The 72,089-nt window shown below is 45.6% G+C and overlaps 1 protein-coding gene across 1 annotated transcript; it reads right to left on the bottom strand.

Annotated features, from left to right (window-relative positions):
* Positions 1-23,736: 23,736 nt before the first annotated feature.
* On the bottom strand, positions 23,737-68,826 carry PSKH2 (protein serine kinase H2). Its single transcript, XM_075589017.1, has 3 exons — positions 68,541-68,826; positions 60,247-60,913; positions 23,737-24,057 (listed from the first exon to the last, which is right to left on the bottom strand). Exons 1-3 carry the CDS (start codon positions 68,780-68,782, stop codon positions 23,737-23,739), a joined length of 1,230 nt encoding a protein of 409 aa, XP_075445132.1. The 5' UTR covers positions 68,783-68,826.
* Positions 68,827-72,089: the final 3,263 nt, after the last annotated feature.

Here is a 72,089-nt window from a genome sequence, read left to right as displayed (position 1 = left end):
TGTCTGTGTCTGTGTGTATATGGGAGAGTGTGTGTGTGTATATGGGGGAGTGTGTGTGTATATGGGGGAGTGTGTGTGTGTGTGTATATGGGGGAGTGTGTGTGTGTGTGTGTGTGTGTGTGTGTGTGTGTGTGTGTGTGTGTGTGTGTGTGTGTGTGTGTGTGTGTGTGTGTGTGTGTGTGTGTGTGTGTGTGTGTGTATGGGGGGGAGTGTGTGTCTGTGTGTGTGTGTGTATATGGGAGAGTGTGTGTGTGTATATGGGGGAGTGTGTGTGTATATGGGGGAGTGTGTGTGTGTGTATATGGGGGAGTGTGTGTTTGTGTGTGTGTGTTTGTGTGTGTGTGTGTGTGTGTGTGTGTGTGTGTGTGTGTGTGTGTGTGTGTGTGTGTGTGTGTGTGTGTGTGTGTGTGTGTGTGTGTGTGTGTGTGTGTGTGTGTGTGTGTGTGTGTGTGTGTGTGTAGGACACCAGATCAGTCACCCCCCCACCTAGTCAGTCAAAGTCACCCAGTCAGTCACCATCTCCCCACCCAGTTCCCCCCAATCAGTCAGTCCCCCCCCTATCTCATCCCTGTCTCTCTCCCCTCCCTGTCTCTCTCCCCTCCCTGTCTCTCCCCCCTCCCTGTCTCTCCCCCCTCCCTGTCTCTCCCCCCTCCCTGTCTCTCCCCCCGCCCTGTCTCTCCCCCCGCCCTGTCTCTCCCCCAGCCCTGTCTCTCTCCCCTCCCTGTCTCTCACCCACACTCTCTCTGTCTCTCACCCACACTCTCTCTGTCTCTCACCCACACTCTCTCTGTCTCTCACCCACACTCTCTCTGTCTCTCACCCACACACTCTCTGTCTCTCACACACACTCTCTCTGTCTCTCACCCTCTCTCTCTCTCTCTGTCTCTCACCCACTCTCTCTTACCCACTCTCTCTGTCTCTCACCCACTCTCTCTCACCCACTCTCTCTGTCTCTCACCCACTCTCTCTCACGCACTCTCTCTGTCTCTCACCCACTCTCTCTCTCTGTCTCTCACCCACTCTCTCTCTCTGTCTCTCACTCACTCTCTCTCTCTCTGTCTCTCACCCACTCTCTCTCTCTCTCTCTGTCTCTCACCCACTCTCTCTCTCTGTCTCTCACCCACTCTCTCTCTCTGTCTCTCACCCACACTCTCTCTGTCTCTCACCCACACTCTCTCTGTCTCTCACCCACACACTCTGTCTCTCACCCACACTCTCTCTTTCTCTCACCCACACTCTCTCTTTCTCTCACCCACACTCTCTCTGTCTCTCACCCACACTCTCGCTGTCTCTCACCCACACTCTCTCTGTCTCTCACCCACTCTCTCTCTGTGTCTCTCACCCACTCTCTCTCTGTGTCTCTCACCCACTCTCTCTCTCTCTCTCTCTGTCTCTCACCCACTCTCTCTCTCTCTCTGTCTCTCACCCACTTTCTCTCTCTCTGTCTCTCACCCACTCTCTCTCTCTGTCTCTCACCCACTCTCTCTCTCTGTCTCTCACCCACTTTCTCTCTCTGTGTCACACTCTCGATCTGGATATCTTATTTACCCTGTATATCTTAACTGCCCTATACTACACCGACATAATTTATACTGCTTTCTTCCAGATCTGACTCAAGCTTCACATGGAAGACATCGGAACCCCCCCTAACCCAGAAGACAGGTAGGGAACACCTCCCCTCCAATGTATAACATTGCGGGAATGCGGGTACCTGGACATTGAGGGACTGCGGATCAGGTAAGATCCCAGGCGGGATTGCTGCTTTAGATATTGTGAAGCGGGGACATCCAGACACTGGTTAAGGGGTTCAGGAAACTAGTCACTCACATCTGGCTTTTATTTCTAGATCCTACATTTACTTACACACACACACACACACACGTAACAAGGACTAATTGTAGTATAATGTAATACAATAAATACATTTGTCAAAAATGAATGTTCTGACTAGGAATTTATTAAATGTATTTTATTTATAGATTTTATTTTAAAACGGGGTTGGGGGCGGGACTAGGGTTGGGGGCGGGACTAGGGGCGGGGTTGGGGGCGGGACTAGGGGCAGGGTTGGGGCGGGACTAGGTGGCGAGTAGATTTTTTGGTTGGGCTTGGAGATTTTTGGGAGATTTGTTGAACACTGTATATATATATATCTTATACCATACTAGCAGATTAAGCAATACAATAACATAACACTTGCGGCCGTGCCGCCTCCACCTGTGGCGTAAGGTCTTTCCCATCACCGCGTGTGCCCCACACCGTGTCCAATGTACTGGGCCAGTCCCTTGGTCACTCACCCCTCAGTGTCCCCAAAAGACCCTCCCCCAAGGTGGGATCAGCGCCTTTAGGTACCGGTGTTGGTGCACTTATTTATAATACCTTCTGGCCACTCCAGCAGCTGGTAAATGTGCTTCGCAAAGGATCCGCTGATCCAGCGTAGTCTCCCATGAGTGTGTACTTTACTTGTCTTTACTTGACTTCAGCAGCTTGCTCCCAAACCACCTTTCTCAGAGCAGTGCAAGAGGATACTGTGTCCCTGTCTGCTATTCTCAGTAAAAGGATTCTGTCTCTGTATATGGCTGTTCCCTGCAGTACCACAAGCTAGTGGTGACTCAGGGCCTGCACTGAGACCTAAAGGGGAATTCCTGGCCTATGCAGTGGGTCACTGACCCCCTGCAACACACACCTCCTCTCCCCTTGCTTCCCCGGGCGCACTGCTAGCATGGTCTCTCCCCCACGCTTCCCTTTCCTGCCTGTCAGCAAATCCTCCTCTCCTATTCGCTCCCTGGCTTCACATGTCCCTGCTGAGGCTCATGGGAATTGTAGTCCAAGCTCAGAGCCTCTGTTCTGTTGGCCAGCCTTGCGCGCTATTCACTGTGCATGCGCGAATTTCCTCAGTGCCTCCCGTCGTGCATGGTTCTGCGCATGTGCTAGACACAACATGGCGGCACCCTATGCTATCGGGCCGCCGCGGATCCTAGGAACTCTCCCTGCTCAGCCCCCACCTTCCTAAAGTGCCGGCGGGTCTGCCGCTCGTCCCTGACAGCGCCCGCGATCACCCCCCCCGCAGCGGAGGTACAGAGAGGGGCCAGGGGAACACCACTACACTTGTGTAGTTGAAAGTTGAGTCAGCTAGTTAGCTGTGTGTATTAATCATTGTCCCATACATATATAAATCACATGCTCACAGCTGTGTTGCTCGTGACAAATGTGACGGATGGAAGAAAGATATTATTCAGTTGAGGTACATTTAAAAAGTGAAGATTGGATCAGCTAGATAGCTGTGTGTATTAACCCTTGTAACATATATGTGCTCACAAGTGTGCTTTTGGGTATTAACCACAAAAAATTTCACTTGCAAAAAAAAAAACAGCAGAACATTAAAAATACATGTAATCATAAAACCATTGATTGTCACTGTGGCTACCTACACCCTCTCAATGGAAGCCTAGATAGCCATATTGGCAATCAATGGTAAGCTATAATAGATTTTTGATAAAAAAGCAACATTTACCAAGTAATAAATTCAAGAAACAATCCCTTGCCGATGGTCAGTAAAAATAAAAACAGAAAAACCATGCAAAATATTCCCTGCCCAAAGGCCCACAAAAATAATCAGGATAAGCAAATCCATGCCCGATGGACAGTGCAACGTTGATGTATTGCACGATAAAAAATAACTCACTTTGCGGGGTTTACTAAATGGCTGTCAGTGCAGCAGCAGAGGACCAAAGAGAGGGGGCAGGTCTCAAAGAGGGGTGTGCCAGAACCTGTTTCAGAACAGAGAGGGAATGTGACTTTGTAAATGGTTGTTATAGAAACAAAAAATGCATGTTACATTATAATACATTAAAAATGTAATACAGAACTGATTTTTTTGGGGCTATAATTTTATTATATTGTTATAACATTTAGCTGGGGAGCGGTTCACACTTTAAGGCGCAGTCTTGTTTGTTTTCTATATATATATATATATAACAGTGGGGGGGAAAATGTTAACTTTGTTTATCTTATGCAGGTCAGGAGAAGATTGGGGTTTGGATGATGGGAGACTACTACATCTATTGGTCAGAAAAGGAAGCAGCAGTATGGTGTATGGGGGAGCCCTTGGGTTTGGATGGTGATATGGTATGGGTGTTTTTGAAAGGGCAGAGGAATTTGTGTTGGGAAGTGGTATTGCCACCGGTTTTGAGTTTAGCACGGGGTAGGCAGAGTCCAGATTGTCTGGTATTACATGTAGGTGGGAATAATTTGAGTAGGTTGGTTAGGAATATGAGGGGTGATTTGTGTTGGTTAAGCTGTTCGTTGAGAAGTTTAATATTGGTATGGTCGGAGATAGCGCAAATGGTCTATTGGAGAGGAGCTAGGAGTGTGAAAGATATTGAAAGGTGCAGAAGGAAGTAGAATACATTTATGGAAGTTTGTAATTGGTATAGGTTGATTTCCGGTTAGGCACAGGGATTTAGAATGGGATTTGTCTGGGTTATTTAGATGTGATGAGATGCACCTTTCGGCAATCAGGATTGATATATTAATTTAGGTTTGGCAGGAGGTTTAGAAATGGCGATGACATTTTTGTATGGTGTGTCCATGCCAGTTTAAGGTGTTAAATACAGTAGTTGATTTTGGCATTATGGTCTGGAAATCCAGGTGTGAGTCTCACCATTAAGCAGGTTCACATCTCGGGAAAGCTGTGGTTGGTGTTATAGTGGCATGCCTGCCCAAGTGCAGCGGGCATGCACGAACCTAGGCTTTGGTGATCACCTGGCCAGGAGGATAGTCAATGTGACATGTGATGAGTCATGAAGCGAAGGTTGAGCAACTCCATGGAAAGCTATGCGATGAGAATGTGTAATTATCGATAAAGCTGTGGCCGTTTTACCTCATTTTTGTGTCGTGGGTTTTTTCTAAGGAGTGGATGTATGGAGGACCCATTGGTCATGACTGCTCCAAGGTCAATACGATAAACTCCATTGCTCGAGCAAAGTTAATACATGCAGTTGTAATCCTTCTGCCTTTAAATACTGAAAAATTTGGGAGCCAGGTGCTTGCCTGAGTAAAAGACAATGTACTATACAACCCAACTCATTTGCTTTTATCTGATAAACAAGAAGTTGTTTTATGTAGCAGTTTTGCCCCGGGTAGACATCAAGAAGACCATTCATTGTTTTTTTTAAATAAAAAGATTGCGTAGGGAGGATTGCTGTTTTAATGTCTTGGTGCAGACAGAGTGTATTATTTAATCACATCTTCCATCAAGGATACTAAATATTGATGCAAAAGTGTGTTTTTATTGATTTTTTTTTGTAAAACATTTGCTTTAAGAAATGTAAACATCTGAGATAGAAAACACCATTGGAAAGTGACCAAAATACAGAAATATAACAATCCTTAAACTATACAGTTAGAATATCAAAATAAATGCAACAAAAAAATTAGCCTATCCAAGTTAAAACAGCATTTAATATTCAAAAGGAAAACCTTTCACTTCCTCCTTAATTCAATGCTTTCACCTCCAGAAATAGCCCACTGAACAGTCTTCCCTATTAGAAGAGGTTAATGACTTGTTAAATGGTTTAGGGGGCGCTTGAGTAAACCACAAATGTATTTTACATAGTGTTCTGCACTTTGTGACCATGTTGTACATCATTATTCGTAGTCATTATTTTCACTGTCCAGAGCGATATGGTAATATGGGGAATGTATAGACAGGCCTGAACATGAGCTATGTAGTTTTAAAAAAAAAACACACACACATTTACTACATATTGATGCGGATTTCAATATCATTTTGTCCTCTTTTTCTGTTACCAGTCAAATAGGATAACAGCTTCCTGTAAGAATAACCACGTAGGCTTGATAAAGAAGTTGGCATACTTCAAAACATTGATCTTTTTTGTATATATTTTCTAACTTTGTGGTGTGCAGAGTACCCTTCTATTATCCCTTTATTCAGCACGTGCCTCTCCACAGTAATGAGTGTAATGTGTGACCAAGCAGACTCTTTGGGTCCCCTCTGTCACCTCTTTCTATATGGGTCGGCGCTGCTGGTGAGAAATACAGACTATCACTTTTGCTGTTTTATTAGTAGGCAACATAAATTGGCGCCTTACATTTTAAGAGAAAACAAATTAGAAAATAGAAACCTAGCTCCCTCTTGGAATGCTGACTGAGCTCTTACTGCTGGTCTACCTTACCAGCCAGGCCCACCTAAGCCAGATCCTGGAAACCTCCCTCAGTATGTCCAAGGTTCTATCTCCAAGCACAGGGATTCTGCCTTGGATACTTGAGCTGTGTGGAAATCTGGACTGGATTCCCAAATCTTGGTCTGGATTCCTTCTTTTTAGCCCCAGCTGGTGTCCTTTCAGCTGGTAATCTGCTACATTCTCTCCCCCTCCCCCGCCGTAGCCCCAAGCTCAGCCCCTTGGGGTTGAGCGACCAATGCTGAGAGGCAGTGGCACATTAAGCAGGTCATGGAACAACATTTTTTGATGTAGATGAATCATCAGCTGTCTCCCCAACATCTCAATTTGCTTCAATAGAGATGGCGTTCTTCATCCTTCAATCTTCACCTTAGACAACTGGTTTGTACTACCCTCTATCAATTGATAAAGCTTCTCTTTAGTCAACCGCTCGGCCTACGTTAGCAGCCACAATGCTACATGTCTTGGGCTAACAGATAGCACCTTCTTAAGTTTCAGCAGAACCTTCTGCTTCCCCAAGACTTTTCGGGTCAAGTCATTCAACTGCTCATTGGACTCAATGATTCCTCAGCTATATTGCCATCAATGACAGCATGTGCTTTCTGTTCCACATGAAGTAGTTTCTCAGCCTCAAACTCCTGTGACAACTGCTTTAGCAGGTCCTGGTGCTGATTCATCTTCTGAACTGTTCCCTGGTTCTTGTAAATGAATTTCACCAGGAAGCATTGCTGCATCATTTCTGTATGCTCAAATTGCTTGGGAAACTCTGCAACCCGCTCTATGATTCTATCCAAAGCTGTACACATACTGATTCTTAGGATTTATTATCCTTCTCTCTCTTACACAGAGTCACCTGGGTAAGATCGGCCTCAAGAAATAGTTTGGTGCTACTCAGCACAGTCTTCAGCTCCTTGTGTGGTTCTGCAGGTACTTTGTGGCTGCTCAAAAGCTCCTGCTGCTCCTGCACTTTATTATCAGACTGGAGATCTTCTGTCTGCAGAACAGATTGTCTGTCTGTTTCTCCTCAGTATTTGCTCTGGGTATTACTCTGTCCTATGCAGATATGGCAGCTCTTCCTGCTGCAGAACATTTGAGGATAGTCTCCCTTACTGCTCCAGTTAGTTTTTGAGAGTTTTGATCTTGTGTTTAAGCCTCTATTTGTCTGCTGCTGCTATCCAAGCTTCTTCATCCATTCGTTGCACCTGAAGACCTGCAACTGGTGCAATAACTCTTTCTTTGCTTCACCTTTAAAGAATTTGGTATTTTTATCTCTTTTTGCAGCTTGGATTTCTGGCTGCACTTTAGGGGTTCTCTCAAGTTGTGCAACCCAATGCTCCAGAGGGTTTTGAGTCCAACTCCTTTCTAGGCGATCTCAGTTCACATTCATATTTTGCTTCTTCTCTCTGGCTCTGTTGCAGTTCTTCCTCTGCACAATCACTTTGTCAGTTCAGGTCCCAACTTTGTCAAACAGCTCTACCTTCTTTTTGCTGTCACCAAGATTTTTCCAGTGAGGGACGAGTAATGTGACAGTTTTCTGGTCCTTGTGCTTCCTATTCATTTTGCTCAGGGGAAAAGAAAAATATTCTTGTCTCCTGTAATGTGTGCAGCACACGCCTTACTTTATGTGACAATCTGTTCACCACAAGCCTCACACCTACCTGGCACTCTCTGGAGTACACATCACCCATGTTTCTTGTCCATTTTGGTTCTTACACAAGCTCTGTCCCTTGTCTTTGTCATCTCTAGCACTGTCGCATGTGGCTCTGTTGCCTCGCCCACTAGCACCTATAGATACAACCATATGTGACAAGGTGGACTCTCAGGTCCCCTCTGTCACCTCTCTCTATATGGGTTGGCACTGCCAATGTAGGGGAGTAATCAGAATACAGGAATATCACTTTTGCTGTTTTATTAGCAGGCAACATAAATGTGCTGCTGGCCCTTTAATAAACAAAACAAATCATAAAATAAAAAACAAAGTAGCTCCCTCTTGGAATGCTGACTGAGCTCTTAATGCTGTTTGGCTTTACCAGCCTTGAACTAATTCCCCTTCCAGGCCCAGCTAAGCCAGTTCCTGGAAACCTCCACCACAGTCTCTTCCAGTTTACTGCTGCAGTGTCTATAAGGTTTTTTCCAAGCACAGGAATTCTTCCAAATACGGAATTTCTTCCTGACCCCGGGTGCTGCAGGGAACACCTCCTCCCCACACCTGTCTTAGTGGAGCTCTGCTCCATCAAACTTCTGAAAGATGTTTGATTACAGCAACTGCCTTGGATACTTGGGCTGTGTGGAAATCTGGCACGGATTCCCAAATACTGGTATGGATTTCTTATTTTTAACTCCAGCTGGTTCTTCAAGCTGGGACTCAGGCACATATGCTTACTGTATTGGGTTCAATCGTAATGATTGATGTCTTTACAAAAAATAGGAATTAGAGAGTTGTGTTGGAAAGGTTTACAAACAAATATAAACTGACATTTCTGAACAGTTATTGTTCTCTTATCTATGGCATTCTGTTTGTCTTACTCTCACGCTTTGCCTTCCCATTCTGGTTTTTAGGCAGGGAGGTATCATATCTAAATGTACTTCCATTATCACGAGGGTGAAAACCATTATAGACCGTAAACCCCTTCTCCAGAGTTCACGCTTTAAATAAAAAGCATTAAACTTCAAAAAATTATTTGAAATAAATATACTTGTGTTTTTTGTTTTTGTTTTAAGGATCAATCACCACAATTTAACACAAACATTCACTGCCATTAGTTCACATCGGTCCTATGTGAAACTGCACCTTTAAGGACATGAAAACTTTTAATTAGCATTAGAAAGGATAAAGAATCATGCAATGCTAGAGTCCATGAGAACCCCATTTCCCCAAGCACTTTCTAGAACAAACAGTATGCATTATTTAATGAGCTGCAAAACCTTTTACTAATGTATTAGCATATAAAACAGTAATATTATCATTAACGTAATTATTTTATTGAATTATTTATATAACTTTCTTTAACTCACACAACCCAACCATAAACTCTGAACTACTTTATAATGGGTTGTTCAATATGTAGGTCTTCACAAAAGTATAATCAATCTATAGGGCATTCCAAGTACTTTTACATTTACAATAACCGTCCTGGGTGCCATACAGGATAAGCTTAAGAAAGGTGTTTGGTTATTTCACATGGTGTGAATAAATATCTTCTTTGAACATACCTTGCTGCAGAAACATTTTTTGTATTTTATATTGTCTTGGACTGGTCTGGGATTCCAGTCCCAGTCCTTTTGCTGGCACCCTGTACTCTACAGCCCTAGTATACATTTGTTGGCAATTTGTGTGCACCACGCATCTCTACATTTGTGTGTGTGTGTATATATACAGATAGCCAGGGCCTCCTGTACTGGAAAAAGGTAGGGGTCCCACTCCAGTGGGAGGCCCTGGCTATCTGTAATTTGGTCCTTTACACCTACGCTTTAATGGTGATGTATCTGCATCCTTTATTTTGGGCATATATTGCCTCCATTTTTGCATCCACTGTTTAAACCACAGTTATCCCTTATGTTATGTGCACAAATCTGCAGTTTGTGTAAAGGTATATACACACGCTTGATATAGAGCTGCATGTTGATTACCTCTGGTGTTTATTTTGACCATTTTACGTGCCTTTGCCTCATGGAATATATGTGTTGGTAGATGTGAGTCCCCCTCCTCTTTTAATCCTTCTCCCCTTGTTTTTAAACCCACAGTAAATACATTTTGTATTGTTATCGCTGTCTTGGCATGCCCGTGTGCTTCTTCATAAGGATGCTTTTTTTTGCATTACATATTCATTATCCTTTAGCACCACTGTCCATTGTTATTATATCATAAATTAAGACAGTTTTTGGGCAACAGTGACGCACTGTGTTGATGCGGTATACTTTGTGTTTCCTATATATATATATATATATATATATATATACAGGTATATACAGTATATACCTATAAAGTTGTAAAACTCCGTCCACTAGAATTCCATTCATGAACTCTAATGATAGACCACTAAAAGCTATCACAACCTACATTGAATATGCTTTTCTTCAGACCAATACAGCTACTAGAACTTTGAAATACATCATGTACATAAGAATGCTTAAAGGATTTATTGGAAATGACATTTTAGTCCTCAAAGGGTCTTAACGAAGGCTATATACCTGACAAGTGCCTGCTTCTCATGTAGCTCCTCACAAAATAGCTAATGTTACATAGTTACATAGTAGATCAGGTTGAAAAAATACACGTCCAAGTTCAACCTATGCTAAATTTAGACGTCAGATACTGTACTTCTCATATATTTGTATTTACCATATTTTGATCCAGAGAACGGCAACTAAAAACCCCACTGAAACATCATCCGATGCTGTCTCAAAAGGAGAAAAATAAATTCCTTACTGACTCTGGCAATAAGATTTCTCTCATGTCCCCTAATCTATTTGCATATAGTTATCATATCCCTTCTTACACGCTTCTTTTATAATGTAAACAAATCCAAACTAGCCAGCCTCTACTCATGTCAGATTTTCCATCCCATGTATTAATTTGGTCGCTCTTCTCAGTACTTTTTCTCGTTCCATAATGTCTTTTTTTATGGAGTGGTTCCCCAAACTGTACACCATATTGAAGATGCGGTCTTAGTAATGCTTTATAGAGGGGCATAATTATGCTTAATTCCCTTCCATCCATTCTCTGTTTAATGCAAGATAAGATCTTGTTTTCCTTTGCAGCTACTGCATAATGTTTGGCACTATTGCCAAGCATGATGTCTACAAGCACTCTTAAATCCTTCTCCATCAAGAATTGTATATGTACAAAAGAGGTGATGCTCAAATGACTGGTCCTACATAATGTTCATATATTATAATCCACTGATAAGAAGGGTAGACACGCTGGGTACTATAAGCAATGAAACAATGATGCCTGTCACAATCTAAACCTATATAAGGGGCTCTATATTGCCCTGAAGGTAGGGGATGGGCATGAGGGATACCCCTCCCCTCCTCATTGGGTTGGCCCTTAGGTAATGTGTACTCACGTTGTCCCCAGCAGTCCTCCTAAGCATGCAGCTGTATCCAAATCCAGAGATTCCAAAACAATGTGTGTGCAGCGCACAGCAAAAACAGAGAAGCAGGTCTATGCAAAAATAATTACTTTATTGAAAAGGCATAAAAAGCGAAGAGTGCAACACTTCTACGTGTTTCGTGCAGGTTATGCACTTTATCAAGAAGTTCCACACAATAGCACCACACTATGTTTAAATACAGCTGACTGCTGATTTCGGCCCCAAACTAAGTGATGTCACGTCCCACTATGCCCTCCAATGGGCGATCGCATCACTCTCGCATGCGCAGCAACCACCAGGGGTCTCTGCTCTGACAATCAAGGGACTCCGCAGCATCTGGTGATATGTAATACTCACCTGATGCTTGCAGGAGTCACGGCCAGTCCTTTTCAGGGCTTTACCTCCCCCGTGCTGTACTGAGCATGCGCTGAATAGATGAGATGCACAACTAGGAACAACCCCACTGGTCAGTGCGCGCGCATCCTCCTCTGTTACAACCTCATGCTGAAACTCTAGTCGTTTGAGAGAAAAGGGAGGGGGGGGAGAGGATAACGCAGGCACCCTCCAAGCAGTGGGGGTCCATGATCAGTTGTGTAAAAGAAATCCAGCAGTCAGCCGGATACCACATAATTAAATATCTAAACTATTGAGTTCACATTCAGTCACAAAGAAAAAAACAAAAACATTAAAAAAACATAAATGTTGATAAAAAATAGAATACATCCTGTATATTCTATTTGTATGTGAAAAAACACTCTTCTTAGAAAACACAATAATCTTAATAATACTCATAATGAAATAAAATATTAATAATGAGATTAATGTTAAACCAGAAAAAACAAGTGTTGATAATATTTAGACAACTTACTGTATGTGTCACTAAATAACTGTATCAATACTCACACAATCTAAAAAAGACCATGCACCCTATTGACACCTGAACACCGGGAAACCCAGAAGAATGGCACAATTTAATTCCAATGTATCATATACAAAAACATCTATTATAATCTTCCTGTTAACCTGTATATTTCGCTAAGGCTGTTAATCCGCAGAGGCGTACTATTTTTAAAAATGGTTAATGTTCCATTCTATGTTAATCCTATCAGGGAACCGCGCTCTTAAGGTTAAGATCCAATATGATTCCCTACAATCAAGGATTTTAACAATGTCACCTCCTCTTTCTTTTCTAATTATTCTTTCTATACCAATGAATGAAACATTTTCAGGTCACCCCTCTCTACATTGAGAAAAATGCTTACATAAGGGATGCTGTAAATCTCTTTTTTTAATGAGTCTGTAATGTTCCTGCATCCTGATCTTCAAAGCTCTCGTCGTTCTTCCTATGTATCTTTTCCCACAGCCACAACTTACAAGATAAATAACATATTTCATATTACAGTTAATAAAACTGTTGATTATATAACGTTTGTGTGGACTGTGGGAAAAGAAACAGTTAGATGGTTTCATAAGTTTACACATGTTGCAATAATTACATCTGAATGATCCCTTGGTAGCAAAAGTATCCACACTCCCAACTGGAGTAGATATGACACTAGGGGAAATAAATGTTGCCAAAAGTCTTAGCTTTGCGATACACAAATCTTGGTCCTCTGCTCGTGTACTCACGAAGTATAGGGTCCAAGTGCAGCAATCCCCAATGTTTATTCATAATCCTATTGACTTGGCTACTCGCTCTATTAAATTGTGAAATAAACAAGGGAAATTCTCTGTCTCCCCCTTCAGTCCCACTGCTATTTGTCCTCCTGACGGTTTTTTTTTAAATCGTTTATTACATTTTTTATGTCTCCCCTCACTCACTCCAGACTCTTTTCCCGAAAGAAGTGAATTTCTATCGATGTTTATGACTTCTTCCAATGTTGCTCTAAGGGTTTCACGATCATAGCCTCTTTCTATGAATCGATTGGTCAGCTCCCCAGACTGAGTAAGGAAATCACTGATGGTGGAGCAATTCCTCCTCAGTCTTAGGAACTGACCTTTAGGTATCCCTGCAATAACCGGTCTGGGGTGACAGCTGTCCGTTCTGAGAAAATAATTTCTTGAATTTGTTTTTTTGTATACATCCGTTTGTATTTTGAAATCTGTATCTATATATAACAGAATGTCCAGGAAGCTAATATGGTGAATATTGAAATTATACGTGAACTTAAGATCAAAAGTGTTATTATTAGCATAATTAAAGAATGCATTTAATGTGTCAGTGTTACCGTGCCAAATAATAAGTAAGTCATCAATAAAACGCTTATAAAAAAATAATATTGTGCCTATAAATATTAGTGCTGCTATAGATGAAATTATTTTCCCACCACCCCATAAATAGATTGGCATAGGAGGGGGCAAAACTTGTCCCCATTGCCATACCCCGAAGTTGTAAGTAAAAATTGTGCTCAAAAAGAAAGTAATTGTAAGTGAGAAGAAAAGAAATTGATTCCATAATGAACACAGTGTTAAGAATTGAGCTTCCTGGACATTCTATAAAGTGGCGGACAGCCGCCAACCCCAGCTCGTGTTGTATGATAGAATACAGGGAGACAACATAGTTACCCATAGAAAATCTTGGTTCCACAATATATCCTTTAATTGAGTTAATAGATCTCCTGAGTCTAGAATGAAGGACGGCAGAGCTCTCACAAAAGGTTGTAAGTAAGTATTAACATAATGGGACAGACCATCTCCCAAAGATCCTATGCTGGAGACTATTGGCCGACCAGGAGGGTCGACCAATGTCTTGTGGATCTTTGGGAGATGGTGATAAATGGGAACGACGGGGTGGGGATTAACTATAAAACCAATTTCATCCTTGGATAGAACATGGGTGGCTGACCCCACTTCAATTAACTCCAAGAGATCTTTCATAGATTCATCAGTCGGGTCTTGTGGTAGCGCAGAGTAGGAAGACACATCTCCAAGTTGGCAAAATGCTCCCTGAAGTAATCTGTCCTACACTGGACCACCACAGCGCCCCCTTTGTCGGCATTTTTATTAACCAACATTTGATTATCTTGAAGTGACCTGATGGCCAATCGCTCATCTTTGTTAAGGTTATCATGACCCATATGAGAGAAAGAAAAGCCCTGAGCTAAAAGTCTGAGGTCACGAATAACCAAATTCTCGAACATAGACAGACAGAAATGTAGACATTTTGACCACATACTGTCTAGAACTACAGAAGAAGTAGAAAGAGAAATTATGGTTAAAAAAACAGAGCAAGTATGATCGTGACCGTATGGATTATGAAAAAAATCAGGTTTACAGTTGGCAGAAGATTGTTCCTGTTTTTGATCGCTCCTCACAAGGATCTTCAAAAAGTACATTTCGGAGGTCCACTCCCAGGAAATCTATTCTTAAACCAAGTACTTTCGATTATCAAAGTGGTGACTCGGAGATTTCGGATGTTGAGACTACATCCCATTCAGTCTTATTTCTGGATATTGAAAATAGATCCAGCAACCAATCCCATGGTACCAGTGACCAGACAAGAGATGAGGGGCATAAACCAGATGGACATCACCCAAGAGGAGATGCGACTTTGGGGAGGTCTGCTGATTCGTATTATCCTGAACAACAGTCAAAAAACTATTCGGTATTTCGGAGAAACGAAAGAGAACCAGAAGGGGGAAGAAGAGACAAACAACAAATTCAAGGAATTCTTTTCTCAGAACGGACAGCTGTCACCCCAGAGCGGTTATTGCAGGGATACCTAAAGGTCAGTTCCTAAGACTGAGGAGGAATTGCTCCACCATCAGTGATTTCCTTACTCAGTCTGGGGAGCTGACCAATCGATTCATAGAAAGAGGCTATGATCGTGAAACCCTTAGAGCAACATTGGAAGAAGTCATAAACATCGATAGAAATTCACTTCTTCCGGGAAAAGAGTCTGGAGTGAGGGAGGGGAGACATAAAAAATGTAATAAACGATTTAAAAAAACCGTCAGGGGGACAAATAGCAGTGGGACTGAAGGGGGAGGCAGAGAATGTCCCTTGTTTATTTCACAATTTAATAGAGCGAGTAACCAAGTCAATAGGATTATGAATAAACATTGGGGATTGCTGCACTTAGACCCTATACTTCGTGAGTACACGAGCAGAGGACCAAGATTTGTGTATCGCAAAGCTAAGACTTTAGCAACATTTATTTCCCCTAGTGTCATATCTACTCCAGTTGGGAGTGTGGATACTTTTGCTACCAAGGGATCATTCAGATGTAATTATTGCAACATGTGTAAACCTATGAAACCATCTAACTGTTTCTTTTCCCACAGTCCACACAAACGTTATAAAATCAACAGCTTTATTAACTGTAATACGAAATATGTTTTTTATCTTGTAAGTTGTGGCTGTGGGAAAATATACATAGGAAGAACGACGAGAGCTTTGAAGATCAGGATGCAGGAACATTACAGACTCATTAAAAAAAGAGATTTACAGCATCCGGTATGTAAGCATTTTTCTGAATGTAGAGAGGGGGGACCTGAAAAATTTTCATTCATTGGTATAGAAAGAATAATTAGAAAAGAAAGAGGAGGTGACATTGTTAAAATCCTTGATTGTAGGGAATCATATTGGATCTTTACCTTAAGAACTCGGTTCCCTGATAGGATTAAAATAGAATGGAACATTAACCATTTTTTAAAATAGTACGCCTCTGCGGAAAAATATACAGGTTAACAGGAAGATTATAATAGATGTTTTGGTATAAGATACATTGGAATTAAATTGTGCCATTCTTCTGGGTTTTCCGGTGTCCAGGTGTCAATAGGGTGCATGGTCTTTTTTAGATTGTGTGAGTATTGATACAGTTATTTAGTGACACATACAGTAAGTTGTCTATAATATCGTAATACATATGTAGCCAGGTCCCCTTTGTCCCGCGACCCACCCTCTTACTTTCGCTGCCGGGGGTCACTCGACAGAACCGCCGACACTTCTGGAGGGTGGGGGCCGAGCAGGAAGCACTCCGGTGCTCCGGAGGTCCCCGGCGGCTTCTGAGCAGGGCGCCGCCATGTTGCGCAACTTTGCGCATGCGCAGTGAGTCCCCACATGCGGCGGCCAGCCAGGGACATTGCGCAGTAATAGCGCACGAACCCTAGCCTACCAGGGACAGGCTCTTGGAAGGGACTACAGGTCCCATGAGCCTCAGGAGCGTCCCACGTGATGCCAGGGAGCCAATAGGGCTAGAGTATCTCCCTGCACAGAGGGATTGATACATTTTCACGGGCTCTAGCACATTAGTTGAGTCAGCGACCGGAGCAGCTAGGGGAAGGAGGTAGGGTGCAGGAGTCAGTGACTCCCTGCACTAGGCCAGCAGCCCCCTAGGCCCCAAATAGCCCTGAGCCACCAGTAGTGTTGTGTTGTTTAAGGGACAGGCCCCAGGTTAGGGATCCTGCCCCCTTATTATTATTGAGCAGTTAGTTAGGGACACAGCGGATGCTGCACGTTCCCAGAGGTCTGGGCTCAGACCCCTAGATATATTATATGTAAAGACTACCTTCCCGGAGGCCACGCCAAAAGGTGACTGCGGCCTGCCGGCGGCAGATGGACCCCCGCCAAGGTACAGACGGTGCGGAGCTGCGGTGATATTATCCACGCCGGAATTCACCCCACGCGTAGGAGGACATCACGGCGGATCCAAACCCAGTGGTATAGCGGCACCCGTGGCTGCAGCCAGGGCAGGTATCGTTATAAAGTGCACCAACAGAGTACTCACACGGGGCTAGTGGCTGCACAGTCGCACACATCTATACCACTTGAAGGGACATATTGTGTGGGGTTACTGGACACGGGGTGGGATCACCCGGTGGAAGGAGATTGCGTCTTGCGAGACGCAGTAGTTAGTGTCTCCACTAGGGAGGGACACCTGGTTATCATATGCACAAGTACGTTTGCAATAGTAAAGTCATTGGTTGGTTTACATGCTGTGTGTGTAGTGATATATATATATATTGTCCTGCGAGGAACCACTCCCCCTCTGGTGGGAGCCATCGCAGGTGGAGGCGCTGCACCGAGTACGAGGTTACTCATAGTATTATACGTGCCCCAGGTTCCCCGTGGCGGAAGTTCAGCCCTCCTGTGAGCCTAACAGGTAAAGCACCACACCTGGTAACATTAAGTTCCCCACACACACACTATATGTGATTGGGTGGGGGAATACCCGTTACAAATAGATACGAATGTAGGAGGCATCTACAGTATGGATATAAGGTGTTGATGTAGATTTCTGTGTATTCATTTCTCTAAACGATGGTTTGGGCTGTTTCAGTCTTATGATCTACGGAAGCATTTATTTACATGCATTCTATATATCTTAGTGGTTTTCTTATTATTACTATTGTTTATTCACAGTAGTTTAATATTAAGAGCTAATAATGTGACTTTGTGGCCCTCTCTGTTTCTTGCTAAATATTATCAACAGTATCAACACTTGTTTTTTTTGGTTTAACATTAATCTCATTATTAATATTTTATTTCATTATGAGTATTATTAAGATGATTGATTTCTGTGTTTTCTAAGAATAGTGTTTTTTCACATACAAATAGAATATGCAGGATGTATTCTATTTTTTATCAACATTTATGTTTTTTTAATGTTTTTGTTTTTTTCTTTGTGACTGAATGTGAACTCAATTGTTTAGATATTTAATTATGTGGTACCCGGCTGACTGCTGGATTTCTTTTACACAATGGATCATGGACCCCCACTGCTTGGAGGGTGCCTGCGTTATCCTCCCACCCCCCTCCCTTTTCTCTCAAACGACTACAGTTTCAGCATGAGGTTGTAACAGAGGAGGATGCGCGCGCACTGAGCAGTGGGGCTGTTCCTAGTTGTGCATCTCATCTATTCAGCGCATGCTCAGTACAGCACGGGGGAGGTAAAGCCCTGAAAAGGACTGGCCGTGACTCCTGCAAGCATCAGGTGAGTATTACATATCACCAGATGCTGCGGAGTCCCTTGATTGTCAGAGCAGAGACCCCTGGTGGTTGCTGCGCATGCGAGAGTGATGCGATCGCCCATTGGAGGGCATAGTGGGACGTGACATCACTTAGTTTGGCACCGAAATCAGCAATCAGCTGTATTTAAACATAGTGTGGTGCTATTGTGTGGAACTTCTTGATAAAGTGCATAACCTGCACGAAACACGTAGAAGTGTTGCACTCTTCGCTTTTTATGCCTTTTCAATAAAGTAATTCTTTTTGCATAGACCTGCTTCTCTGTTTTTGCTGTGCGCTGCACACACATTGTTTTGGAATCCATCAAGAATTGACCTCATTTTGCCCCGTTTAATCTGTAAATCGCCTGTTTATTCTTGTTTCCAAAATACATAACCTTATATTTATCTGTATGTTGAGAGAGTCTATAGCAGGCCTGCACAACTCCAGTCCTCGAGGGCCACAAACAGGCCAGGTTTTCAGGATATCCCTACTTCAGCACAGCTGGCTCAATTAGCTGCTCAGTCATACTGAGTCACTAATTGAGCCAGCTGTGCTGAAGTTGGGATATCCTGAAAACCTGGCCTGTTTGCGGCCCTCGAGGACTGGAGTTGTGCAGGCCTGGTCGATAGTGTTTAGTAACAAGTTATCAAGTTAATTCAATGAAATGGAAAGTTAGTCTGCAATTTTATACTGATGATACTGGTTATAATACTTAAACAATTATCAACTTCCACACAAAGGTCAAATATGAACCCTTTTGATCCTAGAAAGCCATGTGATTGCTTGGTGTTGTGACCGAGCATGAACAGTATGCCAGCCCTCTTGACATACAGGGAACATGATAAGGGCAGCCTGAGGGTTAAACATGATTTGTCTTTCTGTATGAAATATGTACTGGAAATGCATGGTATGTTTTTTTAATTTCAACTACATTTATTATGACTTCACCCTGCCTTCCAAATGTATCTGATTAAGTACTGTACATGGAGAAAGGATAAAGAGATGTGGTTTGAGAAAAATAGAAATGCCCACGGGTAGATTGTCCTCATCATTTTCTCTCCAAAATACAAAATGTGTTTAGATATGCAGTGTTGTTTTTACACAAATATTGAGACTGGCTTAAAATAACCAAATAAAATAAACAGTTGACAGGGAAAGAAAGAACTGTTAATACAATTAGTAATTATTTACAACATATTTTATCACATACTCCCAGCCAACAAATCTTCTGACAACCATCTTATGTAAATAAACCTAACATTTATATTTCTGTTTTTAACATCTGGATATTTACAAATAAATGATTCAATGTACATACATGTACGCACACACGTAATTGTGTGTGTGTGTGTGTGTGTGTGTGTGTGTGTGTGTGTGTGTGTGTGTGTGTGTGTGTGTGTGTGTGTGTGTGTGTGTGTGTGTGTGTGTGTGTGTGTGTGTGTGTGTGTGTGTGTGTGTATATATTTTTTTTATTTTATATTAATTATTTTTTTATTATATATATATATATATATATATCTACTATATATTTCTGAAATCACTGTATGTCTGCGTCCCTAGCGGCAATCTCATTGGTCCCTTGGCCCGCCCGCCCCCGCACACCTCTCATTGGCCTGAGGCGGAGTGACGGGCCAAAGGGCACACAGGGACACACAGGGACACACAGGGACACACACACACACACCTCTCTCTGTCCTCTCCCCCCCCATCACACTTACCTCCCTCTCCACTCACCTCCCTCCACCTCCCGCTCCACTCACCTCCCTCCACCTCCCGCTCCACTCACCTCCCTCCCGCTCAACTCCCTCTACCTCCCTCTCCACTCACCTCCCTCCCGCTCACCTCCCTCCACCTCCCTCCCGCTCACCTCCCTCCCGCTCAACTCCCTCCACCTCCCGCTCCACTCACCTCCCTCCACCTCCCGCTCCACTCACCTCCCTCCACCTCCCGCTCCACTCACCTCCCTCCACCTCCCGCTCCACTCACCTCCCTCCACCTCCCGCTCCACTCACCTCCCTCCACCTCCCGCTCCACTCACCTCCCTCCACCTCCCGCTCCACTCACCTCCCTCCACCTCCCGCTCCACTCACCTCCCTCCACCTCCCTCTCCACTCCCTCCACCTCCCTCTCCACTCACCTCCCTCCCGCTCACCTCCCTCTCCACTCACCTCCCTACCGCTCAACTCCCGGCGCGGGGACAGGCAGTGGGCAGGGCAGCCTGCCGCTGCCTCCACTCACCTCCCGCTCCCTCCACTCACCTCCCCTCATCTCCCGTTCACCTCACCTCACCTCCCGCTCACCTCCCCTCACCTCCCGCTCCCTCCACTCACCTCACCTCCCCTCCACTCACCTCCCCTCCCGCTCCCCTCCCCCTCCCCTCCCGCTCCCCTCCCCCTCCCCTCCCGCTCCCCTCCCCTCCCGCTCCCCTCCCGCTCACCTCCCTGGCGCGGGGACAGGCATTGGCCAGGGCAGCCTAAGATGGCGGCGGACAGAAGGACCCCTACCTCCCTCGCGGACTAACTAACATGGCGGCGGCCAGAAGGAGAGGGGTGTGTGTGTGTGTGTGTGTGTGTGTGTGTGTGTGTGTGTGTGTGTGTGTGTGTGTGTGTGTGTGTGTGTGTGTGTGTGTGTGTGTGTGTGTGTGTGTGTGTGTGTGTGTGTGTCACAGCGTGACAGTGTGTGTGTGTGTGTGTGTGTGTGTGTCTGTGTGCGTGTGTGTGTGTGTTACACTGTGTCTCAGACACTGTAGAGTGGGGACCGGAGCTACACATGGGGGGGGGGGGGGTCAGGAGCGGAGAAAGATACAGGGGGAGTGGAGAGGAGGGACCCGTCAATTTAAAGCAAACCAACACCCCTCCTGTCCACTGTCCCCCCCTCCTGTCCACTGCCGCCCCCCCTCCTGTCCACTGCCCCCCCCTCCTGTCCACTGCCCCCCCCCTCCTGTCCACTGCCCCCCCCTCCTGTCCACTGCCCCCCCCTCCTGTCCACTGCCCCCCCTCCTGTCCACTGCCCCCCCTCCTGTCCACTGTCACCCCCCTCCTGTCCACTCTCCCCCCCTCCTGTCCACTCTCCCCCCCCTCCTGTCCACTCTCCCCCCCCTCCTGTCCACTCCCCCCCTCCTGTCCACTCTCCCCCCCTCCTGTCCACTCTTCCCCCCCCTCCTGTCCACTCTCCCCCCCTCCCATCCTCCCCCCTCCCATCCCCTCCTGTCCACTGTCCTTTCACCTGTCCCCCCCCCTGTCCACTCTCCCCCCCTCCTGTCCACTCTCCCCCCCCTCCTGTCCACTCTCCCCCCCCCTCCCATCCCCTCCTGTCCACTGTCATTTCCACTGTCATTTCCACTGTCCCCCCCTCCACCCGCCCACTGTCCCCCTCCCTCCCCCCGCCCACTGTCCCCCTCCCCCCGGCCACTGTCCCCCCCCTCCTGTCCACTGCCCCCCCCCTCCTGTCCACTGTCCCTTTTCCCCCATCCCCCTCCCCTCCTTTTCCCCCCTCTCCCCCCCCCTTTTCCCACCTTTTCCCCCCTCTCCCCCCCCTTTCCCCCCCCCCCTTTTCCTAGCGCTAAATGTAACTCACGGCCAACGCCGGCTCTCCCCCCCCCGCTCCCCTTTCTCCCCCCCCCCTGCTCCCCTTTCTCCCCCCCCGCTCCCCTTTCTCCCCCCCCCCGCTCCCCTTTCTCCCCCCCCCCCGCTCCCCTTTCTCCCCCCCCGCTCCCCTTTCTCCCCCCCCCCGCTCCCCTTTCTCCCCCCCCCGCTCCCCTTTCTCCCCCCCCGCTCCCCTTTCTCCCCCCCCCGCTCCCCTTTCTCCCCCCCCCGCTCCCCTTTCTCCCCCCCCGCTCCCCTTTCTCCCCCCCCGCTCCCCTTTCTCCCCCCCGCTCCCCTTTCTCCCCCGCTCCCCTTTCTCCCCCCCCGCTCCCCTTTCTCCCCCCCCGCTCCCCTTTCTCCCCCCCCCGCTCCCCTTTCTCCCCCCCCGCTCCCCTTTCTCCCCCCCGCTCCCCTTTCTCCCCCCCCGCTCCCCTTTCTCCCCCCCCCGCTCCCCTTTCTCCCCCCCCAGCTCCCCTTTCTCCCCCCCCGCTCCCCTTTCTCCCCCCCGCTCCCCTTTCTCCCCCCCCCTCCCCTTTCTCCCCCCCGCTCCCCTTTCTCCCCCCCGCTACCCTTTCTCCCCCCCGCTACCCTTTCTCCCCCCCGCTCTCCTTTCTCCCCTCCCCTTTCTCCCCTCCCCTTTCTCCCCCCCCGCTACCCTTTCTCCCCCCCGCTCCCCTTTCTCCCCTCCCCTTTCTCCCCTCCCCTTTCTCCCCCCCCGCTACCCTTTCTCCCCCCCGCTCCCTTTTCTCCCCCCCCCCGCTCTCCTTTCTCCCCCCCGCTCCCCTTTCTCCCCCCCCCGCTCCCCTTTCTCCCCCCCGCTCCCCTTTCTCCCCCCCCGCTCCCCTTTCTCCCCCCCGCTCCCCTTTCTCCCCCCGCTCCACTTTCTCTCCCCCCGCTCCCCTTTCTCCCCCCCCCCTGCTCCCCTTTCTCCCCCCCCGCTCCCCTTTCTCCCCCCCGCTCCGCTTTCTCCCCCCTGCTCCCCTTTCTCCCCCCCCCCGCTCCCCTTTCTCCCCCCCCGCTCCCCTTTCTCCCCCCCCCGCTCCCCTTTCTCCCCCCCCCCGCTCCCCTTTCTCCCCCCCGCTCCCCTTTCTCCCCCCCGCTCCCCTTTCTCCCCTCCCCTTTCTCCCCCCCCGCTACCCTTTCTCCCCCCCGCTACCCTTTCTCCCCTCCCCTTTCTCCCCTCCCCTTTCTCCCCCCCCGATACCCTTTCTCCCCCCCGCTCCCCTTTCTCCCCTCCCCTTTCTCCCCTCCCCTTTCTCCCCCCCCGCTACCCTTTCTCCCCCCCCGCTCTCCTTTCTCCCCCCCCCCCGCTCTCCTTTCTCCCCCCCGCTCCCCTTTCTCCCCCCCGCTCCCCTTTCTCCCCCCCGCTCCCCTTTCTCCACCCCCGCTCCCCTTTCTCCCCCCCCGCTCCCCTTTCTCCCCCCCGCTCCCCTTTCTCCCCCCCCCGCTCCCCTTTCTCCCCCCCCCGCTCCCCTTTCTCCCCCCCCCGCTCCCCTTTCTCCCCCCCCCCACTCCCCTTTCTCCCCCCCGCTCCCCTTTCTCCCCCCCCCGCTTCCCTTTCTCCCCCCCCCGCTACCCTTTCTCCCCCCCCCGCTACCCTTTCTCCCCCCCCCCCCGCTACCCTTTCTTCTTTTCTGTTATGTCACCAAAATATACATTGTACTGTGGTGTGTTTACAATAAACCATTTTTAAACAACATCGTATTACATTTTATTCCATCTTTCTTTTCAACATTATTATCCAACCTTTACAACAAATACTCACCTATTGTTCCACGATTTATAAATAATACTACCTATTACGCATTTACATCCCGGGCAACGCCGGGTCTCTCAGCTAGTATATATATATATATATATATATATATCAAAAGAGGTAAAATGTTGGATGAAAAGATATGTTAATTACAAGATATCATTGGTCACAGTGTGTGCTTGGTACCGCATGTTGCGTTCCATAATTTCTCTCTCCCATATACGCCGTGATCTGTTTGAGTGACCAGAGTTTGATGACTGTTCTGATTTGGAACTATGGCATCGAGAAGATACTCTGCGTCTCAGATTCTGGGAGATAGACCTATGAAGGTTCTTCATGGATGATGATGCAGCCATAGTCTTAATCCATGAATGTTTTAAAGCATCGCATGCTGATAATCGATCACTGGAATCCACAGTTAGCAAACGGTCTATAAAGTCCTTGGCAAGATTGGAAACGTTTGGCCAAGGCTGTAAAACACAATAACAGGTTTTTTTTAGACATCTGTCATCCAATCAGTGGTGGTGCTGATGATAATAGGCACATTCTCAAATATGTATCCACTATACATGTATGGTACATACTGGTACCAATGTATTTCAGTAATGCTCTAAAATACAGTATTATACAGCTGTTACTTGCATTACTTTGCTTTCAGCTTTCATAAAAATGTAAATATTGGTTATAAGATATAACCTTAGTGATATTAAAGTGACAGCAGGAAAAATAAAATATAGCACCTAAAAACATAAAAACCATACACTTTAACTAAATTAATAATCAGATGTCTTTAAACCAGGGCCAGTTTGCTGTTTAGCACCACTTTGGTGACATCACAAAATCAGCAATACAATAAAGAATATTTTCACTTTCTTCACGAAGTGATACATCTCTTTTTTGAATAGAATTTATCTGCATCTGACACCCAAGTCTATAATATAAAAATGGATTGTTTTAGGCAGAACTTTTAATTAAACTGCTGTACAGTGGTTCCTGTATGTATATCTTTATTTATATAGCACCATTCATGTACATAGCGCTTCACAGCAATAATACATGTGACATAATAATATAATACAAAAGGGGAATAAGTGCTTGAGACATAAAAGTAACAATAGGAAAAGGAGTCCCTGCAATGAAGAGTGGTAAGTGGGGAGAACTTACAGAAACAGTAGGAGGATGTTCTAAGTGCGTCTGCAAGGGGTCAAGCTTGAAGTATGAGATGTACAGTATAGTATTAGTCACGGAGCTACACATATGTTTCATTAAAGCGGTGTGTATCAAGATGGTCTCAAAGTTGGAGAGAGAAGGTGCTGGTCAGATACTGACGGGAAGGGCATTCCAGAGACATACAGTAGGGAAGTGAGTGAGAGGTTTGAGGCGGGAGAGGGCTTTAGTACAACATGAGTGACAAAAGTACAAATCTTGTGAAATTAGCTAGTAAGGACATAACCAAAAAGTTATATAAAAATCATACCTGAAACTAACCTTAATACAGCATCAGATTACCACAGGTGTAGAATTAAAAGCTAAAAAAACAGACTCCTACCTGGAAGTGGCAGGGCTGGAACGCAGCGTGACACGCAGCGCCCCCTGCACACCGCCAGACCAGAGAAACAGAGCCAGGAAAACATGAATACATATTAGATCAAAGGTTGAATGAAAGTGAATAAATAAAGTATATGCTAAGTACAAATATCCCTAAGTACTAAACACTACATAAACTGATCTTATACCATAAAAATTGCCAACATGTAACTGATGACCAGACCAACAGAGCCAAGAAAATGTAACATAGCTACACATTAGATCATAGAGTGAATAGCCATGTATATAGTGAAGTATATTTTAAAGTTACTCCGTAAATGAACATACAAATATCCCTAATTATTAAACACTCAACCTAAACTGGTTTTATACCCTAAAGCAGGGGAGCGCAAACTTTTCCCCCTGCACCCCCCTGCACCCCTTGCCTCCTCCCCACCTGCTCGCACCTCCCCCCAATGTACTCACGTTTAGTACATTTTAAAAATGCACACAAGATATAAAGAGGACTGCTCCGTCCGTCTGAAGGACACCAGGAAGAGCAGAGGTGGAACCAGCAACGAGGACACTACAGACAGCGCTGATCTGACAGCACTGACCACAGAGCACAGACCCAAATCCAGCGGGCCACCAGTCCTCTTTTTATCTTATGTGTGTAGCCAGGTCTCCCCAGCCCGACAGCACCCCCCTCACCCTGCTGCCGATCGCGGGGGCCGCCGCGTCCAATGGCGGCTCTGTCCGGCGATGGCAGGGGAGAGGGCGGTCAGGTCCCGGCTCGGGGGTTGCCGGGGACGCGTGCGGCCGGTTGCCAAGGCCGCACGCGCGTCTCAAGGCTCCCGGCGCTCCCGGAGCTGGGCGGTAAGGGCGCCGCCATTGCACCTTAGTTCGCGCATGCGCAGTGGTCGCGCATGCGCAGGGAGAGCCCCAGAGACAGGGCAAAGTTGCGCGAGAGCAAGGAAAGCCCAGGGGAGGTTGAGGCAGCCCAGGACAGCTTGTGCAGGCGCAGGAGAGGTAGCGAAGCCCTAGCCTACCAGAGAAGGCTCTGAGCAGGGACTACAGATCCCATGAGCCTCTGTATGCCCCATGTGACACCAAGGAGCCAATAGGGCTTAGGAAGCCTCAGCAGACAAGTAGATACATTTGGCGGGCTTGGAGCACACTAGGCAGTCAGAGACCGGAGCAGCCCAGGGAAGGAGGTAGGGTACAGGAGGCACGGACTCACTGTACTAGGCCAGCACCCCCAGGGTCTGAGGTAGCTAGTTACTCCAAGAGAGAGAGTGTTGCCAGGGACTGCTCTAGAGAGAGGGACCCTGTCACTCAGGAGTTGCAGTTGGAGCAGGGGAGCTGTGAGGGAAGGAAGGGTGCGGGGAGCGCATGCAGCTCCTGCTGCCCTATAGGTACCCACACCCCAGGTAGGCCCCAACCCCCCACTAGGGTAGTGGGTAATTGCTGAGGGAGGCCCAAGATAGGGACGCTGCCCTTAGTGTTGTTAGCGTGCTGCCTTGTCAGAGTCACGGCTGTCAGTGCTGTGAGGTCTGACGGGCAGGCAACTTGTTGCGCAGCACGTTGGCTGCCAGCACCCAGTGAGCTACAGCTTGCTGCTGTAGGCGCTGGGACTCGGTAGGTAGTAGTGAGGTTGAGGGGACTTGGTTAGTTAGGGGAGTGGGACAGGTCATTAACCCCTGTAGGCCCCTAGGAGTTTCCCCAAAGCCACTACAGGTTGCTGTGCTATAGGGATGGCCTATAGTATAGTGCTTGCCACTTAGATAGATAGATACACAGCGGCTGCTGCTGTTCCTGTGAAGCGGTCCGGACCCACGTTGGGGTCCGCAGAGACTATTCCAGATTGGGACCGCCCTGGCGGTCCACGTGCAAGGAGTCCGGTTGGGGGATCAGATGACGTCATCCTACTACTGACCCTTTGTGAAGAGTTGCTGACCCGAGCACCGGAGTGCTCGGCAGGTATCACACATTCCTCTCTGCAAGAGTGCGGGACATTGGGTGGGGTTTCTTTGGACACTGGGTGGGATCACCTGGTGTTGGGGAAGCGTCCTGCGCGACGCAGTAGGTGTCTCCTCTAGAGAGGGACACAGGTTATATTATGGTATGGCCGTGATATGTTATATTGCATGTTAGTAAAGTCCTTAGTTATATTACTTCATGTCTATGTGATTATTGTGATTGTCCTGCGAGGAACCACTCCCCCTTTGGTGGGAGCCATCGCAGGTGGAGGCGCTGCACTGAATGTAAGTGGTTGTCCATAGTATAATTGCCCCAGGTTCCCCGTGGCGGAAGCTCAGCCCTCCTGTGAGCCAACAGGTATAGCACCAAATACCGAGTAACACTATATGTTCCTGCACCCACACAGTATAATCTGCGATTGGGGGGGGTGGAAACCCGTTACATGTGCATTTTTAAAATTTATTAAATGTGCGTACATTGAGTACACACTTTCATTTTATAAAGTTATATGTTTGATCTGCACATGATCTCCTCTATTTGTTTACCCTTAGGTACACTCCCACTAAAAACAATCAACACAAAAAGAAAATTAATTGCCACAGTTGTGAATCATCTGTATTGAAAATTACACATTGTAAGTAGGATATCTATAAGAGCCAAGATTCTTCAGAGTCCCCTTTATATACTTGTGTGCACTATACTGTATCTTTCTTTCTTTTCTGGGTTGATCTTTGTTTGTGCTCCCTTTGGAATATGTGGAGAACCGGGCATAATCAAGCAGAGGGCAAGGAGGAAAAAAACTCCAATGATATACAGGTAAACCCCGTTATAGCACGGTCCTCGGGGTCCACCCCGAGACCACCGCGTTAGTAACGGGGTCACGCTAATTTTAAAAAAAATGGCCGACGCGTGCCTGATCGGGAGGGAGGGAGTGAGGAGGGAAGGAAGGAAGAGGCCTGCACAACATGCGGCCCATCTGGCCTCTCTGTGGGGCCCGCAATGACTCTGGCCGGGCGCCACTTAATTAAATAACGGCGGCGATTCATTTTAAGATGTGGTCTGCTGTGTAGTGGCTCAGGGAAAAGACCATTTTATTTAATAGATATCTATACATGCATATTTAGGCACTGTACCATGTATAAGTTTTACTGGATGTGCACTGAGCTCTGTCTGTGTTTTATGTTATGTCTCTGGTTTTAATTATATATATTGCCATGCTCAGTAGCACTCCTCTGTGACACTTATATGCTTATATATATGTTGTGGTTATTTTGGGGGTTCAATATGAGTTTGTAGGTGTATTGTATGTTTTACAATTCTTGTTCAGCTAGTCTTAGCTGATTGGAGGGTGACAACCTCCTGCCTAATTGAAGCTCACTCTCTCCCACATTTAAATGGTTATATGCTCACTCCATAGCATCTCCCACTCTCAGGGGAACTTGCTTGCTTGCAGTGTGATTGTGACAAATCTAATACAGAGTGCTTTTCCTGATAATGTACAGGTTAATAAAAGCTTCAATCAGACTTAGAACTATGCAACTATTTTTGACAGATTTATTATAAATCATTCTTCCTGGTAATGCACAGGTTATTAAGAATTTAATTTAAAGTGATAGATTAACATTGTACATTTGTATGTGTAAGAGACAGGTGTGTGTGCATTCATACAGCGCAGTATTTAAAGACATGGGCCTTAGCACTCATGGGAAGAGAGTTCTCTTGTGTCAGGGTAGTGGCTCATGAAGCTGCGGTCTCAGTTTAGGCCACCGATGAGTGTCCCGAACAGTTTCATACATTTGTATTCATGCAACCGCCTCTCTTTCTATGTACTGAAATTACAATATACATATGTATCTATATACATATACGTATGTGTGTACGTACAGACAGAAGGGATACAAACCAAAGACCATTGCCAGAACTATTACATCTGCACTAAATGCCCCATGAGAACACTTACTACAATACAGACATAGAGAACCTACCACCCGCATACCACTAGTGGCAACATACAACCCTACCCTAGAGGAAAAATGAAAAATAATCAAAGATCTGCAACCCATGCTGGAAGAGGATGTGACATTAGAAGAAATCTTTCCCAAATCTCCCATTCTTGCGTTCCGGCAACCACCAAACCTCAAACAGAAATTAATCAACAGAAAACTTCACAACAAACTTAAAGACCCTGATAATGGCACAAAACCGTGCAACAACACATGTTGCAAACATACACGCAGAGTTCCCACAGCCAGTCAAAACAATGGAACACTCAGTGTTAAAGGATCATACTGCTGCACATCCAGGAACGTGGTTTATATGATTCAGTGCAACAAATGTGACCAAGGATGCTACATTGGGGAAACCAGCCAAAAACTTCAAGGCATAATGAATATGCACAGACACTCTATACTACACCACGAAGAAGGAAGATTCTGCTCACCAGTGGGACATCATTTCTCACTACCAGATAATTCCATAAATGATTTAAAAATCAAAATTGTCAATGGAATGTTCAAACGCACCCAAGAACGGAAAACATTTGAGCTCAGAATGATAAGACTCCTTGACACCAAAACAAGTGAACTTAATGTAGACATGGGGTTTCTCACACTATCATAATTTGTTGTAATGGTCCTCCCTGACATTGTGCCATCCTATGCCTCCCCCCTCCTCCACACTCCCCAGCATCCTCTTCCCCCTCTGTGCTGCTGTGGATGTACAGCCCTCCATCCCCAATTCTCACCTTCCTTATCTCTGTTTTAACACCCAGTGTCTTCCCCTCCCCACCTCACCTCGTATACATCTCTCTGTTCTTTATTCTTCCTATTTTTTTCCTTTTCCAATCCCTGTCTAAGTCATAGAAACCTTTGTATATTAGTATTGCTGACCTGAGGAAGAGAGGAAAACTCTCAAAAGCTTGTCCTATGACATAAATTGTTAGTCCAAATACAAAAAGGTATCACCTAATATTAAAGAACTAATTTATTGTGCTACATATATATATATATATATATATATATATATATATATATATATATATATATATATATATATATATATATATATATATATTAAGGTTATGGTGGGTAAAAAAAAAAGTGACAAAAACCCTCCACAGTAAATATTACTGTATATTCATTTGCATGTCTTAGACAGGTCTGCAACCCTGTCTTTCACCATTATCGCCCAGCACACAGCACTTCCACTGCAGCAAGGGATTCTGGGAAATGACATGCAAACGAACACACAGTGCCACCTTTTATCTCAAGCTCACATTACATGAACAACCCTTAGACAATGCATGCTGCTTTAGACGCAGCTTTTAAGCAAGGGCTTGGGAGGGTTTTGTCACTTTTTTTACCCACCATAACCTTAATAAGTGTGGTGATTACCGACTCTTAATCTCATTTGAGCAAATGCCAGCAACCAACCTCACACTGATGATACCCATCAAGGTTGAAACATGTCTGTGAGTGGGTTTACTGGCTTTGCATCTCATCCCAGCCTCTGTCTAAAAGCTGTGTTTAAAACAGTATGCATTGGCTTGAGGATTTGCTTGTGTAATACGAGCTTGAGACAAAAGGTGGCACTGTGTGCTCATTTGCATGTCATTTCCCAGAATCCCTTGCTGTAGTGGAAGTGCTGTGTGCTGGGCGATAATGGTGAAAGACAGGGTTGCAGACCTGTCTAAGACATGCAAAGGAATATACAGTAATATTTACAGTTCATATATAAATATATGTAACAAAACGTAAACGCTCGCTCAATATAACCACTAGATAATAATGAAAATGTTGATTTAAACCCAGTGTAAGGTGTGAATGGCTATTGGGCTGAAGATATTTAAACAAAACATATGCTCATATAAATATAAATGGTTGTATTTCATAAACATCCAATGCCGTGCGTGACTTCTCCGCAGCCTCTCACAGGATGAACCACATCCGAAATGAATCTAGCACTAGAAGCCTATGTAACAGCCTATGTAACAGCCTATGTAACAGCGCGGGCAGGACACCGCATCAACTGCGGTCTGAGACATGAATGCGGAAGCAATTACAGTCCTACGTGTGCACGTGTGGGAACGGAGCCGACGCGCGCGTTTCACGAGAGGCTTTCTCAGACCGCGAGTTGATGCGGTGTCCTGCCCGCACTGTTACATAGGCTTCTAGTGCCCCGATGGACATTTAGAGCCTCTTTCTATTGAATACTGTTAGGGTCAGTGCTCTCTACTTAGTACTAAGTGTAGTCTCGTTAGATATGTGCTGGAGTATATTGCTACTTAGCCACCACAGCCACCTATCTATTATACACAGCCACCTCCTCTGTATATATAGTGTTAATATATGTGCCAAGCTTACCTAACAAGGGTGCCCACCACCATACTTTAGCACAGTGTTTACAAGTATTATTTGTGACGGTGCCGCTGAGGTCACTACAGGGCATTATATCCCTATATTGTGGACCTCAGGAGGTTACCTGAGGTCAGCTTCACATAGCACTGTGCTCACATCTATTACTACTGAGGAGGATTTTCTTTGACTGCACATTGAGACCTACTGGTGCACATTATATTTGTTTCAGAGTACACCAGTCACTACTAGTCACACAACCTCCATCCATGATCTATGCATACATTGCCTAATGTGACTTGTAGATACAGTACCTACGGAGTACACCCTAACTATTCACCTTCACAGAGGTCTATATCAGGATTTTTGTTTAGTTTCCTGTGTGATACTTGATACATACAGGACACATATATTATGTTGATCAAGAGCCCCATGGCTGTCAGTATCATGATCCTATGACCTCCAGTACGTCATTTTAACACCCATTATTTTATATACGTGTTGTATTTAATAAAGTTTATGTTTTAAATCATACACTTATCACCAGAGGGGGAATTTGAGTGCTACACTGGGTTCTTCTCTACCCTTTCTACACCTTCAAGCAGAAACTGTCAGGCAATCTCCATGTCAGTGTTCTGCTTCGTCTGGGGAGCCAAGATGGAGAGGGGCAAGCGCAAAGTGATGTTTATTTATATATTTATTATTTATTTATAAAATATTTTACCAGGAAGTAATACATTGAGAGTTACCTCTCGTTTTCAAGTATGTCCTGGGCACAGAGTTAAGACAAATAATACATGGTTACAAATACAGTTACATAAATGAACAGGGTGTACATTATATACAAGACATTGCGTGCACAGTTAAAGAAAATATATATTATGGGCGTATGAAACAGTTACAGACCAGATTAAAATGTGAGACAGCCTTAGATTTGAAAGAACTTAAACTGGTGGTGGATGTGAGAGTCTCTGGTAGGTTGTTCCAGTTTTGGTGTGCACGGTAAGAGGAGGAACGGCTGGATACTTTGCTGAGCCTTGGGACCATGAACAGTCTTTTGGAGTCAGATCTCAGGTGATAGGTGCTGCATGTGGTAGGGGTGAGGAGCTTGTTCAGATAGCTGGGTAGCTTGCCCATAAAGAATTTAAAGGCAAGACAGGAAAGGTGAACTTGCGCCTAGACTCTAGTTATGACCAATCTAGTTCTTTTAGCATTTCGCAGTGATGTGTGTTATAGTTGCATTGGAGAACATAACGACAAATTGAATTGTAGAGGGTGTCAAGTTTGCTAAGGTGGGTTTGATGTACAAGGAGCCATGCAAGGGGGGTACAGGAACAGGGCCGCCAACAGAAATCATGGGGCCCGGGACAAATGGAAGGAGCAGACAACCCCCCCCCCCCAACCCATAGCGCACCGACCACGGGAAAAAATTTAGCGCGCAACTTTTACTTAACCACCCAATACATATAAAAATACACCACCAATACAAATAAAAATCAGACTTACCTTGTGGATGGGGGTCGGTGGCTGCCACGGGGGGGGGGGGGTGCCGGTGGCTGCTACTAGGAATGGAGTGGTGGCTGCTACTGGGGGGGGAGGGGGCGCCGGTGGCTGCAGGATTGCTGGGGGGGGGGAATGGCGGCTAGGGTTGCCAGCTGGCTTGTCCAAAAATACTGGACACAATGCTAAAATATGTGAAACCCTCCCAATACATATAAAAAGTACTCGACACCCCCAATACATATAAAAAGTACCCGACACCCCCAATACATATAAAAAAAATACCCAACCCCCCCCAATACATATATAAAATACCCCAACCCCCCCATTACATATATAAAATACCCCAACCCCCGCAATACATATATAAAATACCCCAACCCCCGCAATACATATATAAAATACCCCAACCCCAGCAATACATATATAAAATACCCAAACCCACCCCAATACATATATAAAATACCCCAAGACCCTCCAATACATATTTAAAATACCCCAACACCCCTAATACATATATAAAATACCCCAACCCCCCCAATACATATAAAAAATACCCCAACCCTCCCCCCCCTCCCCAAATATATAAAAATCAGACTTACCTGGGGGATGGTCTCAGGTCAGGCTTGGTGGCTGGTGGTCGGTGTGCCGGTGGCTGCAGAGGGCTGGTTGTTGGGGGGGGCAGTGACTGGCAGTACTGGGGGGGCGGTGGAGCCCGTTTCTGTGGGGGGCAGCAGAGCCCATTGCTGCGGGGGTGGCAGAGCCCGTTCCTGCGGGCGGGGGGGGGGGGGGGGGCGGCGGAGCCCGTTGCTGCAGGGGGGCGGTTCTGTGAGGGGCAGGGCCGGTGGCTGGTGGTACTGCGGGAAGTGGGCCGGCCTCAGGGGATGGCGGTGCTGTGGGGAGCCCGGTAGCAGCCTGGCAACACTGCGGGGGCCGGTGGCGCTGGGGGGGGTCGCCAACGGTGTGACAGCGCTGCGGGTGTACAGTGCTGCGGGTGTGAGAGCAGCCAAGCGGCGCTGAGAGGGGGAGGGGGGGCGCCACGGTGGTGACAGTGCTCCGGGGGCTGGAGCAGCCTGACAGCACTGCGGGGGCCTGGCGGCGCTCCGGGGGGCGGCCACGGGGGGGTGACTGTGCTGCAGGGGTGTGACTGTGCTGCGAGGGGGAGGGCGCGATGCTGCAGGGGCCCGGCGGCAGGCACTTGTTCCACGAGGCTGCTCCCACATCCGCCAGGCCTCTCTCTCACGCTGGCGCACCGGAAGCTTACCCAGCTGCTGAATTCCGGCGCTGCCAACAGGGAGACCCGGCACAGAGTGTTGTGTTTTTTTTTAATTAACTGGTGCCCTGCCGCGCAGGGGGCCCAGGTGGCCAGGCCCCCCTGACACACAGGCCCGGGATGCCAGTGCCCTTTGTCCCCCCCTCTTGGCGGGCCCTGACATCCCTACTATGCTGCGTGCTTTCTTTGAAAGCAACTGCATGCGAATCACCCTGAGAGACTGCAACAAGGACTCTTCTGGCTACTCAATGTCCTGCTTCCTACTCGTGCCGCTCTGGAGAGCACTGGGGTGGGACAAGTGGGACATCTGCATCCCTTACAACAGGCACATGCCCTGGTTCTACAAGGACGTGAGGAACTTCATGAATCAGAAAAAACTGGAGGGAGTAAAACCAGATCTGTGGAAGTCCAAGATCATTTACAAAATTATCAGGGCAAGGGACATCATAGAGTCGGTACCAGGACTCTATCCCAACACTTTTGAAACAGTGTGGAGGAATGTGGCATCGAAAATATTAACTAAAAAGCATAAGGACATTGCATCGCCATGGGACTCCTCGTGAGGGCCGACAAGTACGAAAGTAGACACTCGCCCCCCAATAAAAAACTCCCTCACCTCCCCAGCCCCCCACTCACGAGTCTTAACAGCTCCTGTTAAAATGGCTGTGCGGCATCAAATGACACTGTGTTGCCATGACAATGGGACGCTACATGACGTCACGATGTCACGCGGTGTCAAGTTGCCATGGCAATGTCACTCTGTGTGACGTCATGATGTCACCTAGCGTGCCATTGTCATGGCAATGCGGCATCATTTGACACCGCGTGGCCATTTTAACAGGAGCTGCAGGGGAAACAGTCAAAGTTGCATGGGAGAAGATGGAGAATACCGGGAGACACCGCAGGTAAGCACTCGACAGTGGGAAAAATGTACTCGCCCTAGGCGAGTGGACGATTGCATTTGATCGAGCCCTATATATGAGCCTTTCTCAAGAAAAGCATAGAATACTGTAAAGCCCCCTATTTAATTCCTTTTGTCATGTGAAAATGGTGGCAAAATTACGCAAATAGGGTGGGGGGGAGGGAATACAGTGACAACCCAAAACAGTGCAATAAATCATAAAAACATGAAATAAACATGTAATAAAAATGAAAGTAAAGAGTGACACGTTGTTTTGTTTGCATGCCATTACCCAGAATCCCTGGCTGCAGTGGAAGCACTGTTTGCTAAGAGATAATAGGGAAAGACTGGGTTGCAGACCTGTCTGAGTCATGCAAATGCACCACAAGTGATATTTTTATATGGTATATCTTATATATGAAAATGTATATGTAGTGGATTTGTGTGCTGTTATAAGCACATCAGGGCACACAATAACAGTAATAATCCAAAAGATAGGAAAGGGTGCTTCTGTTAACGTACAGTACTAAGTATGTAGAAGAGTCAAAAAAGCAGGCACACCAAATGGTACAATAAATGTGTCTTTACCAGCTCACTTTATATATATATATATATATATATCAACCCAAAAAACTATATATATCAATATCATACAAACAACGTGAGAAAAAAAAATACGTTCTTCACATTCAGGTTCATAAGACATTGACGTTACTGTATGATTCATTTATGAACCTGAACCTTGAGCAAAGGTCTCCTAGGTTGAATATTTTCCTACTCCCTTACTGGCGGTACAACAAAGGAGAATTTGTATTAACATTTGATTAATGGAGACTATGACGAAGACATATCTAACAATGATGCCTGAAATGTCCTATCACGAAGGAACAAGAAATAGCTAACCATATCAATGGAAATCAAGGTAAATGAATTATGGCATTTTTTTTTTTTTTACTTTGAAAGATAAATGAACAGTCTGTACCATCCAGATAAATAATAAAACCACTCCGCTTCTAACAGTCATACAATAAAAATACAAGAACAAAGAAAATAAACAGGAACATTTTTGAGAGCTTCCGTAAATGAAGATAATCAAAACGTATTTACTGACCACATTTTAATTATTTCCGTGTCAGAGGGGCCTAAATTGTAATGTAGGGGCCATTTTCAAAATGTGAATATGTGCTTTTATCACACGACACATTGTGGTGGATTTTGACTTGACAGGTTAAACCTGCTTCATTAGCTCTAGGATACCTGGAAAATAAGTACATTTCTATATTGATGTAGCCGGGACCCCTTTTTCACCCCCATTTGGTTGTTGTGTGGGTGGGGAATGTTGCACCTAGGGAACGCTTGCACCTAGGGAACACTTCATTAACGGAGGTTCCGCATAGAGGGAGCCGCCATGTTAAGGTTGGCGCAGGCGCAGAGTTGGTTCGTCAGAAGGTTGCGCATGCGCGAGAGAGAAGGAGCAAAGCCCGCGAACGAGGAGAGCTCGGATAGGAGGGAGGTCAGAGAACTACGGGTCCCAGCAGCCCCGCGGGTCCTCGTGACGAGCCAGGACCAATCAGGTGCGAGGAAGGGAGGAAAAGGTGGTAGGGGCACGCACGTTGTGAGCAGAGCTAGCGGGAGGAGGAAGGAGAAGGAGCTCTGGTGTAGGAAGGCATTCAGCCCCCTACCTAGGCCTTATACCCCAGGCCCAGTTAGGCCCTGAGCCACTGTAGTGTGAAGCTGAGATAGGGACTGGCCTTAGATAGGTTCCGGTTCCCTTACGGTGTACGCGAACATTAACAGAGACATTTCATTCAGCGGGAGGCCTGGGCACTGACCCTGCTGCCGTGCTGATGCGCGTCTGGGTGGGATCGCCCCAGACGCTTATGGTCGACGTCATCTCGGCCCCGCACTGAACCCTTGTGAAGACTGTTGCAGGACCGGGTACTGGAGTGCCCGGCAGGTAAACTACAAGTACACCAACTGTAACACCATTTATTCAGGACACAGTGGCTGCGCGCAGTCACACATATAGGTTCATTGACTCATGTGAGGGTGGGGTAATATATTGGACACAGGTGGGATCCGGTGAGGGGGAGGTCTGGAATGCAGGTCTCGGCCCCGCGACTGAACCCTGTGAAGACTAGTTGCAGACCGGGTACTGGAGTGCCCGGCAGGTAAACTACAAGTACACCAACTGTAACACCATTTATTCAGGACACAGTGGCTGCGCAGTCACACATATAGGTTCATTGACTCATGTGAGGGTGGGGTAATATATTGGACACAGGGTGGGATCACCCGGTGAAGGAGGGGAGGTAGCGTCCTGCGAGATGCAGTGTATAGTGTCTCCTCTAGAGAGGGACACCTGGAGAGAGAGAGAGAGAGAGAGAGAGAGAGAGAGAGAGAGAGAGAGAGAGAGAGAGAGAGAGAGAGAGAGAGAGAGAGAGAGAGAAGTTACGCTTATTCCGTTTATGCTAGTAAAGTATTGGTTGGTTATATCACTGTGTGTGTGTGTTGATGTATAGAGTGTCCTGCGAAGAACCACTTCCCCTCCGGCGGAAGCTGTCACAGGTGGAGGCGCTGCACCAAGTATCAGGTATTACACGTACCCCAGGCTCTCCGTTGCAGAGACTTAGGCCCTGTGAGCCTACAGGTTATCCAGCATACGGTAGCGGCCTGTGTTCACTAGGAAACAGGGCTACATTTACATCAGCTTATAGATAATTTTCATGGACATGGAACCACAACGCCCCTGAGAAGTTTTAGAATAAAGGCTGGCACAGCAGTACAATAAACTTATTTCTCGGGTATCTCAGGTGTGTTTACAGTTATCACTCATGTTGTATAGTAGAAGAGTGGGTCATCTCTAAATGGGATTCTCACTCTCAGCATGTTTGTTCTTGTAAAATTATATAGAAGTTGATTTAACCATTTTTCTGCTGCAGTTGTCTGAAAGATATTTGTTTTTCTCTACACTGGAATCTTTATTCTCTAGCAGAGATCTGTTACTAGAGGTCAAAAATATTCAACATTTATATTAAGACACAAAGAAGCTGTAGTATGTGTCCTAAATACAGCAGTAGTTAAGGTCCCAAAATCTGCTACAATCACCCCATTATCACATCATACTGTGCAGCAGTTAAACTGCAGAAAAGGGATTCTTAGACATAATGAGGTAGTAGAAAACGGAGATTTTCCATACAGATGCAGCACTGTGGTCGGTCGCGCGGCTGAGAGAATGGGCTGGTTAATTGTGTGCAATGCCTTGACAGTCCGCGATGCACCGTATAGCAGTCAGTAATGGCCCATCGGGATTAACAAAGCGGGGGTCCCTGCGTCTGAATGGGACTCGCGCTGTGTGAATCCTACCTGGGTGGAACCTGTCTGTAAGAGACGCACAGTAAGAGTGATACAGTCACTCTCTCTGTGCGCCTCTAACAAGCTATCGTGCAGCTTTTTATTTTATTTTAACAGTATTGAAGCAGGGGGTCTATGGAGCTGAACCGCATTCATTTCAGCCTCGGGGGCCCCTGCTTCCCGAGTTACAGACCCTGGTATGTGGTGCCGGTATCTCTGTGCATTGTTTAAATCTCGCGCGTTGGCCTAACCACCCTCCCAGGGGCAACTACCCCCTTCACCCACCCCCTCTACCCCCAATAAGCTAGGTACTCTGGCTTAACCCCTTCATTGCCTTAGCGACTAGCCGCTAATGTAATGAAGCTGCTTTTCCCCTGGCACCAAGAACACAGAGGCTGGCTACATCTGTACCATTTACACTTTCTTAGGAACTATGTGTGATTATTTAAATTATTAACCCTTTCAACATTTACAGCAAAACAAGAGGGAAATAAGTATCAGGGTGCATACCTCCAGTGTTGTGGCCATTTCTATAATAAACTACCCGGTTTTATGATCTGCTTATTTTTGACTGGAACGCTTCTTGTTACTAACAGGATGTATCAAGGCAAAAACAGCGAGGTTCCTGTACTAATTGTTCTTTCACGTTTGTCCTAGTTTCTAACTTGTGATTTAGCACCCTGATCGTAAATTGGAGAAACTTGGAACTTTGCACTGCTTTTTAGAGCATCTAATTGCTGGTGGAAAAAAGGAGTACAATCATTTTATCAAGTGTAAAACACACACCTTTTGCTCATTTATAATATCAATTATATTTGCAAAAAGCAGGATTTTCAGCGCTCGTGCTGCAGATGTTTTGATAGGATTAATCCCTGTGCTGCACGTGCATGGAGCGTCTCCCCAGAAGCTCCCACTTCAGAGGTGATCCCCCCTCGAAGGGGGGGAGGACACCCTGAGAAACAGAGAAGAAAATAATGCACAGAAGCGCACAAGGGAAGGAATTAGTATTAATTTATTAAAACAAACACATAAACAGCTGAGGGGATCCAACCCCTCCTCAGCTCAATGGATTAGTTGCCCAGAAATATAAACCATATATATGGTCTCTAAACATAGAAAAATCTAACACAGTAAACCATACACAACATAAGAAAAAAACACACAATCAATGTAAAAATAAACAGAGAGAGTATTAACAGCCCAAGGGAGTTAAGGTTAAAACCGCCATAGAGAGCTATAATACTGCTGACAGGGGGAAACGAACACTCACACTGAGGCAGAGAAGGGGGACCTCTGATGACCGTACAGGATCCGGATCACGGCATCAAGGAAGATGGAAACAACCGCCTCTGGAGCCCTGTCAGCTCATCCATCCTGGGTCCAATAGTTCCTCAGCAGTGAATCCTACAGCGTGCATCCGGCAGAGGTCATGTGGAAGGGAGAGGTACATCCAAAGCAACAGCAAAACAGCCCAATGACGTCACAATCCAAAATTGAACTTCAAAGCTTTATTGGAGACACACAGTGGACACAGCAGGCTGCAGCACAGCCTCCTCTACATGTTTCACGCACACAGGCGCTTCGAAGACGAAGACGAAGCGCCTGTGTGCGTGAAACATGTAGAGGAGGCTGTGTTGCAGCCTGCTGTGTCCACTGTGTGTCTCCAATAAAGCTTTGAAGTTCAATTTTGGATTGTGACGTCATTGGGCTGTTTTGCTGTTGCTTTGGATGTACCTCTCCCTTCCACATGACCTCTGCCGGATGCACGCTGTAGGATTCACTGCTGAGGAACTATTGGACCCAGGATGGATGAGCTGACAGGGCTCCAGAGGCGGTTGTTTCCATCTTCCTTGATGCCGTGATCCGGATCCTGTACGGTCATCAGAGGTCCCCCTTCTTTGCCTCAGTGTGAGTGTTCGTTTCCCCCTGTCAGCAGTATTATAGCTCTCTATGGCGGTTTTAACCTTAACTCCCTTGGGCTGTTAATACTCTCTCTGTTTATTTTTACATTGATTGTGTGTTTTTTTCTTATGTTGTGTATGGTTTACTGTGTTAGATTTTTCTATGTTTAGAGACCATATATATGGTTTATATTTCTGGGCAACTAATCCATTGAGCTGAGGAGGGGTTGGATCCCCTCAGCTGTTTATGTGTTTGTTTTAATAAATTAATACTAATTCCTTCCATTGTGCGCTTCTGTGCATTATTTTCTTCTCAATTATATTTGCTGTCATACAGGGCACAACAGATGCTCACACACATTTTTAACTCTTCCCTCTACTCTGGTACCTTTCCATCCACCTTCAAGCATGCAACCGTTATACCATTACTCAAAAACAGCATGCTTGACCCTACCTGTCCTTCTAACTATCGACCTGTCTCCCTCCTGCCTTTTGCCTCCAAACTCCTTGAACGTCATGTATTCTCTCGATTGCTACACTTTCTCAACACCTATTCTCTTCTAGACCCTCTACAATCTGGCTTCCGCACTGCTTACTCTACTGAAACAGCCCTCACTAAAATAACTGACGACCTCCATGCTGCCAAAGACAGAGGTCATTACACTCTGCTCATATTACTCGACCTTTCTGCAGCATTTGACACCGTGGACCACCCTCTTCAACTTCACATTCTCCATACTCTTGGTATTCGAAACAAAGCTCTATGCTGGGTTTCCTCTTACCTCTCCCATCGTACTTTCAGTGTCTCTTTTGCTAACACCTCCTCTTCCTCTATCGATCTCGCTGTGGGGGTACCCCAGAGCTCTATCCTGGGACCCCTTCTCTTTTTTCTTTACACACTCTCTCTAGGTGACCTAATCCCATCTTTTGGGTTTAAATATCACCTCTATGCTGACGACACACAAATTTACCTTTCAAGCCCTGACCTTACACCTGCTATACAGACCAAAGTTTCTGAATGTCTCCATGGAATATCATCCTGGATGGCCATTCGCCAACTTAAACTTAACATGGCAAAAACAGAACTCCTTATACTTCCTCCCAAACCTGGCCCTACTACCTCCTTCCACATTACTGTTGGAAATACGATTATTCACCCAGTAGCCCAAGCACGCTGCCTAGGGGTCACCCTCTATTCCTCTCTCACATTCTCCTCTCACATTCAAAACGTTTCTAAAACTTGTCGCTTTTTCCTCCGCAATATCACAAAGATATGCCCTTTCCTCTGTTACTCGACTGCTAAAACTCTGACTCAGGCCCTCATTCTCTCCTGTCTTGATTACTGCAACCTCCTGCAATCCGGCCTTTCTGCCTCTCACGTGTCACCCCTAAAATCTATCTTAAACGCTGCTGCCAGAATCGCTCTACTCTTTCCTAAATCTGTCTCCGCGTCTCCCATCCTGAAATCCCTCTCCTGGCTTCCGATCAAATCCCGCATCTCACACTCAATTGTCCTCCTCACTTTTAAAGCTTTACACTCTTCTGCCCCTCCCTACAACTCAGCCCTAATTTCTCGTTATGCACCATCCCGACTCTTGCGTTCTTCTCAAGGATGTCTTCTTTCTACCCCCTTTGTATCTAAAGTCCTCTCCCACCTTAAACCTTTCTCACTGACTGCCCCGCACCTCTGGAATGCCCTTCCCCTCAATAAAAAAGTTTGACTCCCACTAAATATTCGGGATGCACATTTATACCCTGACAACCAAGACCTATGCCAAACTAGGGGTACTTTACAGGAACAAATCCTCCCTAAGTCTCCTGGTCAGAATACGTATCGCACAGCAGAGGCTAATGCTAATTATTGACTATGGAGACATAGTATATGGCTCAGCACCTCAAACCCACCTTCGCAAACTTGACACCCTCTACAATTCAATTTGTCGTTTTGTTCTCCAATGCAACTATAATACACATCACTGCGAAATGCTAAAAGAACTAGATTGGTCATCACTCGAGTCTAGGCGCAAAGTTCACCTTTCCTGTCTTGCCTTCAAATTCTTTATGGGCAAGCTACCCAGCTACCTGAACAAGCTCCTCACCCCTACCACATGCAGCACCTATCACCTGAGATCAGACTCCAAAAGACTGTTCGTGGTCCCAAGGCTCAACAAAGTATCCGGCCGCTCCTCCTTCTCTTACCGTGCACCCCAAAACTGGAACAACCTACCAGAGACTATTACATCCACCACCAGTCTAAGTTCTTTCAAATCTAAGGCTGTCACACATTTGAATCTGGTCTGTAACTGTTTCATACACCCATAACATAAATTATCTTTAACTGTGCATGCAATGTCTTGTATATAATGTATACCCTGATCATTATGTAACTATATTTGTAAACATGTATTATTTGTCTTAACTCTGTGCCCAGGACATACTTGAAAACGAGAGGTAACTCTCAATGTATTACTTCCTGGTAAAATATTTTATAAATAAATAACTTCCCATGCGTCTCTCTCTTCCACTTCTATCTCCAGTCCTAGCTTTTGATTATTGCTGCTGTTCTGCTACTATGCTATGAAGCTATCTGCTATGCAATGTTTTATTGTATGGATTTTACTGTTTTCTATAGTTCAGGTAGTGAGTACGCTCGCACTAAGTTTTCACTTCTGTATACATTGATTGTATTTTGTTAGTCAGGAACGCATAGTGCGTCTTTGCAGGTGTTGTCAATTAGTGTTGTGAGGCAACACCTAGGTTGCGTGACGGACTCCCTGCCTGCGCGCGCACGCTCAGAACGTGGGGAAAGGGTATATAAGGATTTGTATGTCACTATGTGGTTGTCTTGAGAAAGGCTTCAGAGAGAGACGAAACGTTGACCTGTGTATTAGAAGTTTGCTATTTTTTTCACAAGACTGGGAGTTCAGGCTATTTTTCTCGTGTGTGTGATTTTTTTTTATGTCTTATTTAGCTTTAAAAAAAAAGTGGCAATCGATTGGACTATTTGACTATATTGTAGATCGGTGTCAAATATAAGAAACTTAAAACCGCAGTCACTTAAAACACACAGGTTGGTTCTTACTGGTTTAGTTACCTGTGTGTTTCTCCCTCCAGGGAAATCAAAATTGCCACCAAATCTTAAGAGTGCTGATGGCCAATAGGAAGCTGCAATGTCCTATTGGACAGCTATTTAAGACAAAAACAGTCCCAAAAGCCGCTTCAGACAATATATATATGAAGGGTAATTGCAGAGGTGCAATAATAACATTTTACAAATTGCTGTGTACTATAGGGCTTTTTGTCCCATGATACACTGACATCTTGGGTGCCTATTCAGTATACTCTTGAACCATGTCTCCTTGTCAGTGAAGGTTTTGAACTTAGTTAAAATGATTGAGATCCAAACACTACTCTGACTTAGAAGTTCATTATCCATTAATGTACTGTATAGCAAGCATAGCACTTAAACATGTTCAGTTTAAAATGTGAACTTTCAATGTCTTTGCGTTATGCAGGAGTTAGACAAGACATGGACTTCCGTTTGTCTGGATCCTTCAGCAACTTCAATTACTGGATAGTAGAGATGAGCTAAACATTCTGAATTTGTTCCACAGATTTAAGTCACAGATTTTACTAAAATGCAATCTGCAGACTGGAATCCGAAGGCAGATTGAGCACTAAAAAATCCGATCGGACACCTCGGCATCCACCGTAAGAACCGTTCCGGGTGGATTCCATCTAAAAAACGCTTCTGAACTGAGAGAGACCCTCTCACCCTGGCTTCCTTTAAAAGCAGACCACTTGCACTTCCTGTTTGCCATTTCCAGTACAATGTTCCTATAGCACAAAAATGAGCACCTCTGACATATGCTAATAGCTGGACTAGATATAGGTCTGAGCAGTAGAGCTCAAAAGTATGCTGTAACAGAGGTGCTATCCAACAGCTGATTTTGCACACACTACAAGAGCTGCTGTTGGGAATGAATAATATTGTGGGTTCTAATCCTGTTGGGCCGGATACCAGTACCTCACAAGCCGCCTTAGACTTTTCAACTCAATATAATTTTTATGTAAATCCTTTCAGGAAGTGTGAAATGTGAGTAATTAATTTAAATATGCTATTAAGATATGCAAAGTATATTTCCCAGGTATCTTAGGTGTGCTCCTTTTTGAGCATAGAGATCTCTCCCTATCATATTTATAATATAATAAAACAGGACATACATATGGACTAACAGATGCACACTCACTCTCTGTTGGGTGCATTTTTAGTGATTGAAAAAAAAGTATCTGCTTTTTTGAGTGATAGTTGCATAGTTACCTAGTGTGTGAATTGTCCATTTCAGCCATCTTGTGTCCTGACAGCCTCTTATTTAAGTCTGCACTTCCTGCAGAGAATTGGTTCCTGTTTCTTTGCAGTTTCAGCTGTGTTACTTTGTATCTCCTGTCCTCTTGCCTGTAGATTCCCTGTTGCCAATCCCTGCCTGTGACCCTGACCTTGCATCTTTGCCGCCTGCCTTGATCCTCTGCATGCATCTTGACTACGATTACTCTAAACAGAACTCTGTCCCCAGGCTCTGGTCAGTGAATATATACCACTATATATTCTTCTTCCTGATTTGAGACGAGCTCTGTTGTACCATGCCTCAAACACTTTACCAACTACCTCCACAAGTGCTCAAGTACTACGGAACATTACTGGAGGAAATCCCATTCTAAAGCACACGTCCTCCAGTATAAATTCATACTCTCATCCTATAATACTGCCCTTTCCCTTGCCAAGCACACCTACTTTTCTTCGCTCATACAAACGCTCTCCTTTAACCCTCAATGCACATTTATCACCTTTAACTAATTTCTTCACTAAACTATACCTACACCCCATCTACCCTCATGGCCAGAGACTTTGTCCCCTACTTTACCGACAAGATTATGTCAATTGTACATGACATCGCTTCATGTCAAGCTCCACACACAACACCTACCTCCCCTCACACACTTAATCCACCCTCAGTTCATTTTCCCCTCTGACTGAGCATGAGGTCTCAGCGCTTCTCTCATCCTCTCACCCTGCAATCTGCCACCTTGATCCTTTTCCCTCTCATCTCCCCCACTCCCTCTCTGGCACACGAGTTCCCACCCAAACTCATCTTTTTAACCTCTCTCTCACATCAGGCACATTTCCATCTTTTTTTGAACATGCATTCATCATACCCATTTAAAAGAAAACACATACAGTCCCTGTAAGGTCAGAACCGAAACCAACCACATCATATACAGTATATGTGTGTCAAAATGAGTGCTACTAGGATTCTGATCTCATGAATAAAACAAAAAGACAAAAAGCCCCAGTGCTACATCCAGCATGACAAATAATATAGTTAAATATTTATCTGTTTATCTTCTCATAAAGGTAATTTAAGGGGTCAAGATGCATATCTTCTCAAGGGTCATTTAGTTCAATCCTTTGACCAAAGTATTTTACGCCTACAACCACATCAAGGTATTGCCCCTTGTATAGGTCCTAACACTACTGTACCTGGAAAAAGCTCTCCAAACTTCTCTAATGGAGGGAGAGCTGTCTTAATAGACTGGTCATTCACAGGTGCGTAGCAAGTCTTGCCATTAAATGGTGGGATTGGCAATCTTGAAACCAGGGAGGAGGGGTCACAAACATCCAAATTGATTAACAATTAAAATCTACAAACACATATAGCCCTTGTAAGCTCGGAACCCAAACCCACCACTGCATATATATTTGTGTCAAAAGGAGTGCTACTTGGATTCTGACCTCATGTATAGAACAAAAGAATTGGGTTCTGAGATTACAGGGGCTGTATTCCTAATTCACTCATCTTGTCCGGCCATGACAAGTGCAACCTTCTAGTTAGCATTCCCCTTGTCCACCTATCCCAATTCCAATCCATCCAAAACGCTGCTGCCAGACTCATCTACCTCACTGACTGCTCCACTTCTGCTGCTCCACTACGCATATCGCTACACTGGCTTCCCATATCCTCTAGAACAAGCATGTCAAACTCGCAGCCTGCGGGCCGCATGTGGCCCACAACGAGTATTTTTGCGGCCCAGCTCGCGATGTGCCAGCACTGCCAGGCAACGCACGCTCTCTGCCAAGGGCGGGGGGGGGGAACCTCCCCCCTCTCCTGATTGGCTGGCGCGTGTTGGCACGCTGCCAGAATATTTTTGGGGGCCGCCTCTTCCTGCTGCATGCAGCAAGTCAGGTGAGCACTACTCCATGCCTGTTTGCTTCCCCCTTGCCCTCCTGCTCCGATTCCGCTCCCCCCTGCTCTGATTCCATTCCAGTTCCTATTCCGCTCCGATCCCCCCCTGCTCCGATCCCCCCCCCCTGCATCGATCCCCCCCGCTCCGATTCCGTTCCGATTTCCCCGTGTCTATGTGTGTCTGAGTGTGTGTGTGTCTGTGTGTGCCTGTGTGTGCCTGTGTGTGCCTGTGTGTACCTGTGTGTGTGTGTCTGTGTGTCTGAGTATGTGAGTATGTGAGTGTCTGAGTGTCTGTGTATGTGAGTGTCTGTGTATGTGAGTGTCTGTGTATGTGAGTGTCTGTGTATGTGAGTGTCTGTGTATGTGAGTGTCTGTGTATGTGAGTGTCTGTGTATGTGAGTGTCTGTGTATGTGAGTGTCTGTGTATGTGAGTGTCTGTGTATGTGAGTGTCTGTGTATGTGAGTGTCTGAGTGTGTGTGTGTCTGAGTGTGTGTGTGCCTGAGTGTGTGTGTGTGTGTGTGCGTGTGTGTGTGTGTGAGTGTGTGTGCCTGTGTGCCTGTGTGCCTGTGTGCGTGTGCGTGTGCGTGTGCGTGTGCGTGTGTGTGTGTGTGTGTGTCTGGGAGAGAGAGTGTGTGTCTGGGAGAGGGAGAGTGTGTCTGGGAGAGGGAGAGTGTGTCTGGGAGAGGGAGAGTGTGTCTGGGAGAGGGAACGTGTGTCTGGGAGAGGGAGAGTGTGTCTGGGAGAGGGAGAGTGTGTCTGAGAGAGGGAGAGAGTCAGAGGGAGAGCGTCAGAGGGAGAGAGTCTGACTCTCTCCCTCTCTCTGACTCTCTCCCTCTCTCAGAGTCAGAGAGAGGGAGAGAGTCAGAGAGAGGGAGAGAGTCAAAGAGAGAAGGAGAGAGTCAGAGAGAGAGAGGGAGAGAGTCAGAGAGAGAGGGAGAGAGTCAGAGAGAGAGGGAGAGAGAGAGAGTCAGCCAGAGAGAGAGAGTCAGCCAGAGAGAGTCAGTCAGAGAGAGCGAGAGAGTCAGTCAGAGAGAGCGAGAGAGTCAGTCAGAGAAAGAGTCAGTCAGAGAGAGAGAGAGAGTCAGTCAGAGAGAGAGAGAGTCAGTCAGAGAGAGAGAGAGTCAGTCAGAGAGAGAGAGAGTCAGTCAGAGAGAGAGAGTCAGTCAGAGAGAGAGAGAGAGTCAGTCAGAGAGAGAGAGTCAGAGAGAGAGAGAGAGAGTCAGAGAGAGAGAGAGAGTCAGAGAGAGAGAGAGTCAGAGAGAGAGAGAGTCAGAGAGAGAGTGAGAGAGAGAGAGAGAGTCAGAGAGAGAGAGTCAGAGAGAGAGAGTCAGTCAGAGAGAGAGAGTCAGTCAGAGAGAGAGAGTCAGTCAGAGAGAGAGTCAGAGAGAGAGAGTCAGTCAGAGAGAGAGAGTCAGTCAGAGAGAGAGAAAGTCAGTCAGAGAGAGGGAGTCAGTCAGAGAGAGGGAGTCAGTCACAGAGTCAGTCACAGAGAGTCAGTCACAGAGAGTCAGTCACAGAGAGTCAGTCACAGAGAGTCAGTCAGAGAGAGTCAGTCAGAGAGAGTCAGTCAGAGAGAGTCAATCAGAGAGAGTCAGAGAGAGAGAGTCAGAGAGAGAGAGAGAGAGTCAGAGAGAGAGAGAGAGTCAGAGAGAGAGAGAGAGAGTCAGAGAGAGAGAGAATCAGAGAGAGAGTCAGAGAGAGAGAGAGAGTCAGTCAGTCAGAGAGTCAGTCAGAGAAAGTGAGAGAATCAGTCAGAGAGTCAGTCAGAGAGAGTGAGAGTCCATCAGAGAGTGTCAGTCAGAGTCAGTCAGAGAGAGTGAGAGAGAGTCAGTCAGAGAGAGTGAGAGAGAGTCAGTCAAAGAGAGTGAGAGAGAGTCAGTCAGAGTGAGAGAGAGTCAGTCAGAGAGAGAGTGAGAGTCAGTCAGAGAGTGAGAGGGAGTCAGTCAGAGAGAGTGAGAGAGAGAGAGTCAGTCAGAGAGAGTGAGAGAGAGTCAGTCAGAGTGAGAGAGAGTCAGTCAGAGTGAGAGAGAGTCAGTCAGAGAGAGAGAGTGAGAGTCAGTCAGAGAGAGAGAGGGAGTCAGTCAGAGAGAGGGAGGGAGTCAGTCAGAGAGAGGGAGAGAGAGAATCGGAGATGCCAAGTGTCAGGAAAAAAACATTAATTTTATCGTTCTTTTTTTTTATACTGTACTTTTCGAAATAAACCTAAGTTTCTATGAAAATTGAAGTTTTTGTTCTTTTGCCTTGTTTATTTGGCCCATGTTAGCCTTTGAGTTTGACATGCTTGCTCTAGAATAAAATGTAAAACCTAGGTCTGATTTACAATGCTCTCAACAATGCCGCCCCCCACCCCAACTTACATCTCAGCCCTCATCCCGAAATATATACCTAAACGCACACACTACATTCTGCCCATGACATCCCCCTTTCACCTTGCCTTATTATCTCTTTCCCCTGTGCTGTCCCCTCTCTCTGTGGAATTCCCTCCCGTGTACTATCAGACCCTTCTCCAACTTTCAGACACCTTATCAAGGAATCCTATCTGGCAAACCTCAACACCCAACTCCCTCTCTCAAACTCAATTGGGACTAGCTGAACAAATCTACACGTTATATAATACCCTCTAACATCACCACCTTCAAAACGTAATGGGAGCTGGACCATTCTCTAACCTGAGGTTTACTCCATCCCACAATGAGCAGCGACTTTACCTTTAGGTTTTGATATTGTCCTCATCCCCTCTAGATTGTAAGCTCTCACGAGCAGGGCCCTTATTATCCGGGGTTTCTGTTTGTGCACGTTTGTCCTTATTTGTATGTAATTCTGTTTGTGTAATTATGAAATATCTGTACCCCTATTGTACCGCACTGCAGAATATGTTGGCCCTTTATAAATAAACGATAATAATAATAATTAATGTGATTTGTAATGGAATTAAAAGTAACATAAAATTATGACCCACCATGATGCCATGAATCAAAATTGAGACCCACAGATTGGCCTACTGGTAATTTTTACATGATAAATGACAACCAACAGCCGTACATGAAATGACATCCCATTTATTGTGCGCTTCATTGGCTGAATGAACACCACACTAAATATTAATCCATGACGATGGCAGTAGATGTTTGAAAGGATACACAAGCTCTGTTGGATGTTAAATGCCTCACATTCCCACAGTAAATAATTAACTTCATCTGCTGTAAGGAAAATGCTGGCTTTAAAAAAATTGTTTTGATCTGTGCATAGTATTGATCAGCATGTGACTCAAATCATGCTTTTGTATTTCTTGTTTATTTTCTTTTATAAACCCTTAAAAGGTGTCTTTGATGGGTTAAAGCAGGGGTGCGCAAGGGGCACAAGATTTTCTGGGGGGACGCGGCAGTTACAGAGACCTCGCGCTTCCCCGAAGGCATTTAAATTAAATGCCGGGGATCACGCGAGGCCTCTGTAACTTCACTTACCTTGGCTTCCAGAGACGCAATGCCATGGCAACCCAGCGTCAAATGCCGTGGGTCACGTGACGTCGCGTTGCTGTTGTCGGAGCAGAGATGGGGGGGGGCGAGCAGGGCGGGAGAGCAGGCAGGGGGGCATAGGGAGAAAAGTTTGCGCACCCCTGGGTTAAAGTATATTTACCTTGATGCAGCATCAAATGGGCTTGAGGCCGTTGGGGCTAGTCGCAACCCCTTTACCCCCTGATGGGGTAAGGCAGAACACCGCCTCACTCACTGAGGAGCAGGCTACATACTGGAACTCCACCACTAAATTTGGGTAGGAAGCATACCTGGGGAGGGGTTAGTAACCCTGCCCCAAAACTGGGCAGGTTTAGATGATTGACAGGCAACACACCATACTGCATGTGACCCAGTAACACCCCGCTCCCCTCTCCCCCCAGGCATAATGCTCCCAACTACTTTAAGGCCTGCACCTGGATATGGCAACAAATTAACCAGTGGCCTAACGGACTTACATGCTAGGGCCCATGTGAAAGGGATTTAACCCTAACACTGCCTGCATCTTACCAGGACTAACATGCTAGGGCCAGGAAACACATAGCATGGGGCACAAGGTCACATCGTATTAGACAATACATACTGCATTTTTCACTCTTTATGCCCCTTTTAAGGATTTGTAATGTACAGTATTACACATCGTTGGGTTTCTGTAGCAACTATTTATAGGAAACTATACTGCTTCCTCTTGTGAACTAGGCAGCCATATTGCATGCTCTGGGAAGCAGGATCGTCACTGATCGATCACAGGAGAACGGATTGATTGGCAGCTTAGATAATTGCATTGCTGTAAAGATAAGGAACTGCTGCATTTAATAAAACAAAACAACAACACAATACGGGCAAGCGCAAATGCCCCTTTATAGAAGTCAAACTCCTTCTGAAAAACAGTTTACCATGTTTACAAACCAACGTTGAAAAATTATTTAAAGATACTTCTAGATGTAGTATTTTTAAGGCACCAATCAGCCCGATTTTAAGCCCATATACAGTACAGTACATATCTCTGCTATTGGTTCATTTTGGTTCTAGGAGGGATGGTACCTAGATGTAAAAGACCTAATAGTACTTTGCTTAATGCAAAGTGAAAGCTCTTTGGCACTTGCTTGCTATCAAACTTGTTAAATAATAATAATAATACTAATACATGTTGCTTGAGTCTTAATCAAACATCTAAAAGGTTTGTAATTGGTTTCTGAGTATGACCCATAATAACTTTGCACTCATTAACTGGTTGATGGAATCACAAACTATTTTTTTGTACACTCTGACACACCTCTTTAATGTTCAATTTTATTTTAGAATGCTTATATATTGTGATACCTAACGCAATACTATCTCAACTTAGTGGGTCATATTTCAAACTCTATGGATATGCTCTATCACAGGATTCTATCAAAGCGTTCTTCTTTTGGTTGTAATTATAACCCTAAACTGATGGGTATATTAAAATGTACAAATAATATTAAAACAAGTCAGATTTTGGTTTCTATTCAAGATAATGAGAAGCTGCAATCCCATAGTTAATAATGCATTAATTTCCCTTCAAGTGAATGAACGCTGACATTTTTAACTATACCAAGCTGAATAATGGGATAGAATAAGCAAAGCACAACAACATGGAGAAAATGTCCAATTATCTCGTTTTAATTTATTTTGCATCCACGATATTGTTTTCCAGATTATTAATGTGCAAAGAAATCTTATTGTCAATATCCTCAAATCCATCTACAGTATATGCATTAATTATTTTAATTTATCTTGCAAAACTCACTCTCTCAATCTATATTTGCTCTTTCGTTTTATGCTGAATAATCAAATCAATTAATTGAACGAACAAATTATCATCTGTAATGCCAAAAGTGGGGGCTTCGGTCATACGTAATACCCTAGGGATCCATTCATTTTTCAAGTAATTTTCCAGGCTGGCTATATCACAGCAGGTGCATATATCTTGCATTATAAATGTCTCTAAACGTGTACAATGTACCAGCAGATGCTTATTATCTGTACAGAAGAGTCCTTGGTCATTTTAAGACCAAGATCTTGCATGTGTTTGTCGATGCATCTGTGCACTTAAAAATAAAATGTACATTCTGCTTTGCCCTGTCATACATGTAACGGTGTTTCTGGCCCGGTCTGACCCACCCAATCTCACATTGGCCCCTGTGGTCTAACCGGACCCCATTACAGTGTGGATATGTCATATGGTGCACCTGCTGGCTACAGGACTCCTGAGTCTCCCGCATGATGGTGTGTGGGGAGAACCCGTCAGACAGGCCTGAGGTAGTGTGCTGAGTCTCACCTAGTTACAGTGCAGCGCCTCCACCTCACCAGGGTCCCTGCGTCCGCATGGGGATGGTCCTGGCGAGGAACTCCTCCGTGGTGCTCCTCTCTGTACACTCATCCCAGATAGATACACGAGAGGGTTTCTGGCTGAACTCATCTTTATTGACACGGCAGGGCAACTGCCCTCCACAAGGAGTATCTTCAGCCGCTCATCTCGCCAGTGCTCCCTTTAGTTAGGTATGTCACCTAGATCAGGGATTCACTATTCCCGCAGGAATCACTGTCCTGTGCCAGGTCCCTGGACACAGTCTCCCATGGAGTTTGTCTCTGTCTGCTTTGTGCTGCCAGACTCACAGCTCTGTATTCAGACTACTGCAACAGTGTTGCAGACCTCCATCTGCCTCTTACTGAACACAGCAGCACAGCAACAGGAACTCAACTAACTCTTAGAACACAGTGCTGTGCCTTATGTAAGCTTCTGAGGCTGACACATCTCTGACATCACTAACCATGGAGTCAGAGCATGTGACCAGTCCCAGCCATACACAGAGCACCCCACCAGGGTGTGAGGGGAAACCTCCATAATTACTGCTGGCATGCCCACACTTACCAGGCCTTACTGCCAACAGGAGAGATGACTGTAGGCATTTTACATGACCGCTACATTCTCCCCCTGGTGAATCCCATCGTCCTCGCTGGGACCTAAATTTGTATACCTCTTTCCAGGAAGCACTGCAACACAAAACATAATTAACATCACACAAATTTTCTCATAATGCAGTACAAATGAATACAGTACATATCTCCATCATAAACATTACAGATACATCCTAACATAGATGTATAACAACCAGGGTTACTCCCTGATGGAGTATCCATTAGTGGTACTACCATACCCTCTTACAGTGGCTTGCGCACAGCATGGTCCACGGGGCTTAAAGCAGCAATGCTGTAACCCTCTGTGCGACACTTCTCATGTAACCCGCCAGGATCCCAATCTTTCTCCCCTGATCCTGCCTCCTCATCAGTGCCATATCCCCTATCCTCACCAGTGGAACCCATTTTAAACTCAATTTCTCCTTCCATAAGGGGTTCAGGGACATACAGGTACTCCAACCTGTGGGGCGCTTTGTACTTAGCTATAATAGCCCTCTCGGCCCGGCTACATCGGATTAGCTCAGCATTCCCTGCCCTCCCTGGCAACACCCATGACAGGGGCTCGTCTGTGTCCACGGGGTCAGATAATATCCCAGGCCCCCGCTCTAGTGAGTCCCCCTCCTCTGTATTCCCCCAGGAGCATACCCCGGAAGTCCCTGCAGAACGGGGCCTGGACCACCTCTCGTGTTTCGGGGCCTCACCAGAAGGTATATCCTCCTCTTCCGGCACCCACCGGGACTTAGATACCTGTCCCAATTGTCCTCCTTCCCTTGAGCCCTCCCCGGAATCAAAACTGCTCAGTCTTTCCCCAGTCCGGTTCTCACCAACCCCCAAAGATCCTTCCGACACCCCCAAACTGGATGATGATCCCCGGGAACAGGTGACTGGGACAGGGGCATTAGCTAGGGCGTGGGGTTGGGCATAGGGACAGGGAATGGGCACCCGCGGGGTTCCGACCCGCTCTCTGCCTTCGGATAGTCCCGTATCATTGTGCGGACGTGCCGCTGGTTGGGCCTCACCCGTCTCAGCTCTCCTCGCAGCCTGCCAGCTCTGTGTTGACACAGGTGATCGGGAAGCACTGCCCGATCGCCGAGGCGTTGTGGTTCTCTCTCTGGTCGTTCCGCTACCTCCGCCGGAAGTGACGTCATCACCGGAACCGGATACTCCGCCATCTTGCGATGGATCCCCAAGCGGGATCTCTTCCTCCACAACGACATCCGCCGCCGGAAGTGATGGGTCTGCTCTCCGCTCCGCTCGGGCCTGGGCTAGGCCTTCCTCCGCCGTTGCCACCACCGGCGCCTGGGAAGGGTAAGGAGGTATCTCACCGCTCCGTCGGCTCGGGATGGAATCCTCTCCTCCTTCCGCGCTGCAAGTCACCACTGCCGTGGGACTCCGCCTCTCGGGTTGATTCTGCACCGACGACACGAGACTCTGCTCCGCCGCGACACAGGTAAGTGCCGGTTCTTTTTCCGCACCGCTGTAGTGGTCCGCCGGTAGGCGCATCACCACCGTCGTTAGGATCGGTTGTTCCTCTTTCGAGGAGCCGAACTCCGACTCGGGGAGTGGCACTGCCGCAGGGGACCGACGGTGAGGTTCCGGGTTCTCACCGCGGTTGTAGACCCCTCTCTCTTCAGGCTCCGTTCTGGTCATTAGGAGCGATCCCCATTCTCCGGGATCAACTGGTTCGGTGCAGGCCGCACGCGGGGCTTCAGCCGTCAACATGGCTGTGTCCGCTCCCGCCTTGACTACCAGGGAGCCTCCTGGCGATAAATAGGGATATACCCCAATGTCCATCTCGCTCTTTGTTGTGCTGGTTACGGGAGACACTTTGCACAGTGGTCTCTCCTGTTCACTAGCTCGCAACTGTGGGACAGGAAGCTCACACCCAGCTCCTCCCTCAGACAACTCGATCACAATAGTACACCTCCACCTCAGTGGCCTTAATACAATCCTGGTGGGCGCGGTCTGCGTTTTCGCGCCAGTTTCCTCCTCAGAGCTGGAGTCTTTTCCCGCGGCTAGTTCCCGCTTTCTCCTTGCAGCAGCTTTTTGCACAAGGTACCTTTGCTTGCAAATCATCTCCACGGCCGGAACTACTTTTTGTAGTGGCGCCGTCTGGATATCAGTCCCTGGGCCCAGTGGGTGCATCCCCACAGGCCATAATTGAAAGTCATTCCCCCTGGTAGAAATCAGGGGAGGGTCCCATAAACTCAACGGTTGACTCAGCACAGGGGCTGAATTAGTCACTGTCCATCCCGGCGCAGCCATAGCTTTCGCGCCATGCCCCCCTTCAGGGCGGGGCTCTGCTGTTCGCGCCATTCCCGGCCAGCTCTGTGCAAGTCCTGCAGCAGCCATTTTTCCCGCGCCTGGCCCATGCGGTTTCCCTAGCAAGCGGGAACCGCCATTTTGGTTGGTTTTTGCGCCCAAAAAGTCCATTCGTTCGCTCTCACGGGGTTCTCCCCCAATTATAACAATTTCTTCACACTCTTCAAGGGTGGCCCCTCGCTGTCCCAGGCAGGATAAAAACGGGGCAGCCACGGCCTTTGCTCCGCTCCAGAGCAAACTCGTTAAGGACAATTCAGCGACAGTCTGCTCTTCAGTGGGTTGCACGCCACGGGTGCCCTCCCCATCAGCCTCTGTCCGCCATTTTACGTTCTCCGCGCCACGCGGATCCTCCACTTTCTCATAACAGTTGTCGTACATGAGGCTCCACTCTGCGGGGCAGCCACCACACCGGTACAATAAAGATTAGTTCAGATGCACCACCACATGTGTACTTTCTCTAGGTGTGACTCAGGGTTGCACTACCTCAGGCTAGGCTCACTCTCTCAGTGTCTGCTGTGACTCCTTCCTCCCAGTCTGTGCTCCCTACGGTGAGTGTCTGGAATGGCTAGGTACTCTGGCTGGCTCTGCCATGCAGTACTTGGGGCGTCTACCTGTCTTGGTCAGCCTAGCGCAGACCCTCTCCAGGACTCCTGACCAAGTTAACAGGCTGTCCCTTCTGGCATCCTACCAACTAGCACTGCCTCAAGGTGACTCGGTCAGCTATAGCCCGCTCCAGACCCCTCACTCCCTTCAGGCCCCTAGGTTGTCCCTGCGAACTGACAATATCCCGTCAGCCCCCTGACCACCCCTAGGTCCGTCCCTACGCAGCACAAAGTGGCAGCAGACACTCTCCCTGTTTCCAAGTGACCTAGCTAAAAGCCTGTCCTGTTGACGGATCTGCTCTCAGCAGCGCCTCCAAATGTAACGGTGTTTCTGGCCCGGTCTGACCCACCCAATCTCACATTGGCCCCTGTGGTCTAACCGGACCCCATTACAGTGTGGATATGTCATATGGTGCACCTGCTGGCTACAGGACTCCTGAGTCTCCCGCATGATGGTGTGTGGGGAGAACCCGTCAGACAGGCCTGAGGTAGTGTGCTGAGTCTCACCTAGTTACAGTGCAGCGCCTCCACCTCACCAGGGTCCCTGCGTCCGCATGGGGATGGTCCTGGCGAGGAACTCCTCCGTGGTGCTCCTCTCTGTACACTCATCCCAGATAGATACACGAGAGGGTTTCTGGCTGAACTCATCTTTATTGACACGGCAGGGCAACTGCCCTCCACAAGGAGTATCTTCAGCCGCTCATCTCGCCAGTGCTCCCTTTAGTTAGGTATGTCACCTAGATCAGGGATTCACTATTCCCGCAGGAATCACTGTCCTGTGCCAGGTCCCTGGACACAGTCTCCCATGGAGTTTGTCTCTGTCTGCTTTGTGCTGCCAGACTCACAGCTCTGTATTCAGACTACTGCAACAGTGTTGCAGACCTCCATCTGCCTCTTACTGAACACAGCAGCACAGCAACAGGAACTCAACTAACTCTTAGAACACAGTGCTGTGCCTTATGTAAGCTTCTGAGGCTGACACATCTCTGACATCACTAACCATGGAGTCAGAGCATGTGACCAGTCCCAGCCATACACAGAGCACCCCACCAGGGTGTGAGGGGAAACCTCCATAATTACTGCTGGCATGCCCACACTTACCAGGCCTTACTGCCAACAGGAGAGATGACTGTAGGCATTTTACATGACCGCTACATACACAAATGTATTTATGGGGTGGTTGGAGACCAAATATATTTTTGGAGATTGTAATCACTTTAGCAATAATATCAGATTTTATAGATGTTTTATAGACAACATGGTATTCATTTGGGATGGAACTGTGGATTTTAATTTTTAAATGATAATGTTTATCATTAGTATTTACATATGAGTATAGTTGTCAACATATTCACTACCTGGACCTTTATTATGTGGATTAATGTTTGAAGATACAAATGGATGTATTTAGGAAAGAGAATTCTCGTAAATCATTATAAGTCCACTGAAAAAGTTTAATATGAAGGATACCAAAAGGACCAATTTATTAGGTTACAACGGCAATGTTTGAGGTGTTTTATTTCAAGGAGAAACCAAAAAAATTTTTTGCTAGAGGTTACAACCATAACGACCCCTTACAAACTTTCACTGAGGTTTCCAGTATGGATAGAGATACTCTGATTGGTAATAATTCCTACTGTATATTAAGAGGAGGAATGCCGATAGAGGCTATGACTGTACAGATTCTTCTGAGATTCCAATATTCATTAAACCATATAGTAAACAAAGTAGGCAGATTACTTCCATTGTGAAGAAACACTGGAAGTTTCTGTCACATGACCCCATTTTGAGAAGGTATATGAGTGGTGAACCGGAATTTGTTTTCAGGAAAGCATCCACTCTGGGTAATAAAATTTCACCTAGTCAATATAGGTCCACTAAAGATACATCTAAAATGGTTAAATGACCATATGGATCCTTTATATGTGGTAAATGTAAGATATGTTGCAGGTCAAACAATTTTACAGTTGATGAGCATAAATTACATTACAGGCATACCCCGCATTAACGTACGCAATGGGACCGGAGCATGTATGTAAAGCGAAAATGTACTTAAAGTGAAGCACTACCTTTTCCCACTTATCGATGCATGTACTGTACTGCAATCGTTATATACGTGCATAACTGATGTAAATAACGCATCTGTAACAGGCTCTATAGTTTCCCCGCTTGCGCATAGCTTCAGTACAGGTAGGGAGCCGGTATTGCTGTTCAGGACGTGATGACAGGCGCATGCGTGAGCTGCCGTTTGCCTATTGGGCGATATGTACTTACTCGCGAGTGTACTTAAAGTGAGTGTACTTAAAGCGGGGTATGCCTGTATATTTGATCTTTTATTAATTGTGATTCTAGCCATGTTGTACAGTATATCTCTTGAGATGTGATTGTCAGAAGTGTTGAGTCGTACTACTATACATTTGAAGATACATGTTAGACTGATTAGGAAGAAGGATCTTAACTATCCAGAGCCCAAATATTTCCTTTTATGCTGAAAGGGGGCGTTGCAGAATTTCAAATGTTGTGGAATCGAATATGTCCCTTACGGAGTATGCGGTGGAAATAGTTAAACTTCTCCATCGCATAGAGGCATATTGGATTTTTACTCTTAGGGGCATATTCTAGTAGTTGTGCACATCTATGCCGGAAAAAAACCCCTTTCTGATATGATTTGCATGTTTTGCTATTCTCTAATCCCTTCAAGCATGTCTAAACCACGCGGGAAAGGTTTTTTAGGACCGGTTTCATTTCAGATCTGCAAATCCGGAAGGAATGAGCAAACTCACATTTTTAGAAAAATAGCTGAATTTTAGTAGCTGCCTTAAAGCTGCAGTTCAGTCAATATCCTGCATGTGTGTTTTTTTAATAAATCAGTTCTGTAGTAAGAAAAAATACTTTTAGCATTTTCTGTTTGTAAAAAAACAACTTTGAAAGACCAATTTTCTTGTATTCTATTTTAATAACCATTTGTAAAGCACTGCCCCTTCATGTCCTGTCACAAGCCCTGGCACACCCCTTTGTCAGCCCTGCCCTCCCTCTAGCACGTCAGTGCAGGAGTGCTCATGAATATTCATGAGCTTCCACTGAGACACAGAAGCAGGAGAAAAACAGATCCCTTCACTAATTATGTCACCAAATTTCGCCTATCAATACATGGAGAACGAATTGAGCTGCAGCTATACAGTTCTTTAGGTAATTAGAGATTGCACACATGAAACTATTGAAGTAAAAAAAAAAAAAAAAGACTGAACTGCAGCTTTAAGTGCAAAGGGCTAAACCTCAAAGAGCAGGAGCAGGAGGAGGAGCACCTGGTTTAGTTCAATGCTAGAGCTACTGCCCTGAAAAGCAGAGGTTGTGGGTTCTGATCCTGTTGGGTCTGACACCAGTACCCCCTTATCACAATGGCTTTTAGACTTGTCAGTATTAATCATATGGAAAAAAATTTGGTGTGCGGTGTGACTCATGTAAATATACTTTGTATGCCTCAGCTTATATTCCAGGTACCTCGGAAGTGCTCTTTTTTTAGCACTGAGGTCTCTCCACATTGCATATTATTTAGAGAGGATAGATATATATATATATATATATATATATATATATATATATATATCTTGAGACACTATTAAATTGATCTCCTCCTCCGACGTGGTTTTAGCTGTGTAATTTGTAATGCAGAATATGGACTTTTGTCTTGTTTAAAGCTGCGATTTATGACCATGTCAAATCGTGCGATTTTACTCCAAACTCACAGCTACTGGAATATGCCCCTTAGCACGTTATCCCCTAGAGGACTAAATACAGAATGCAATCTTAAACATTTTTATCAGACGGTGTATGATGTATAATCTCTGTATTTAGGAAGATCATGTTAAACAATAAAATATAATGTTGCTGCAATAAGAGATGTAAAGAAGGATTTTGCATGATATGGTTTAATTGAACAATTTGTTTTTTATTTGAATTAATTGGGTGTGAAATATATTTGTCCTTTCCGCTATGTTAGATACTCTTTGAAAAAGCGCTGTTAGGTGTAAAACACATAGGAGGATTTTGTGTGTTATATGAAGAAGAATTTACTAACAGAATAAAGTTGAATATTTTTCATTAATGCTGATCTCTTGAAGTAATTTCTAATGGCTGCCCAGGACTGTTTTTATAAGTTCTTTACATAATTTTAGACCAAACTCTGAAACAGGCACTTTTCATTAATTGTATATGCCCAGTGATTAATATTTTATTATATACTTACATCACCTATGTAGCTGTATCTGCCTTTAAGTATCATTCTGTATAGTCTTGTCCGATTTTCATCTTCAAAGGGCATAGATCCACTGAGTAATATATATGTTATTACACCAAGAGCCCACATGTCCACTGCATTGCTATAAGGTCTTCTCAGAAGAATTTCAGGTGCAATGTATTCTGGAGTTCCACAAATGGTCCTCATAGACCAGTCTCCACCTTTGTTACCGGAGTTTGCCAAACCAAAGTCAGTGACTAATATCTTTGAATCTGCCCCTGGGTGGTAATACAGAAGATTTTCTGGTTTTAGATCCCTATGGGTTATGCCCAATCCATGCAGATATTTGATCCCATCTAAAACCATCTGCAGTACCTTGGTAGCATCCCGTTCTGTAAAGGATCCTTTGGTAATGATTCGATCAAACAGTTCTCCTCCTGTAGCCAATTCCATCACCATGTAAACACGATCATGAGCCTCAAAGACCTCAATGAGTTGAATGATGTTATGATGACTAACCCTTCTAAGGATGTTAAGTTCTGAGTCACATACTTCTTTACCTTCTTTGGCTCTTGTTTCAATCATTTTTATGGCATACGGTTGTCGAGTTGCTCTGTGCTCAACTCTTACAACTCTACTGAAACTGCCCCTACCGATGAGAGCCTTGATATCATACCTAAAAGAGAAAAATACTGATCATAATCATAAATAGTGCATTGTAAATATAGGGCTTTTTATCTACTATTCAATAGTAAACCATAAAGCACATTATAGTATCTTACGGCTTCGTAAATATGATCCACAGTATTTTAATGAATTAATAAAACTTTATGCATTCCTTTATATCAAGGAGGCAGATATTAATTCATCTACATAACAATTAAATATTTTTAGGGATTATAATTTGTCAGTTTCAGTTTAAAACACATAGGTAGTTAATAAACATGGTCGAATTTTTGCAGCAGTTCCAGCTTTAAGGTTATAACATACAGTACATTCCAATAAAACAACACTCTTCAGGGAAATTTGGTAGGAAAATGTGTGGGATCTCTATCTTCTATTGACTCGCATTGAATTGACTTTTTTCAGAAATAAACATCGAAAATGTCTGCATTTTTCTGTGACTTATGAGGAGGTCTCCCTCACTGATAGGGAAAGATGGCCAGTATGGGTCAATAATAGGATTAATTAGCAGAGCAGCGGGTTACTAAAATCTACAATAAATATTTGAAAAAACAATGAAATGTAAAGCTATTCTATAATTTCAAAGAACTGAAAATGTAAAAATGTTTAGAAAACAATGAACTTGCTGAAATTCTGGATACAAACTCCTTCTGTGTGTTCATATGATCATTGCCCAATGCAAGTCCTGTCAATACAGGATACACCAACATGGTCTATCAAATACAGGTAGTCCACGTTATCCAACGTTTCACTTTATAATGAATGACATATCCAACGCTTTACAATGCAACCCTAAGCGCCATTTTTCAGCGCCGGAATGTGTTATCCAACGCTCGCCGCCACTGATTAACATGGGACTCACGGTTTAGCTATCCAACGCTACTTCCAGAACGGATTCCGTTGGATAACCGCTGCCTGCCTGTATAAATACAGAGGCCAGCAGTGAACGCCAATTCAAATGAATGGCCTGTAGGCAGTTGAAGGTGATTTATGGAATAACACTGCCAGTACATTTAGCCCATTTTGTGTTCATTATGCCACAAAATAACAGAGACAAAGAGGTTCAGTATAGAGAGAGTGCTCAGTATAGCGAGTGCTCAGTATAGAAAGAGTGCTGAAATGTAGCCAGTAAATAATTCACAGAATATTTTTTGCTAAAATATGAGTACAGGGACTCTGCATGTGATACAGAAATATGATTCATAGATCACTATACAAAAAGGACATCAAACACGGCACTGCCCTGTTGGCACTGGAAAGCTAATATTCTTGGAGCCCTGTTTTCATACAACGTCTAAATTAAAATATTAATGACTGCATGCAATAAGTATATAGGATTTTAATATGTTTGTGTGAATACTAGGTTGAAACAGGCAGCATACATGAAACATACAATAATAACATGTTTTTTCTTGTATAGCTATGACAATGTACGCAGCACTGAAGGCACATGGAGCTTACAATCTAATTTGTTTCTGAGGCACAATAAAGGGACTTACCCAAGGTCATAAGGAGCTGACCCCTGAATTTGAACCATTCTCCCCTGCTTCAAACTAGAAGCCATTGTTTTCAGAGTCGGAGCCTTTACTCACTGAGCTGCTCTGTATTGCCACATCACCATTTGCAAGGGGACAGTGATCCTAACATAAAAAGGCTGCTTAAAATGAGTTTACTCATTGCTACTTCAATTAGTATTGTAGCATAGTTTAGTAGGTAGTAAGGTTTTCAAGTGACGTACATGTAATGTACGAATGTAATAGACATTTGGGAGAGGAATAGTACAATCTCGGATCACTTTATTCATTTCTTTTAGTCAGTACCTGGAAAATTGAGATATGTAATAATATTTTCAGAGGCCCCAAAAATTCCTTGCAAATAGATTTAGGGCTAAATCCACAAAGCTCTATTAAAAAAGGGCTCATACTGACACGTTACAGAAATCAGTAACGGATGTTAATGTCCCTGAGGTTAACATGGATCCATAAATCTAATTATGTACAAAAACAACGGCTGCCGTATATCTCATTCAGATAGGATTAACATCACATTATTATAGCACAATGTTGCCTTGAGAGTGTAACGCTCGGCCTGCCCACAAGTCAGACGAGACCCCGGGACTGAGGTGGAAAGGAGTAATACCACACACCTGACAGTAAATGGGGGTACGGCCGGAGTGTGGAAGTAGCATAGATGGTCCGGGTAACAATAGAAAGGGTACCGTACTTGCCAACTCCAGCGGTGGATGGTAAAGTCCGTAAGCCAATGGTCGTGGAATGGAGAGAGCAGCGTAGTAGAGTGTCCGTAAGCCTGGGTCGTGGGGTGGAGAGAGCAGCGTAGTAGATTGTCCGTATGCCGTGTCCAGGGGAATAGAAGTCTGCGAGGTAGAGAGTCCAATGCCAAATCCAAGGGTATCAGAAAGCAGCGTAAACGAAGTCCAAAGCCAAAGGTCAATATCCAGGGAGGTCAGCAGAAATCCAGGGACAGGAACAGGGACTGAAAGACAAGAGAGGCCAGGCAACAGCAGACAGCACCAAGGTACAGAAGCTATGCAGAGCAAAGAGGAAATGGTGAGGGGAGACTAAATAGGGGGCTGGGACCAATCAGAGGAAGGGGAGGAACGGAGGAGTGGCCCGAGGGAGGACCTGATAGGGAAGAGGTGTCTGGGTAGCTGGGGCCTATCGGAGCAAGGGGAGGGACGGAGGAGCGGCCCGAGGGAGGACCTGATAGGGGAAAGCTGCCTGGGTAGCTGGGGACTGTTAGAGCAAGAGGAGGAGCGGGGGAGTGGCCCGGGGAAGAGTCTGATAGGAGAGAAGGGCCTGGGGGGCAGACCTGACGAAGCAGGGGCAGGGAAGCGCGTTATGAGCGTGCCGCGTCAGCGGAGGAGTCAGGCGCCCGGCGCCAGTAAATTGAGGCCTGGGTCCGCGCGCACCCGTAGGGGTGACATGCGCCCCGGAAGTGTGGGAGCAGCCATGGAGGGTGCCGCAAGGAGCGAGGCACGCCGCCGGGGAGCCTGACCGGCACGAACCAAAGGTAAGGAGGCGCTGGAAGCGGGTATACCCGCAGCGCGGATCCTTTCAGAGAGTGAAAGTACCCATTTACTTATACAACTCCCTAAACTATCGTAGAGATATACCCAAGAACACACCTGAGATACCTGGGAAATACGTTAATTGAAATAATTTGAATATCATTTGCATAGTCAGATTAGATTTTTTCCCAGGTCTCTCTCTTCATCTCTCTCCCCTTTCTCTCTCCCCTCTCTCTCTCGCTCTCTTTCCCCCATGTCTCTCCCACCTCTCTCCCCTCTCTCTCATGCCCTCTCCCCATCTCTCTTTCTCCCCTCCAAAAGCCCTATTTCAGAGTGAGTGTGGGGGTTACGTCAAGTTTAGGTATGACTGAACATAATGTGAAGTCCCAGCGACAAACTCAATGGACCTTTGGGGATATGCATCTTTCACATATAATTATAAACAGCTATAATAGTCAACACAATACTTTTTCTAAGAGAAAACATGACTTAATGGTACATTATTAGTATATTGTATGGCTTCATGTGACATTACTGTAAGTCACGTTAAGCCACTTTTCAGAGCTTGGTGAATCTGACCCTTAGTCAAGTCTCCAGCACTGACTCTATAGAGACCATAAGGTAGATCCTCAGAACTGCATTACATTTTTAGCGTTACGTTATCGATATTTAACGTATCACCTTCCGTAACGCATATCCACATAGCATTACGATGTCCTCTCATTCACCTGAAAAAATAACGGATCGATAACTTTTAATGGACGTTTTGCTTACACATGTGCAAATCATATGGTAATGAGCAGCCCACTAACAACGGATTTCGTTAGACCTCTGCTTGTGTTAGCGCACGGTTATAATGCTACGATAGTTAAGACCTTTCAAAAGCTGGCATTGACAACATCCTGACCCTGATTAACATAGATTTTAGGATATCGCCTAAAAGCAATGTAATGAGTATAGGACTCAACCCGTTCATTCCAAAAACCTACGTGTCTTCCAAAGATAGATATTAGGGATCATATAAATGTCTGAAACCTCATAAACTGTATTATGACTTTTGGCGATTAAAGTGATATTTTTGTGTGAACTAATATGGTATATAAGGTAATAATGACTATATTAGGTATGTTTGTACAGTAATGTATATTCATACATACCTCAACAATAATAATTAATATAACATTTACAATTACAATTAAAATAAGAGAAAGGACACTAAATAATTGAAAAAGTTAAGTATAAAAATGTTACATTTGACAATATTATAATACGTTTTGCATTTACTTTTGGTAACGCACATAAAGACACATTACTAGAACGAACAAGTGTTTTTCAACAGGGGTTCCTAGGACTCATGCGTTCATAATGTGCGCTAAAGTTTGACCAATGCGCATGTGCAATGTATTGGAAAACGCATCTCCGAGACATGAAAATCCCAGTTAATAACGCTACTACTTTGATGAACAGACGTTTTTTTTGCATCTCATCAATAAGACAAATAATTTCCTAAATTTGGGAGCATCACGTTATTGGCGCAAAAACAACGACATCTGTGGATCTACCACTATGTATCACACACTGAAAACTGCCATACTTCTATTATATTTACACTAGGGGAGGCGTTTTTTGAACATCAATATCAGAGCTTTACTGTGTACTTTGCACCTATGTTTTACTACATCCATCTGCAAACATTTTAGGGATGGTGATAAGAAGTAAAAAAGGAAAGGTTTGGAGTTATTGGAATGGGCATAAAAAAATGATTTATGAAATATGTCTCTTTTAGCCTTCCCCAAAGCATCATCTTGCTGTATTGTATATTCTGTGTCTGCTTAAGAAGTTGAAAGTCAAAACACCAATCTTAAGCCCAACCATAGACAGTGGCTACAGATGGTTGAGTTGTCAAGTGGCACTCCACGAGAAATGTTTTATCTGTAGAATTTATAGAAACTATCCTCCCCATAACAACATCTCCATCAAACTAAATATAGAACAGAAAAACCTCTGCACGTCTAGGCTTGTACAACCAAATATATAGAGCAAATACTTTCACTGTCATTAGTCAAATCCCTTCATGGCTCCATGATTTTCCAACAGAAAGAAATAGATGTCAATTAAATTACCTGCAACATCCTTGTGTTACTACTTTACAGGTCACACAAAGAAACGTAAAATTAATTGTCACTTTATACTTCTACATAAGGTGGCAAAAGTGGCAACCTAGAGACTGCAGAAGGCATTTCTTAACCCCAGGTGTAGTCACTTAAAAACTTCCGGTCTCTCCCTCTTAGGTCTTAGTCCTGTGCCTTAGAATGTTTGGTTGGTTTGGTATAATATATATTTTTTTAACTGTGCATGCAACGTCTTGTATATAATGTATACCCTGTTCATTAATGTAACTGTATTTGTAACCATGTATTATTTGTCTTAACTCTGTGCCCAGGACATACTTGAAAACGAGAGGTAACTCTCAATGTATTACTTCCTGGTAAAATAATTTAAAAATAAATAAACACTGGGCTCCAATAAATAAATCTTGGGCATATCGTTCTGTCACAGTATGTACAAGTCCAGTGCTCCCCTGTGCAAGGCACCGAATATTAAAATAATCCAATGTCATCCTAACATTTTTTTAGCACAACTTTTAATATGCCATCATGTTATTTTTGGCGGTTTCCTTAATAATTCCATCTATAGTAGTAACGTTATATGCACAAACTTCTCAGTGTGATTTGCTGCCAGAAAGAAATAGTACTGTATAATACTTATATGTTAGAATGCAAGAGGTTGAAGAGAAGTGATACTGCAAATCACAATTTAAAAGCTTTTATTGAAGGCACTGTAACATTGTTCCCATCTGATTTAATGATGTATGCATGTAGGTTGAATAGAGAAAACTAGCTTTTAATATTCAGAATGCAGTATATTTCTCAATCTTTCTAGACAAATATTTTAAATAAATAAATGTGAGCACAAATGTTGTGTGAAAACTACAGTATTTAGCCACTGCTAGATTCTGAGAAACCCATCCCTTAGTAAAAACCAAAGATGTGGTGATATTTTACAAACACTAATTTCAAACTTCAAAACAAACAATGTTGTCCGATAGCAGTTTGGGCAATTGGAGAGTTATTGTGCAATTATGTTTAGCACATTGAGTTATTAACTGATATAGCAATCCAACCCATGGTATACATTAAAACAGATATGCGCTCGCGCATGCGCCTGGATGGGATGCCTAGATCTCCAGCTAGAGAAGTAGTGAGGGACGGCAAGACCTATCGGGAGGCAGGGCTTGCCCAAATATGACGTCATTCGGAAGCGACAAGAACATGGATGTGCGCGCGCATGCGCACAGGACTAAGACCTAAGAGGCAGAGACCGGAAGTTTTTAAGTGACTACACCTGGGGTATGGGCTATAAGTAGTGGACAGTATGTGTTTTGTATTATATCTTCACTTGAGAAAGACCACGTCTGGTGGTTGAAACGTTGTGCTTGTTCAAATAAATCTCATTTAAAATCCGCAGTGCCCTGGAACCTTCTATTTTTGCATACATTAAAATGGCACACATTGGACCACTTAAAATCACGATGTTTGATAGTAATCTCTAGTATCCTCTGAAGTATGATTGATAATCAACCCACTTACAATCAAACTGTTGCTTGAGAAAAATATCCCTGGAGTATCATAATATATTTTAAATTGTCATCTGCAGCCTTCAAAACTAAGGCTGTCTCACATTTTAATCTGGTCTGTAACTGTTACATACGCCTATAATATATATTTTCTTTAACTGTGCATACAATGGCTTGTATATAATGTATACCCTGTTCACTTATGTAACTGTATTTGTAACCATGTATTATTTGTCTTAACTCTGTGCCCAGGACATACTTGAAAACGAGAGGTAACTCTCAATGTATTACTTCCTGGTAAAATATTTTATAAATATATAAGTAAGGAAAGGTTCCGGGTGGAAATACAACCTCTGGAGTATACTATCTATTGTAAATCAGTGCTCTCAGCATCACAGTGAAAATAGTGACCAAAACTTTGCAGCACATTACATTACAAAGATGATGTCACAGGGTAGATGATCAAATAAGCATTACAGAAGCAGTTCCACCTACAAAAACATGTTTTTTTTTTTTACTACCCTTGTTTTTGCACCGATGAAAAGCCGGGAGACTGCAGAGCTGAAACACAATCATGTCAGCTGCAGGGACCCCCTGGTTCCAGAACCACTTACATGGAATGGTGCTGCTGGCACCTCCATTCCAAGGGAAATAAACTAGAGGTTTAAATCTTCCACATGATGCGGACCAATAGGACGCTGCAACGTTATCCAGCGGGCATTTAAACAACCTTTCCCAGTATGTATCTCAGGAAAGAGGGGGTTCCCGGAACTGAAATTAACACGGTCCAGACCCCTTGGTTCTCACCTACTGTATGTTAAAAGGTATGCATTTACCTTGGAATGCACCTCAATTAGAGGATAACCTGACTAAAAGGAACAGTAATGACCCATCCTCTCCCCCACCACCCCACCCAAAGAAGAAAGAATATCTTAAAATCCTCTCTGGTCTTACCTGGCAATAACTCTGGGGTCAAACTTGGCTCGGTACCGGGCCACCTGACACTTCTTGGTTTGTAGTTCTTGGTCCCTCTTGTGCTCCTCCTGCAGCCCCCAGAAGTCTCCCTTGCATTGCATTAGATTACTGCAGAATTGAACCGGCACCACAGCCCGGATCAGCTTAACATAGTAAGGGTTGCTCTTTAGTGGTGGCTCTATGGGTTCTGGAAGCACCTTACTGCTTGCTCCACAGCCCATGTCAGGAGGACAAAAGCATAGAGAGTACAGAAAGGGGACCAGGAGCCATAACGCAGCCAGGTAGTCAATACAAAAAAAACACATACTGTAATCTCACCAGCAACAGATCCAACCCCTCCTCCTATACACTGCCCATAACAACTCATACTGTGATCTACCCCATGATGTGTGACAAGCTGAGCTGTAACTAGGGGAAGCAAAATACTGGACTAGACCATTCCCAATCTCATCAGAAGTTCAGCATTTGTTCATTTATGCTTTGATCTCTGGTTATTAAAAAAATGAAATGGTTCAGGTAATCCCCAAATATCAGACTTCGCAAATAAAGTATAAATAAACTCTATGGGAGCTTGAACTTTTAAATCAAGTGAGAAAAACAGGTAATAATGCTAACATTAGGATAACATGATAGACATGTTATCTACTTATGACAAATCTTTATAAATTGTTAATGTTGAGAACATTCATTTTTTTATTGAACTGGAAGTTTTAAAGGAATCAAGTAAGCAATTTGAAACATGTGCTTTGTGTAGGAGCGGGTGCCACCTGCTAAGACAAGATCTTTATTTTTGTGCTAACCTGCTACAGTATGTAATGTCCCATATTCAATACAAAAATAAGGGATGTCACTTCACTTGAGAAAGGCCAGCAGGACGAAACATTGTGTGTTTTATGGCACAGTACATTTCTTATGATTGAAATCCGTGTGCCCCCATCTATTTCAACGTCCCATATTCATACAGGAGATTCAGGCACACCAAAGATACACAGTGAGAGGAAAAAGAACCCACTGTCCATCCACTTAGTTCACACCCTGGCGAGTGTTCCCCAATGTACAGGGGTGCCCTGGGCACCTATCCAACGGGGTGTCCACAGTAGCCAACGCACCCAAGAGTGTGTGTGACAGCGCTGCCCACAAGAAGTGTTACTGTTGGTGCACTTATAGATGGCGATACCTGCCAGGTGCTCCAGCAACTGGTATCATCGACAGAAGAGAACTGTCCATCCTACGCCATCGCCGTCAGCGAAGACATCCGCCTTCACGTGGGGTGGTATCCGGTTGGAGTGTCCCACTATGAAGATAGTCTCTGTGCTTTGCGGTGGTGGTCTGGTCCCAGACCACAGGTCACAACTGCTGTGCGGCATTCTGCTGTATCCCTGACACTAATGATGCTATGTGGGGCAGTGTCCCTGTCTAAGGGGTCTGCCCTATAGCAGCCACCAGCTATGTGGGAGTCAGGGCCTAGCTGGGGCCTAACGGGGATCTCTGGCCTAGTGCAGGGGCCTACTGACACCCTGCACCTACACCCTTACCCTCTGATGTCCCAGCTCCAAATGGCGTGGTACTTGATAAGCCAAAAGTATCTATTCTGGCCGCAGATGGTCGCTGCAGCCCGATTGGCTGTTTCGCGCCATGTGATCTAGCAGACCCAGTGGCGGCTGGGTGTTGTAGTCCCCGTGGAGCACCTTTTTGTAATGGACGCCACTATCTGATGTTCTGCGCATGCGCGGGGGGGGGTACCAGGATGCCGCCGCCGCCGCCGCAACTATGGGGCCATTGCACATGAGCAAATGTACTGCGCATGCGTACACATTTCAAGATGGCGGCCCCTGCGGACCTCCGTCGACCCGGTCGCCCCTGCCTCAACCTCCCTGCACCTCCCTGTCTACGGCGGTCTAACCGCAGCGTCTGGCAGCAGCCCACCACCCGCGCAGGTAAGGGGGAGAGACCAAGGGGCCAAGGGGAAGCCCAAAGGGGAGACTTGGCCACAGGTGTATGTTTGTACTTGTAGCAGGCTTCCCCCTGGCCCCCCTTACCACCGCAGGAGAACGGGGACCCCCGTGGTATGTCGGGGAGCTGCGGGGGCGTTTGCGTCGCCGGGGGCTGCCGGCGACATCAACTACAGGGCGCCGCCATCTTGCAGGAGCTCGCGGTTGCGCAGTGTAGTCGTGCATGCGCTGTACAGTGCCAGGAGTGCCGGCGGCAATGTTAAGGTTGGCGTGAGGTCGCACAGGCGTAGAACCATCGCGGTAGCCATTACAGTAGCGCAGGGCCTACCGCAGTTTGAGCATGCGCAGTTGAGTGCAGTGGTGGCCATTACAGGATTGCGTGTGCGCAGTAAAGATAGCGCACGTGGTCCCAATGTAAACGAGGCCCCTAAGGGACTACAACTCCCAGCAGCCTCTGGGGACTGCCCTTTCACCCCTATCACCTGCTGCATTGAAGACAATATGGTTTACAGATTCTCCTGCAGGAAAGGAGATACAATGTTGCGTGCTGGAGTCAGGAAGCTGATAGTGGAGCACGAGTGTGAGATTGTCAGTAGGAGCTGGGACACAGAGGGGGAAGATGTGTTTGTGCAGGGAGGAAAGTAGCCTCCTGCACTAGGCCAGAAGTCTCCCCTTAGGGTGCAGCTAAGGCCCTACTCACCTCAGCTTGTGGTTACTACAGGGACTCCCCTTAGACTAGGGACAGGGTCCTGTAGAACCTAGACAAGTGATGGTCCAGCCAGGAAACGTAACTATCCTGGCAATTGCTGTGAAGGTGAATTGCTGTGAAGGCGAATTGCGTGAAGGTATAACATCCTCTGCGTTAGCAGAGATAAGAGACTTTATAAAGGTGGATCACTCCATGCGGAACCACCCACCGTTGAGGCGGAGGCATCTTGGATCATCTCCTGGAGCAAGGGATTCCAAGTAAAGGTCATCTGCGCACCCGGTAGCAGGAGCACCGGGCAGGTATTATCCAAGTCACCAAGTGCACCACCTATACACTTCATCTTAGTGGGCAGCACTGTCCCACACGTGGGTGGGGTTGTGGGACACTTGGGACTCGGGGATATATGATGTGGGGTTACGACCTATGAGGCCCAGTGTTACAGGAGTGACACTAAGGTTATTGTCATTGATGTATGAGTTATGTTCTATGTTGTATACAGTAAACTGTTCTTATACTGTATATACTTCGGTGTATGTGCTTACTGTGTATGTGGGTTACTATGTTAGGGCCATTCTACATTCCTATAGAATCCTACATAGGTGGAGGCGCTGACCGACGAGAACGTTCCAGAGAAGCACCCCAGGTTCCCATCAGCGGAGACTCAGGCCTCCTGTGAACCTGCAGGTATACGCACCACACCTGGTAACATATAGGTTCCCCCTCTCATTCACTCTATCTGCGATTGGGGTAGGCGGAATACCCGTTACATACTGTATATTAAATCAGGCTAGCCATTTGCCATCTCTAGCTGGTTTATATCTTCTGAATACGAAAGGAGAAACATATTTTGAAATGGATACTTTCTTG

Source organism: Ascaphus truei, chromosome 2 (assembly GCF_040206685.1).
Source record: "Ascaphus truei isolate aAscTru1 chromosome 2, aAscTru1.hap1, whole genome shotgun sequence".
NCBI classification, from domain to species: domain Eukaryota; kingdom Metazoa; phylum Chordata; class Amphibia; order Anura; family Ascaphidae; genus Ascaphus; species Ascaphus truei.
Note: the sequence above shows the minus strand (reverse complement) of the source record. Positions and strands in the feature narration are given on the sequence as shown.

What these genes read in the sequence shown, in the direction of transcription:
- PSKH2 (XM_075589017.1), bottom strand. Translation starts at nt 68,782, where the DNA reads ATGGGCTGTGGAGCAAGCAGTAAGGTGCTTCCAGAACCCATAGAGCCA. An exon ending in GACCCCAGAGTTATTGCCAG is followed by an intron (nt 60,914 to 68,540) that starts GTAAGACCAGAG and finishes TTTCTCTTTTAG; the next exon opens with GTATGATATCAAGGCTCTCA. An exon ending in GATACAGCTACATAGGTGAT is followed by an intron (nt 24,058 to 60,246) that starts GTAAGTATATAA and finishes TGTGTTTTACAG; the next exon opens with CCTTGGCCAAACGTTTCCAA.